General features: G+C 36.6%; 2 protein-coding genes and 1 long non-coding RNA gene across 3 annotated transcripts; 1 reads left to right on the forward strand and 2 right to left on the reverse strand.

Annotated features, from left to right (window-relative positions):
* Positions 1-12,826: 12,826 nt before the first annotated feature.
* LOC140836159 (uncharacterized) lies at positions 12,827-20,754 on the reverse strand. Its single transcript, XM_073201567.1, has 3 exons — positions 20,607-20,754; positions 18,308-19,474; positions 12,827-12,921 (listed from the first exon to the last, which is right to left on the reverse strand). The coding sequence occupies exons 2-3, from the start codon at positions 19,470-19,472 to the stop codon at positions 12,866-12,868; spliced, it is 1,221 nt and encodes a 406-aa protein (XP_073057668.1). The 5' UTR covers positions 19,473-19,474; positions 20,607-20,754; the 3' UTR covers positions 12,827-12,865.
* An 8,369-nt stretch (positions 20,755-29,123) lies between these two features.
* Positions 29,124-38,872, forward strand: LOC140837258 (uncharacterized). The gene is made up of 3 exons (XR_012119256.1): positions 29,124-30,394; positions 30,590-30,711; positions 38,264-38,872. It is a non-coding gene; the product is annotated as an uncharacterized lncRNA (long non-coding RNA).
* Positions 38,873-63,486: 24,614 nt separating this feature from the next.
* Positions 63,487-64,119, reverse strand: LOC140835712 (uncharacterized). The gene has a single exon (XM_073201117.1). It carries the CDS (start codon positions 64,117-64,119, stop codon positions 63,487-63,489), a length of 633 nt encoding a protein of 210 aa, XP_073057218.1.
* Between the last annotated feature and the right edge of the window lie 7,970 nt (positions 64,120-72,089).

Raw genomic sequence — 72,089 nt, forward strand, 5'->3', positions numbered from 1 at the left:
ATCATTATCTGTTTATTTAAATGATTATCTGTTCATGTTATATCTTTCTACTGTTTAGGTTTTGGCATCACCACAAAGGGGGAAATTGTTAGATATGAATTTTATTGTGGCGATGGTAACTAAAACCAGTAGACCAGCAGATCAGAACAACTAGATAGTTTATCAGTAGCTGCTGCTCTAGTAAAAACCAGTAGAAAGAGGGCTAACTATACAAACCAGTAGAGAACACTTTCTAACGTTGCTACCTTAATTGTTCCCGTTAAAGTGTTCCTAGTACCAGCATTAATTGCAGCATTAAATACTATACGGAGTCATTTAATGCATATTACCAAATTGAGTATAAAACAAGACTGATTGTTTTATAGCTTTTCTGCAGGAACCTATTTCGGTAATAAAGCTGATTGTATCAGTTATCTGTAGACTTCTCTGTTTATGAACGTTGAACTCAGTCGATTATATATACTTGGATCAAATCCTTGTTCGATACGACACTTCGCATAATATCATTTTTCAAGGAACAAAGCTACTCTCTTATCAGAAAAATATCATTCATTCTTGAGCGTTGTCAAGTTCAACACAAATAAAAGTAGCACACGCTTCATAGCTTATATCTGATCTTGTTAAAGATCATCTTGTGCTACTAATTCTGACACTCTTCACAATCTTTACTACATCAATATTTTATCAGAAGAGTCTGTAATCTGAAAAGAGTCTTTTCAGAACTTTGTGTTCCACATTTGTGTAAAGTTGAGAAACTAAGAGTTTCAATAGGCTGAGGTGTAAGTCCTTCTGAAGTGGGTGTGTACAAATGTTGTACTGTAATATCCAAAGTCTTTTAGTTATACCTTCTGGAAACAGAAGAAGGGGAGACGTAGAAGAGTTTATCTTCGAACTTCCATAAACAATTGTTGTCTACTGCTTTATTGTTTTTCAACTACTTCATCAGATTATTTCCGCACATTCTACAGTAATCAGGTGAAAGTTTTCTCACAAGATCAACTACTATCCTTAACAGGATTCTAGTACTTCATCATCACGAAAAACGAGTAGAGTTTATTCACCCCCCCTCTAAACTCAACTTCGATCCTCAACAGATTTTTTGTACAAATCAGTACCTGACACATACTATAAATTAGTTTTAACTCCCTAAAAAGATAAATTTACATTTTTGCCCTTTTATTATTTAAATAAAGATATAATTTTACCCACCAAATTAATTGTGTGTTTTCCATCCACCAAAGTATTAGTACCTATTATGAGGTTTCAGATACTTAATTGTGTTATTTGAATACTCCAGATTTGTAAAAAAATACTATATTTTTGAAAAAAAATCACCTTAAATTCAATCATTATTGGTTTTTCATTAAAAATTCATTATCATGAATTATTCATGTCATTTTATTTTTTAAAAAAATATATTTCTTCACTCATCATGAAATAAGATTAAGTACTTATTTTGACATATAAAGTATCTATTTTGAAGTTTCAGATTATTGATTTGGCTATTTAAATACTCCAAATGTGTAAGAAAATACTGGATCTTCGAATGATCACCATAAATTCAGTCATTGTTTTTCTTTTCATGAAAGGTGTATTTGGATGACATATTCATCTCATTCAATATTTTTTGTAAAAAAAATCAAATTCCAAACTAAGCATGTAAATTTTAAAATACTTAGTTTTACTTGAGAAATACCTATTTTGAGCTTGCAAATACTTGATTTCGTAAATGAGATACTCGCAATATGTATTAAAATACTGGATATTCGAATAGACAAAGTAAATTCACCAAGTATTGGTATTTCAATAGAAAATGTATTTGGATGACATATTCATCTCAAATAATATTTTTTTTGTAAAAAAAAATTCTCAAATAAACATGAAAATTTTAAAGTACTTAGTTTTACTTGAGAATTACCTAATTTGAGTTGTCAAATACTTGATATCATAAATGAGATACTCACAATATGTATTAAAATATTGGATATTCCGAATAGGCAACGTAAGTTCTCCAAGAGTCCAAGTATTGGTATTTCCATGAAATATGCATTTGGATGATAAGTACCTAATTTGAGTTTGTAAATACTTGATTTGATATAGAAGATACTCATAATATGTAATAGAATACTGAATATTCAAATATGCAACGTAAGTTTACCAAGTGTTGGCTTTTCATGGAAGATGTATTTGGATGACATATTCATTTCATTTAATATATTTTTTGTAAAAAAAATAAAATTTACCAAATAAGCATGAAAATTTTAAAGTACTTAATTTTATTTGAAAAATACCTAATTTGAGTTGGAAAATACTTGATTTCTTAAATGAGATCTTTATAATATGTATTCAATATTGGATATTCGAATAAGCAATATAAATTCTCCAAGTATTGGTATTTCCATGGAATATGCATTTGGATGAGAAATACTTGATTTGAGTTTGCAAATACTCGATTTGGTACATGTGATACTCATAACATGTAATAGAATACTGGATATTCGAATATGCAACGTAAGTTCATCAAGTGTTGGCTTTCTATGGAAGATTCTTTTGGATGACATATTTATCTCATTAATATATTTTTTGTAAAAAAAAAACCAAACAAACAAATTCTCAAATAAGTATGAAAATTTTAAAGTACTTAGTTTTACTTGAGGAGTACATAATTTCATATTGCAAATACTTGATTTGGTACATGAGATACTCATAATACGTAATTCGAATATGCAACGTAAGCTCACCAAATATTGGTCTTTCTATGGAAGATGCATTTGGATGACATATTCATCTCATTTAATATTTTTTTATAAAAGGAAAAAACAAATTCTCTGATAGGCTTAATTTAATTGTGGTGATGATAGTCAAAACCAATAGATCTCGTTAGTAAACCAGAAGATAATATAAAAACATAAGTTCTCGTATCGCCTTAACAAAGCAGTACTCTTCATGTACTTACCAGCTTAGAAAAATAGAAGCAGAACTTGACTTTTGCTAAATCAGAACCTATCGGCCATATATTAAATATTACCATTACTTTACCAAGTACGAGTATTAAATGCATCACTAATGCTGAACAAAGTCATTTAATAAGTTTTACCAAATGTGGTATGAAACAAGACTAATTATTCTGAATCTTTTTGCAAGAACCTTTTTAGGTAATAAAGCTGTTCCTATCAGAAGTCAAAGAAGCCGTTTTATTTATAGACGTTGGATTCAAGACTTCTATAAATACACAAGATCAACGACATTTATAGGTTACCGAAACAACGTTTACATTCTCTTATATACGAACGTCGATTTGAGCACTCAAACTAACTTATCATCTTCAAAGCTCAATATTGATACCATCAAATAATTGAATTTGAGTATTTAAATGGTAAAATCAAGTATTTGTGGACTTGTATTAGGAATTATTTGTATTAATTTAGGTATCACATTGGATACTTCTCAAGCAAAACTAAGTATTTTAAAATTTCAATACTTAGTTGAGAATTTGTTTGTTTGTTTTTTTTACAAAAAAAATATTAAATGAGATGAATATGTCATCCAAATGCATCTTTCAAGGAAAAAATAAACACTTGGTGAGTTTACGATCCATATTCGAATATCCAGTATTCTATTACATATTATGAGTATCTCATGTAACAAATTAAATATTTACAATATCAAATTAGGTACTTCACAAATAAAAACAAATACTTTAAAAAATTTATGCTTAGTTGGAAAGTTGTTTTTTCTTTTACAGAAAAAAATATTAAATGATATGAATATGTCATCCAAATGCTTATTCAATGGAAATATCAATACTTGGTGAACCTACGTTTCTTATTCGAATATCTAGTATTTTAATACATATTGTGGGTATCTCATTTACGAAATCAAGTATTTGCAAACTCATATTAGATACTTTTCAATTAAAACTAAGTACTTAAAAATTTTCATGCTTAGTGGATAATTTGTTTTTTTAATTATTAAATGAGATGAATATGTCATCTAAATGTATCTTCCATAAAAATACCAACACTTGATGAACTTACGTTGCTTATTTGATTATCCAGTATTTTAATACATATTGTGAGTATCTCATTTACGAAATCAAGTATTTGCAAACTCAAATTAAAATATTTCTCATTTAGGGAGTAAAATAAAGTATTGGTAGATTCGAATTAGATATTTTTTGTACTAATTTAGGTATCACATTTTAACTTCACAAATGACACATCAAAAGTCACTCAATATTACTTGAAACTATATTATTTTATATTCCAAAATAATCAAAATTGAGTCTTAAAAAGGTAAAATCAAGTATATGAAAAATTAAATTAGGTACTATTTGTACCAATTTAGGCAGTACGTTTTTTATTCACAAATCTTAATAAAAAAATATTCAATACTATCTTCAAATTATATATTTTGACATACTCAATCGAATTTGAGTATTTAAAAGGTAAAATCAAGTGTTTGTAAACTCGAATTGTGTATTACTTTTATTATTTTATGTATCACATTTTTGCTTCGCGAATGTCATCATCGGTGTCACTTAATATTAACTTCAAATTATATTTTGACATCCTCAAATAATTGGAAATGAGTATTTACGGGGTAAAATCATGTATTTATATACTCTAATTAGATACTCTTTGTACCAATTTAAGTATCACATTTGAACTTCACAAATGACACAATCAAAAGTCACTTAATATTACTTGAAACTTAAGTATTTTCTTAAACATTTGAAGTATTCAAATATCCAAATCAAATATTTGGAACTCGAAAATAGGTATTTTAGCCATCAAAATAAGTAATTTTTCTATTCAACAATGAGTGAGAAACTGTGTTTTTTCAAAAATTAGATGACATGAATAAGTCATCTTAATGTATTTTCAATGAAAATACCAACAATTATTGAATTTATTGTGATAGCTCGAAGATCCAGTATTTTCTTACACATTTGGCGTATTCAAAGAGTAAAATCAAGCATTTGGAACTCCAAAATAAGCATTTTGTTGGTCAAAATAAATACTTAATCTTATTTCATGATGAGTGATGACCTATGTTTTTATTTTAAAAAATAAATAAATTGACATGAATAAGTCATCTTAATGTATTTTTCATGAAAAAACCAACAATGATTAAATTTATAGTGAATGATCGAAAATATAGTATTTTCTTATATATTTAGAGTATTTAAAGAGCGAAATCAAGTATATGAAACCCCATAATAGGTACTTGGTATGTCAAAATAAGTATTTACTTTTATTTCATGATAATTGAGAAATAATATGTTGAGGATCGAAGTTGAGTTTAGAGGGGGGGTGAATAAACTCTACTCGTTTTTCGTGAGGATGAAGTACTAGAATCCTGTTAAGGATAGTAGTTGATCTTGTGAGAAAACTTTCACCTGATTACAGTAGAATGTGCGGAAATAATCTGATGAAGTAGTTGAAAAACAATAAAGCAGTAGACAGCAGTTGTTTATGGAAGTTCGAAGATAAACTCTTCTACGTCTCCCCTTCTTCTGTTTCCAGAAGGTATAACTAAAAGACTTTGGATATTACAGTACAACACTTGTACACACCCACTTCAGAAGGACTTACACCTCAGCCTACTGAAACTCTTAGTTTCTCAACTTTACACAAATGTGGAACACAAAGTTTTGAAAAGACTCTTTTCATATTACAGACTCTTCTGATAAAATATTGATGTAGTAAAGATTGTGAAGAGTGTAAGAATTAGTAGCACAATATGATCTTTAACAAGATCAGATATAAGCTATGAAGCGTGTGCTACTTTTCTTTGTGTTGAACTTGACAACGCTCAAGAATGAATGATATTTTTCTGATAAGAGAGTAGCTTTGTTCCTTGAAAAATGATATTATGCGAAGTGTCGTGTCGAACAAGGATTTGATCCAAGTATATATAATCGACTGAGTTCAACGTTCATAAACAGAGAAGTCTTCAGATAACTGATACAATCAGCTTTATTACCGAAATAGGTTCCTGCAGAAAAGCTATAAAACAATCAGTCTTGTTTTATACTCAATTGGGTAATATGCATTAAATGACTCCGTATAGTATTTAATGCTGCAATTAATGCTGGTACTAGGAACACTTTAACGGTAACAATTAAGGTAGCAACGTTAGAAAGTGTTCTCTACTGGTTTGTATAGTTAGCCCTCTTTCTACTGGTTTAGTTTTACTAGAGCAGCAGCTACTGATAAACTATCTAGTTGTTCTGATCTGCTGGTCTACTGGTTTTAGTTACCATCGCCACAATAAAATTCATATCTAACATAATATTTTGTTAAAATTATATTTTAAATGGAAAAAAATAATATAATTTTTATGGATAAAATAATATATTTATTTAAATAATAAAGGGTAAAAATGTAAAGTTTGCTTTATGGGTAGTTAAAACTAAATATATAGATATGTCAGGTACTGATTTCTAAAAAATAATGGCTAGGTACTGAATTTTAATTGAAACATCGACAGATGTATTTTTGGAAATTTACCGTAATTTTATTATGAATCTTTTATGCTATATTTGAGAGGATGAATTTTGGTTATTTGTATTGTTTACGATGAAATAATAAAGTAAATCTTAAATTTGCATATTATTTATATATGCATTAATAATATAAAGTATAATTGATTTCAAATGACATAATTATTGAATGAACTTGAAATTCAATCTTATTAACTTGAAATAATATATAAACATACAAAATATAAATTTGAATTTTGATGATCTTACTTTTTAAAAACAACCGAAATAAATTTAAAATTGAATAAATTCAAGAGCAAAAACTTGGTGATAAGGTCTATTGGGAATCCAAGAAAGCCAAATAATAATAATATTATCCATTTAAAATTTGGTGACGTCTGCTTTAAACAATTGGGGTTTTTTTTAAAAAAAATATATAAAATTAAAAGATCGTCATAAAAATGTTGGAAATTGAAAATCTTTATGAAATTAGTGCAATCCAAAAAATATATATTAAAAAAGAGAATAAATTTGTGATGGCCAATTTCCTCCAGGTGATAGGTAAAGCCCGTAACACGCGTCTCTTCCACCGCATCACAGACCATGGACAATAGCACGTGGGTGGGCTCCTCTCTCGACCACAACACACAGCTGCAGGTTACAGTGATGATTGGCTTCATTCTCCGCCTGCTCTTCATTTTTCTCTTGCCTACCTTCATTTTAGAGCCTTGGTTTTCGGCCTCCCACCCTTGCACCAGTCCACCAAAACAGGTTTGCATGGTGTGTTCTCTTCATCTTTTGATTTCTGCCGTCGTTCACAAGCCAGATCTCGTTACTAGAGAACGCCTATCGGTTGAAATTCCGTCCCCACGAACAATTTTATCTGAAAAATCTTACCTTCTGGCTGAAAAGTTGAAGAACCCACTTGGAGTTGTACACTCTTTTTCCGTTTTTTGTGAATTGAAAGTGCTGATATGCATTCTCTAGATCTCTCCGCTTGCTGCCCTTTTCTTTTCTCCGTAATCTTTGAATTGTTTTGTAGATAGATAGCTTTTTCGATAGTAGCATGCAAGCGCATTTGCTGCTTCGTGTTCATTATTTGTTGCCGCTTCGTGTTCGATATTTGTTGCTGAATAATGTTACTGTTAGTGTAGATGTCCCGCAAGACAACGGTTTGCTAGTGAATTTATTGACTCAAGTGAAATAAACAATCTTTATTTTAATATAATTTAATTTTTTATGGTCTTGTTTTACTTTATCTGTATACCTATGCAAACAGCATAGATAAAGTCCTTGATTATGCTTTAATACAAATGAATCGTAATTCGATGTTGAAACTCATTTCTAAACACTGCATATTCTAAATTTGTTCCTAGTCGATTCAGCCGCCTAAAACAGGGATAAAGGCCGCTTGAGCTCGAGACCAGTATCTGTGATGTTGTGTACTGCGTTTCTTGGTAAGGGCATGGAGATGTCCAAACATGCAGATGGGTAATCATATGATGATTATACCGAACAACCCTCCCTCGGACTTTTCAAGTGATTATCATTCATCGAGAGGATAAGTCCTGGTTATGATTGTACATCATTAGTCCTTACGACCGGGGACAACACTGAGGCTCTATATGCTAGGGCTGTGCTTTGACTCGTTTACCAACTCCAGGAGAGTCATCAGTTGGCGAGGTTGGGTACAGTTGCGATACATATAGGAGCCAGTGCATTGTAGTCGGAGATTCACCGCTCACCTACGGGTGTGGATATCCTATGCGATCTGATGTAATAATAGTGCATGGAATCTCTGGCCAGAGTATGAGATGTACATTGGAGAAGGAGTTCTCCAATAGTACACGCGATGCCACTATTATAGTTATCACATAGTTATCGAATTATTATGCAACACTCAATGAACCAATGGTTGCAGATTCGATCAGGATATATGAGATGAAGGGACCGTATTGTACGTTAATCATAATCGACTGGTTCTTGCAGGCACTATCAGTGATACCTAAGGATCATGGGGTGATGCTACTAGACGCTCTTACCATGATCCGATGAGTGCAATCAGAAATGAGTTCTGACATTCTTGATCAAGGTGTTGATGAAAAGAATGAGGCTAACTAGGGTAAGCCCGAATAAAGGATTATGTCCTGAATCACAAAGAGTTGTGAACCCACGGCTAGCTGTATCCCTGAACCATTGAGGGTCACACAAGCACTGGATCGTTTGTTCTCGTTGAGAGAATAAATTCAAGAAGTTGAATTTATATTATATAGTAAATTCAAGGAGTTGAATTTATGATAATTAAATTTTGAGAGAACAAATTCAAGGAGTTGAATTTATAACATTTGAGAATTTAATTTATTAAACTCAAATGTTGGGTTTATTAAATATTAAATTTTGGAGGTGATAAAAATACAAGGAGTTGAATTTATAATTTAAATAATAAATTCAAATATTGAATTTATAATGTATTTAATTTATTGAGCTCAAAGTTAAGTCGATTAATTAATAAATTAAATATGATGGATAATATGTTTAATGGGCTTGTAGGGGTACAAGTCCAACATATTAAATAATTAAAATTTTAATGGGCTTTGATTAAATTAATTAAATTAGTTGGACTAGCCCAAATAATTAAATCAAGTCCATTAATATTAATTATGTAATTAGGTTATAATTTAATTATATATAATACATAAAAGGTCAAACCCTAAATCCATCACCAAGCAATTTTCGAGAGACCCACCTCCAAAAAGAAATTTAAAATGCGGCCACTTCCTCTTGAAGGAAAATTTTGAGCCGTCTCTCTTAATTTTCTCTCCTACGTTAAATCTCTTTCACATATTCTAGTTATGTTTGAAAGAGGAACAAATATTTCAGTCGTTGACCGGATTAGGAGATCGAAGAATGTTCGTATGGATTTACAACAAGAGCTACGTCAGCTAATACCGGAGGAGTTAGAGCCAAGTGAAATTATTCACCAAAGGTATAAAATTTCAACGCCCTATGAATGTTTTGAAAACCATACGAGTGTCCAAATATTATTTTGTTTTTAAAAATAAAATAAAAATTTTAAACTTCTGCTGCGTTTGGGCACGTAGAAAACCGAGATCCAACAGTGGTATCAGTGCCAGGTTTTCTGAATCGTATGATTTAAATTATATTGAATAATTTATTTCTAACCACACAAGAAAATTTTCAGAAAAAACTGATGCACCATAAAATTATTTTTCGTATTTTCGTAACAAAAAACAAAATTCGTGCTCTGCCCGGAACTGTTCTGGGCAGATCGAGCGCAGGGCTGCGCGCGCAGCGTGCGGGTGCGGAGCGCCGCGCGCGCACGCGGAGCGGCGCAGCGTGCGGAACGTCCGCACGCTGTGCGCCGCCCTGCGCGGCGCACAACGCCGCACGTTGCGCGCGGCGTTGCGCGCACAGGTTGCTTCCACTGCCCGAAACGTTCGGACAGCGGGCGGGACTTCCCAGGATCGTCTCGGGAAGCGTTCTGATTGGTGGGCTTGAATTGTTTGGGCGCATGGTGCAATTTTCTGATTTTTCAAAATTTTGGGTAAAATTGATAATTTTGAAAATTGGTTCAATTTTTATTTTGGAAAATTTATAATTTTCTTGTAAAATAAATAATTAAAATATGATTTTAATTATTTATAGTAAAAATGAGTTTTTACAAGAAATCCATTATTATTGATTTAATTGGAAATTAAATAAAAGAATTTATTTAATTTATTAAATCTTTTAATAATTGTTGTGGTTAGTGATAAATTATTAGATATATGATTTATCAATTAATTAAATTGTTTAATTAAATTGATGTTAATATTTGATATTAAATGCATGAAGGATGATCGAGAGCCTTGACCAATGTGTTAGGTGTATGTTAGGATATTTTACTGTTTTATTTGTTTTTTTTAATATTTGATATTATTAAAGTGGGCCTGGTTTATGGCCTGTTCCCACCCCATGAGATGTATCCCTTATGTTCCATGGCTATTTAAATGTAATATTAGAAATAGTGGGAGATCAAGACTGGAAGATGGTGGGCCCGATGATCAAGACTAGGGCTGCAAACGAACCGAACATGTTCGCGAGTTTTTCGAGCCGGCTCGATAAATATTCGATTCGTATTCGAACTTATCGAATTTGAGCCGAACTCGAACACGTTCGAACTTTTTTTCGAGCCGAACTCGAGCCCAAATTATTTTGTTCGATAGCTCGCGAATAGTTCGCGAGCCTTAATATTTTATTAATATAATATAATTATATATATATATATATATACATTTCGAATATTTCGAGCATTTCGAGCTTTCAAACCTTAATATCCGAGCAATAATTCGAATAGTTCACAAATATATTCGAATATTTCGAGCCGAACTCGAACTCGAACTTCATTTCGAGCCGAGCTCGAGCCCAAATATTTGAAATTATCGAACTTCGAATCGAGCTCGAACTCGAATATACCTATTTCGAGCCGAATTCGAGCCTGACTTTTTTACTATTATTCGGCTCGATTCGGTTCGTTTGCACCCCTAATCAAGACGAAGACTTGTAAAATATTGGAAGCTCTTGTAATAATTGCATTTGCATCCCTGCATTCACCTAGGTTTTGGACTAGGATCCATGTATGGCTCACATGGATCTAATAGTGTTGGCGATCGATCATCCTTATTTATTGTTGAATGTCATATTATGATATATGTGATATATATTAGTATGCATGTATGTATATTATTATATAATATAGATGCATGAATCCGGCAAACATACAAACTCATGGCACGCGATTTTTAAATTAAAATGATGAGACAATTTTAAAATTAAAATCCCACATTTTGAATAAGATTCAAAATTTATATCAAACCGAAAAAGTAAAAATTAAAAGAGTTTAATTTTTCTTTGCCTTCCATCAACCGGGGTTGCATTTTGATCGCTACCCGCGGACAGTGTCTGGCTCATTTTATTGGGGAGGCCTGTACGCCGGAAAGCTGTGACTTCCACCGGACATATGATGTGAATTGAGTGGAACTCCCATGACTTCGGCTCATATTATTGGGAGAACTCATGGCGACCGTCTATTACAATTCAACGTTGATGGGTCGGTTTGACACGCAAAAATAAACGACGTCATATTATTGGGTCCTTATTAAACGTGAGGCAAAACATGCGGAGTTTGCATAGGGATGCAATTGGACTCTACCTTTTAGAAATTATAATTGGATGATATTATTCGGGATTATAATTGGCTAATTGGACTCTACGTGCCTACTAAAGAAATACGATTTCCCTTTTTCATCAGAGGGTGGTGGAATTGTCAAAATAGTAGGAGGGTAATTTATAAAATGAAATCCATTTTTGTTATTAACAAGCTAATCGAATCTAATTTTCAAGACTGGTTGGGAAAATTGTTCTGAATTCAGAGAAAATGACATACACACTAATATCACTCTTGTTGAACTGACAAAGCATGCAAGATGGTAGGACCATAATATGCAAGCTAAAGTGTAATGTACTCGCTTTTATGTCAAATGAACTGTAGGGATAATTTGAGGAAATGTTAAATGTTGCTGACACTCGAATAAGCATGTAAGAGTTGCATGGCACATGAAACTCGTACAGTGATGCACACCATTTTAAAGCTCATGACTACATGCATGCAAGATGGGGCTCTGGCCCATGAGCATGGTGTACATATGATTGGGCTTATTGAGGATGTGGTGGGCCTGGAATATGTGATTCCTAACGAGTTACTAGGTAACATGAATTGTTGTCTTTCTCTTCCTCATTTGACGGGGTGATGGTGAACTTAAATTTGAATAAGATAGATGATAGCCTTGATGAGCTAGTCAATACGCTTATAACTTATAAGATCACCATAAAACATGAAATTATTGTTTTTCTTATGGGCATCTCGTCAGACGAAAATGGCCCACAAGGTAAGGGAAAGAAATGTTCTGCCCCTCACAAGAAAAACAATCCCAATAAGAAGAAAACTCTGAAAGACACTTAAAAGGCATACAAAGCCCGATAAGTCAGAACATATTTATTTCACAGCAAGAATTCCGGACATAAGAAATTATATGCGCCAGAAATGTTCTGGAAATGATAAGCGAATGTCCAAGTAAACACGATTTCAACAACAATGTGGGGCCCCGGGTCCGATATCTAATACTAATAATTTTAAATGTATCAAACCGAACGATTTAATAAATACATAATTTCTTGTTCACAAACTGACATAAACATCGTCAGAATAATTTAAATGTCTCAATTATTTGAAATAAAATTTTCAAATGACAACATAAAGTAGTGAACCAAAGAAATCCAAACATTATCAAATAGCTCCTAAGACCCGAGAATCCCACTCTAACTCGTATCACCTCGCCTGGAACTGGACTCTGGCATCCCAAGCCTCGCCTCACCTACCGTCAAGCACATGAAAACAAGAGGTAGCCGACATGCCGGTGAGTATAAACCCAGTATGATACAATCAATAACATATGAGAATTAAAATTTCAAATATCTCATATACAATTCATAAAGATGCAATATAATGCAATGCATGATCAGAAGCTGTGGGCTATCAATAAATCTCAAGATCAAGTGAATCATCTGGTCATAGGGTACCCAAGGGAATAGAATCACCCAGAAACATCCACCGACTCAACCGCTCAGGGTGGGGTGCTGTGTTCTACAATCCCAAGACTATGGTGCGCCTATAGAGAGTGTTCAGGCCATAGCAGCGACCTCCGCATACACTATGCCAACTCAACTATAGCCCCATACGTCCAACAAATCAATATATCAAGGCGACCTCCGCCATATCAAATCTGAATCAAAAACTGGCTCAATATGCAATGCAATGATGCAAATCAATATCATCATTTCGAATTCATAATCAACTCATCTCAATACAACAATCATCATCAAATCACCAATAATTCATCGAGCCATAGAGTTTTCAATTTAAAATAAAAATGATACTTTTTACCTCGTATGTTATCGACCGTAACATACCTTTCAAATATTACCAAAAGAAGATCGAAATGTGTAGATGAGAAGTCTTCAACCTCTGAATTCTACTATAACTCAAGAACTCGGATCATTTATCAAAACAGAGTAGTTTCTGTTCCAAAATTCATAATCAATTCAATACGGCTTCAAATCAATATCCACAATTTATATATTCAAGAAAACTCAAATTCCAACAATTGCGTAAAGAAATAATCCATATCATTTCTTAACCGTAATATGAGATAAAAATATTCATTGAATCATTTTGTCAAACACTTGGCGTGCATGATAAAGAGTTAGCTCCTCTTCAATTCCATTTCTTATCAAAAATATCAATACAACAATGCCATCAACATCTCAATAATCATCAACCCATATCAATTAATCCATATACCAACACCATCAACAAACCCATAACATCTCCAACACCAAAAACTAAGAACAAACTAGAACAAAATCTTACCTTAGCTTCCTTGAACCCAAAACTATCTTGATCTCACTTCAATAATCCAACAAAATGCTTGAATCAAAGGAAGGAAATGAAAGGAAAAGGAACCCTAGCTTCCTTGCTCTGAAGAAACCGAGAGAATGGAAAGAAATGAGAGCAAAGTGAAGTCTCCACCTATTTTATACCTTAAAACACCAAAAACACGACTTTACTATTCACAGACCGCGGTTGCGCTAACCTAAGCACCGCGGGTGCGGTGTGCCTTCGTCAAATCATCCAAAATTTTGATAATCAAGACCGCGGGTGCGGCAGAGTAAGGACCGCGGGTGCGCTCTATACTCTGCGCACATCTTCTCCAAAGATCGCTTCAGAAACGCCTCTTCCGGCCAGAATTAGGAAATGTGGTAAACTACAAAGTTGTAGCCCTATGTCTTGGCTTTCATCTCCCAAAATTTCAGCTCATTTGGAGGTCTGAGTAAAACGTTATGCCAATTCTCCCAACATGTGTCATTGTAGGAACGACGATACGTACGACACACTTCGGGGCGCTTTTGGCTCGTCTTCCCTAATGATTTGAACAAAACTCAAAACTGGAAAGTTATAGCCTTATGTCTTATCTTTCTATTAAAAAAGGCCTCACATCAATTGGATCAATATACAAAACATTATGCTAAAAACCACAACTTGTGCCATATTTTTCATACCGTTTCTGCACATCCATTACCTATTTAGCTCAAATTCCACCTTTGATTCTACCCATCCATTATCTATTCCATTCTATAACATCATTACCATTCATATCATAACGTAAGCCAAGAACCATCACAAATACTGCCATATTATATCAAAATTCGGGCATTACAATTCCTCCCCTCTAAAAGTAGATTTCGTCCTCGAAATCAATGATCTCTTTCAAGTCTAACATGTAATAATCAATACTGAAATTAAAACCGAGAATAGAAGCGTACTTCATTTGAATAACTCTGGATATTTATGTCTCATTTTATCTTCTAACTCCCAAGTTGCCTCCTCGACACCGTGTCTGTTCCACTGTACTTTAACCAATGGTATCAATTTATTTCTGAGTTGTTTATCTTTCCTGTCTAGAATCTGAATCGGTCTCTCAATGTAGCTCAAAGTCTGATCTAACTCAACCTCATCGGGTGGAAGTACATGAGAAGGATCTGGATGATATTTCCTCAACATAGACACATGAAAAACATCATGAACACATGATAATGCAGGAGGAAGAGCTAATCTGTAAGCCAAATCACCAACACGTTCCAAAATCTCATACGGACCTATGAATCTCGGTGATAATTTACCTTTCTTTCCAAATCTAACTGTACCACGAAAAGGAGATATTTTCAGAAAAACTCTGTCACCTTTCTCAAAATTCAACGGCCGTCTTCCGATGTTCGCATACTTAGCCTTTCTATCCTGAGCAGCTCTCATACGACTCTGAATCAATTTCACTTTCTCTGTCATATCTTTTATCATATCAGGTCCTACAATTGGTGCTTCAGATAAATCGTCCCAATATAGAGGAGATCGACATTTCCTGCCATATAGTGCTTCAAATGGTGACATTCCAATACTCACTTGATAACTGTTGTTATAAGAAAACTCAACAAGTGGTAACGAATCTTGCCAACCAATAGCAAAATCCATTACTACAGCTCTCAGCATATCCTCTAATGTCTGAATAGTACGTTCTGACTGTCCGTCTGACTGAGGATGATATGTTGTACTCAAATGCAAACGAGTACCAAGAGCTTCTTGTAAACTCTGCCAAAAATGAGAAGAAAATTTGGGATAACGATCTGATACAATTGACTTAGGAACACCATGCAATCTCAAAACTTCTCTGATTTACAATCTGGCCATCTGATCATGCCTATATGTCATCTGATAAGGAATAAAACATGAAGACTTGGTTAATCTATCAACGATAACCCAAATTGCATCGCAACCCCTCGACGACCTCGGCAATTTTGTGACAAAGTCCATGGTGATATGATCCCACTTCCATTCTGGAACTTTAAGACTATGCAAAAGACCTCCTGGTCGCTTTCTTTCTGCTTTCACTTGTTGACAATTTAAACAACGAGAAACAAATTCTGCTATGTCAGATTTCATTCTTTTCCACCAAAATTGTTTCTTCAAATCATTGTACATCTTTTTACTTCCAGGGTGTACACTGAATTTACTGCAATGAGCATCACGCAAAATCTGCATCCTCAACTCTGGAATATCAGGAACTACAATACGATCATTCACAAACAAAATACCCTCATTATTGACCTAAAATTCTGATCGATGTCCTGATCTGACGAGTTCAACTGATTTCTGAATGCTTTGATCTAACCTTTGGGCCTCTTTAATTTTAACAAACAACTATGGTTCTGCCTGAATCATAAATACTCTTACAGGTTGAGTATTTTCCACAAAATTCAAACCAGAAAGACAACATTCTTCTACTAGATCAGATACACTGCTAGTGATCAAAGACATATTACATACTTTTCTGCTCAAAGCATCGGCTGCTGCATTCGACTTACCCGGATAATATTTTATCTCACAATCATAGTCTTTCAACAAATCTAACCAACGCCTCTGTCTCATGTTTAGCTCTGCTTGTGAAAAGAGGTATTTCAAACTCTTATGATCAGTGAATATCTCAAATTTCTCACCATACAAGTAGTGTCGCCAAATCTTTAGCGCAAAAACCACTGCTGCTAGTTCCATATCATGCACTGGGTATCTAGACTCATGTGGCTTCAACTGTCTTGAAGCATAGGCAACAACACGACCATGTTGCATTAATACACAACCCAATCCTTGAAGTGAAGCATCAGTGTGCACTGTAAATCCTCCTACACCTGATGGAATAGTTAGAACTGGAGCACTAGTCAATCTCTTCTTAAGTTCAACAAAACTATTCTCACATGCCTGTGACCAAATAAATGGTGCATTCTTTTGTGTCAACTGGGTAATTGGCCTCGCAATCTGTGAGAATCCTTCAATAAATCTTCGATAATATCCTGCCAAACCCATAAAACTACGTACCTCAGGAACTGATGTCGGTCTAGACCAATTGATGACTGCCTCAACTTTACTCGGATCAACTGATATACCTGCACTTGAAATCACATGTCCAAGGAATACCACTCTATCCAACCAAAACTCGCATTTGGATAATTTAGCATACAACTTTTCAGTTCTCAAAATTTGCAAAACAGCTCTCAAGTGCTCGGCATGCTCAGATTCAGATTTTGAATAAATAAGAATATCATCAATGAAGATCACAACAAATTGATCTATATACCGTTGAAACACACGGTTCATCAAATCCATAAATACCGCAGGTGCATTGGTCAACCCAAAAGGCATAACCAAAAATTCAAAATGCCCATACCTGGTACGAAAAGCAGTCTTAGGCACATCTGCCTCTCTAACTCTTAACCGATGATATCCGGATCTTAAATCAATCTTAGAATATACTGAAGAACCCTGCAACTGGTCAAATAGATCATCAATCCTTGGCAAAGGATACTTATTCTTTATTGTGGCTTTATTCAACTGTCTATAATCAACACAAAGCCTCATAGACCCGTCTTTCTTCTTCACAAATAAAACCGGAGCACCCCAAGGTGAAACACTTGGTCTTATATATCCTTTAGCCAATAGATCCTCAAGTTGTTCCTTTAGTTCCTTCAGTTCAATTGGCGCCATCCTATAAGGAGCTCTAGAAATAGGCTGTGTACCTGGCATCAACTCAATGTTGAACTCAACCTCTCGGACTGGAGGAAATCCTGGAATTTCATCTGGAAATACATCTGAAAATTCACTAACAATTGCAATATCTGCCAATTTAGGTACTGACCTTGAAATATCAATCGCATAAACCAAGAAACATTCGGCTCCTTTCTGCAACAAACGAGTCATGGACAAAACAGATATCAAAGGAATCTTAGCTCGAGAACCCTTACCATAGAACGTCCAGTGATCTGTCATATCAGGTCTAAACTTAACAACCTTCTGAAAACAATCTACAGTAGCCCTGTATCTTGTCAACATGTCAATGCCAACTATGCAGTCGAAATCAGACATCTCCAATACAATACAATCAAACTCAATAACATTATCCTCATAACGAAATTCACAACCATTTATCATTTCAGCTGACCTCATCATTTTGCCCAGTGGAGTAGAAATAGATAATGTAGATGATAATGGCATAGAATTCAATGAATGCAATGTGACAAAGTGTTCGGCTATGAAAGTATGTGATGCACCAGTATCCATCAAAACATAAGCAGGATAACCTGAGAGAAAACAATTACCTGCAATGACATTATCTGGAGCATTATTTGCCTCATCCTCAGTGAGTGCAAAAACTCGAGCATGTTGTCTAGGTGGATGTCCTACTCTGTGGCCACCACTCTGTTTGTTCTGATCTGACCAGTTTGACTGCTGATAAGAATGAACTGTAGGGGTCTGACGATTCTGGTGAGGTGTCTGTCTCGATGATCCCCCACTCTGAGACATATCACTGCCACGGTTAGGACACACTCGAGCATAGTGTCCCACCTGGTTACACAAGTGGCAAGCTCCTGAGATTCCTCTACACTGATCGGTATAATGTCTACCACCACATTGACCACAAGTCGGACTTGAATAACCAGTACTCTGAACTGAACCAGACTGTCTCGATCCACTAGAACTTGAAAAATTACTGCCATGTCTCTTAAATTGCTTCCCTCTAGCCTTGAACTGCTCTCTAATATTTCCACTGTTACCGCCACTATTACCCTGTCTGAACTGCTGTCGGAACTGTGGCTGTTGGGGTCGTTGCGAATACTGAAAACCTCTCTGCCTAATAATTCCAGTTTCAGCTCCCTTGGCTCGATCAAGAGCCTCAGCAAAAGTGTTAGGCCTTCCAGTATTAACCAGGGTAAAGATATCAGGATTAAGACCATTTATGAAATGATCGGCCTTCGCTTCTTCATCGGATGCTACATGAGGAGCAAATCTCAGTAAATTCGAGAACTTAGCAACATAGTCCTCAATATTCAGATTTCCCTGCTTTAAATTTGCAAACTCGGCTCCCCTATCTTTCCTGTAAGAGGTAGGAAAGAAACGCTGATAAAATTCAGATTTAAAAATATCCCAGGTAACAATCGTACCTCGCCCCTCTAAAGCTTTCTTGGTCATGATCCACCAACTCTTAGCAACATCTAATAACTGATGAACAACTAACTTTATTCTACGATCATCTGGATACTCAAGAGATTCAAATAATTGATCTATATTCTCCAACCAGTTCTCACACTCGAATGCATTCTCGGTACCCTTCAACATCGGTGGGTGCAAAGACTGAAATCTGGCTAACAGTATCTCCATCGGAGTCGGAGTTATATCCATCTGAGTATGAGTAGCACTGCCCTGATCTTGTGCCACTGGTATGTCCTGTCTAGGTCTACCACGACCTCTACCTCGAGTAGCCATGTCTGATATAAAATAGATCAAACACATATAAAATCACAATCTCATAATCATCTCAATCTTGTATCAATCATCTCTGGCTCTTGAGACTCAACAATCTCAAAAATCTCGAATAAAGCTCAACAATATAATATCTCAATTTAAATCATGTATTTCACATCATAGCACAATGAAAATTCCAGCAAATATATCACATGATCAAGAAATTAAAACTGACTCGATCTACCCTGTTCCCAAATATCTTACGCTCTGATACCACCTAATATGGGGCCCCGGGTCCAATATCTAATACTAATAATTTTAAATGTATCAAACCGAACAATTTAATAAATACATAATTTCTTGTTCACAAACTGACATAAACATCGTCAGAATAATTTAAATGTCTCAATTATTTGAAATAAAATTTTCAAATGACAACATAAAGTAGTGAACCAAAGAAATCCAAACATCATCAAATAGCTCCTAAGACCCGAGAATCCCACTCTAACTCGTATCACCTCGCCTGGAACTGGACTCTGGCATCCCAAGCCTCGCCTCACCTACCGTCAAGCACATGAAAACAAGAGGTAGCCGACATGCCGGTGAGTATAAACCCATAATTATACAATCAATAACATATGAGAATTAAAATTTCAAATATCTTATATACAATTCATAAAGATGCAATATAATGCAATGCATGATCAGAAGCTGTGGGCTATCAATAAATCTCAAGATCAAGTGAATCATCTGGTCATAGGGTACCCAAGGGAATAGAATCACCCAGCAACATCCACCGACTCAACCGCTCGGGGTGGGGTGCTGTGTTCTACAATCCCAAGACTATGGTGCGCCTATAGAGAGTGTTCAGGCCATAGCAGCAACCTCCGCATACACTATGCCAACTCAACTATAGCCCCATACGTCCAACAAATCAATATATCAAGGCGACCTCCGACATATCAAATCTGAATCAAAAACTGGCTCAATATGCAATGCAATGATGCAAATCAATATCATCATTTCGAATTCATAATAAACTCATCTCAATACAACAATCATCATCAAATCACCAATAATTCATCGAGCCATAGAGTTTTCAATTTAAAATAAAAATGATACTTTTTACCTCGTATGTTATCGACCGTAACATACCTTTCAAATATTACCAAAAGAAGATCGAAATGTGTAGATGAGAAGTCTTCAACCTCTGAATTCTACTATAACTCAAGAACTCGGATCATTTATCAAAACAGAGTAGTTTCTGTTCCAAAATTCATAATCAATTCAATACGGCTTCAAATCAATATCCACAATTCATATATTCAAGAAAACTCAAATTCCAACAATTGCGTAAAGAAATAATCCATATCATTTCTTAACCGTAATATGAGATAAAAATATTCATTGAATCATTTTGTCAAACACTTGGCGTGCATGATAAAGAGTTAGCTCCTCTTCAATTCCATTTCTTATCAAAAATATCAATACAACAATGCCATCAACATCTCAATAATCATCAACCCATATCAATTAATCCATATACCAACACTATCAACAAACCCATAACATCTCCAACACCAAAAACTAAGAACAAACTAGAACAAAATCTTACCTTAGCTTCCTTGAACCCAAAACTATCTTGATCTCACTTCAATAATCCAACAAAATGCTTGAATCAAAGGAAGGAAATGAAAGGAAAAGGAACCCCAGCTTCCTTGCTCTGAAGAAACCGAGAGAATGGAAAGAAATGAGAGCAAAGTGAAGTCTCCACCTATTTTATACCTTAAAACACCAAAAACACGATTTTACTATTCACAGACCGCGGTTGCGCTAACCTAAGCACCGCGGGTGCGGTGTGCCTTCGTCAAATCATCCAAAATTTTGATAATCAAGACCGCGGGTGCGGCAGAGTAAGGACCGCGGGTGCGCTCTATACTCTGCGCACATCTTCTCCAAAGATCGCTTCAGAAACGCCTCTTCCGGCCAGAATTAGGAAAAGTGGTAAACTACAAAGTTGTAGCCCTATGTCTTGGCTTTCATCTCCCAAAATTTCAGCTCATTTGGAGGTCTGAGTAAAAAGTTATGCCAATTCTCCCAACATGTGTCATTGTAGGAACGACGATACGTACGACACACTTCGGGGCGCTTTTGGCTCGTCTTCCCTAATGATTTGAACAAAACTCAAAACTGGAAAGTTATAGCCTTATGTCTTATCTTTCTAATGGAAAAGACCTCACATCAATTGGATCAATATACAAAACATTATGCTAAAAACCACAACTTGTGCCATATTTTTCATACCATTTCTGCACATCCATTACCTATTTAGCTCAAATTCCACCTTTGATTCTACCCATCCATTATCTATTCCATTCTATAACATCATTACCATTCATATCATAACGTAAGCCAAGAACCATCACAACTACTGCCATATTATATCAAAATTCGGGCATTACAAACAAACAAAAGAAAGTTAGATGATCCAAATCCCACACAAATATGGCACGCTAGACTAGGTCATATTTCCCAAAGAAGGATGCACAAGCTAGTGGGAGAAGGCATGTTTGACTTGTTAGACATAAATTCTCTACATGCTTGTAAGTCCTGTTTAAAAGGAAAAATGACTAAGACTCCATTCAATGGAAACGTGGAACGTGCACATGGTCTATTGGATTTGATCCACACAAACGTTTGTGGCCCGCTAGGTGTTAGCACAAAATATGGGCAATCCTACTTCATTACTTTTATTGATGACCGTTCGAGGTATGGGTGAGTTTATTTGATAATACACAAATCTGAAGCATTTGAAAAGTTCAAAGAATTCAAATCTAAAGTAGAAAATTAGCAAGAAAGAAGTATTAAGGCACTTCGATCTGATCTAGGTGGAGAATACTTAAGTGCTGAATTTTTGGGTTATCTAAAAGAGAATGAGATTCTCTCACAGTCGACTCCACCAGCAACATCATAATTGAATGGTGTTTCTGAATGTCAAGAGAACCTTGTTGGACATGGTTCGATCAATGATGAGATTCACTGAATTGCCTACATCGTTTTGGGGCTTTGCGCTTGAAACTGCGGCAATGTTGTTGAATAATGTTTATACTAAAGCAGTGGATAAAACACCATATGAGATATGGATGGGAAAAACTCCCAAGTATTGTTACATGACAATAGAGGATGTCCTGCTTACGTGAAGCCATCAGTGAGAGACAAATTGGATAGTAGATCTACTTTGTGCTACTTCGTAGGATATCCAAAAAATTTTGTTGGATATTATTTATATCATCCCAATGAAGCAAAAGTGTTTGTTTCAAGAAATGCCACCTTTTTGGAAAAGGAATTGAGTTTAGAGGGGGGGTGAATAAACTCTACTCGTTTTTCTTTCTCTTTCGATGAGGCACTAAAATCCTGTTAGAGATAGTAGTTTATCTTGTGCGTACACCTTCACCTAGATTACAATAATATGTGCGGAAACAATATGATGAAGTAGTAGAAAAACAATAATAACAGTAGGCAGCAGTTGTTTATGGAAGTTCGAAGATAAAATTTTCTACGTCTCATCTTCTTCTGTTTCCAGAAGGTATAACTAAAAGACTTTGGATATTACAGTACAACTCTTGTACACACCCAGTTCAGAAGGACTTACACCTTAGCCTACTGAAACTCTTAGTTACTCAACTCACAAATAATGTGATACACAAAGTTCTGAAAAGACTCTTTTCAGATTACAAACTCTTACTGATAAAGTATAAGTGATGTAAAGATTGTGAAGAGTGTAAGAATCAGTAGCACAAGATGATCTTCAAAAGATCAGATATTAGCTATGAAGTGTGTGCTACTTTTCTTTGTGTTGAACTCTAAGTATTCAAGGAATTTCGAGATTGTCTGATCAGTGAAAATAGCTTTGATCCTTGAAAAATGATGTTATTCAAAGTGTCGTGTCGTATAAGGATTTGTTCCATGTATATATAAGCGACTGAGTTCAACGTTCATAATCAGAGGATGTATTCAGATAACTGATACAATCAGCTTTATTACCAAAAGAGGTTCCTGCAGAAAAGCTATAAAACAATCAGTCTTGTTTTATACTTAATTGGGTAAAGTGCATTAAATGACTCTATATAGTATTTAATGCTGCAATTAATACTAGTGCTAGGAACTTTAACGGTAACAATTAAAGTAGTAACGTTAGGCAACGTCTTCTACTGGTTCTGTATTTCTATCCTTTCTACTGCTTTAGTTTTACTAGACCAGTAGCTTCTGATAAGTTAGTCTACTGTTATGGTTTGCTGGTTTTAGTTAACATCGCCACAATAAAATTCATGTCTAACAATTAGATAGAAAATACAAGATGATAGAACTTGAAGAAATTCAAGATACTCCATCAACTATAGAAGTTGAACCCATTTCCCAAGAACCAGTAGTTGAAGTACAAGCTTCTAGAAGGTCTGATAGGGTTATTAGACCACCTGCAAGATATACGCTTCTTCATGAACAAGGCCATGATGAGTCTTGTGTTGGATGTGATCCAATGAATTTCAAAGAAGCATTATCTGATACTGATTCAACCAAATGGCTTGAAGCCATGCAGTCAGAAATGGACTCTATGTATTCAAACCAAGTCTGGACATTAGTGGATCCACCTGAGGGAATCGTTTCCATATAATGCAAATGGATCTACAAAAGAAAGCTTGGGGCGGATGGGAAGGTAGTGACCTGATAAACATAGAAATTGTACATTAATTAAATGTTTTATAATATAAATATATAGTTTTTGTTTTATTAAATGTTATATATTTTATAATAAATTGTATAAAATATAAGTTGTTGTGTAATTACAAGTTTTTACTATTTTTTACAGGTTCGATAAAACAAGAATAAACTTGGCGTTGCAAATGGGATTAAGATGATTCTTGGACCTGTAGAAAGTTGATGTTAATATCTACAATATTGGTAGCAAGCATGAGATAAAAATCTTCTCACAAGTGGGATCAAATTAAGCAACAAATAAAGTTACCAAAGGAGTGACAGTTTTACCATGCTCTAGTTTCTCTCAAATTACTTGGTCAAATGGTTTGAAAAAAATACCACAACTACACAACTCAATTATCCACATGTTTCTTTTTATGTGAAGAAGCAAATTCGGAGAAGAAGATTTTCAAAAGTGATATGTAATATAATATAATATCTTGGAAAACCAATGAAGACTTTTGTGTAAAAAATAATATTTTATTTGTGGTTGTCTCCCCAAATTTGGCTATAAATAGGGGTGCATTGTAATGTATTGAGATATCCCTCATTCTATGAACAAACCTTTGAGTTCATAATATTTCTCTCTATATTTTTCCTTTATTTCTTCATTTAAATATAATTAGCATGATAATTTCATATTCAAAGTTTTACACTTTGAATAATGAATAGCTAGCTTCCTAAAGTTGAGATGAAAAGGTGAAACTTTTGGCATGATAATAAGGTTACTAAAAGGTAAGAATCTATGTTTTATATTATATAATCAATATTTATTGTTTATGTTATATTTATTTTTTTAAGTATTTTTATACCCTACTTATAAGTGGGAGTTTTGATTTATTGTTGCTATATATTACACTAAATTCTTGGAACCATTTAAATGTTAGTTTTGTATTACCAACCATTTAAAGTGTATGCCTTGATTTATTATATATGAATATATTATAATATTAATTTCTTGGTACCATTTAAATGTTAGTTTGGTTTTACCAACCATTTAAAGTGGAAACCTTGATTTATTATATATAAATATATCATAATATTAATTTCTCGGTACCATTTAAATGTTAGTTTGGTTTTACCAACCATTTAAAGTGGGAACCTTGATTTAGTGTTTACAAATATATATAGCACAATAAATACTTGACCACATTTATAAGTTTTAGTATATATTATATACTTATAAGATAATAATATATAACATAATATAAATATGATTATTTAATATATTGGAACCATTTTATTAAGTGGATTTCAATATTGTTCGTTAATGTTAACTTTATTAAAATACCAAGATTGGATCCTTTAATCTCAACTACTTAAATTAAAATTTGAACAATTAAAATTTACCCATTGAAGATTCAAACAACTAAAATTAAAAAGAAACAAAAACAAAAACAAAACAAAAAGATATTGTAGTGGACTTGTAATTACCTTAGCTTCCTTGTGGATACGATATTCGGACTCACCGCATTATACTACTTGTGGACAACCTGCTCTTGGGAGTGCAACAATCAAAGTCGCAACATGACCTTCAAAGCAAGTCTGGTTGCAAAAGGTTATACTCAAAGGCAAAGAGTTGACTATGAGGAAACTTTTTCACCAGTTGCTATGTTTAAGTCCATTAGAATACTACTAGCCATAGCAGCATGGTATGACTATGATATATGACAAATAGATGTAAAGACTATTTTCCTCAATGAAGACATCAAAGAAGAAATTTATATGTCTCAACCCGAGGGATACACATCAGTAGGAAGTGAGCATAATGTATGCAAACTTCAGAAATCAATATATGGTCTCAAGCAGGAGTCAAGGAGTTGGAACCTCATATTTGATAGCACTATCAAAGAGTTTGGTTTTGCTAAGAATCCTGAGGAACCGTGTGTGTACAAGAAAGTTAGTGGGAGTGCAGTGACATTCCTAATACTTTACGTTGATGATATCCTGCTCATTGAGAATGATGTAGGATTACTGCAATCAACTAAAGTATGGTTAGGCAATAAATTCTCCATGAAAGACATGGGTGAAGCATCCTACGTATTGGGAATACAAATCTATAGAGATAGATTAAAGAGGATGCTCGGACTCACCCAAGCCACATATATCGATACCATTATAAAACGATTCTCTATGGAAGAGTCCAAGAGAGGATACTTACCAATGTGTCATGGTATTACTCTATCTAAAGCGATGTGTCCCAAAACTGATGAAGAGATAGAGATGATGACACGTATTCCATATGCTTCGACTATTGGTAGTATTATGTATGGTATAATATCGACACGTCCTGACATTGTTTTTGCTTTGAGTGTTACAAGCAGATATCAGGCGAACCCTGGTCCAATGCATTGGAAGGCCGTGAAAGACATTCTTAAGTACTTAAGAAGGACTAAGAAATTGTTCATGGTCTATGGGGGTGTATAATTAAAATTGGAAGGCTATAATGATTCAAGATTCCAATGTGACGTAAATGATTCGAAATCGACCTCTGGCTTTGTATTCATGCTATATGGTGCGGCTGTTTTTTAGAAAGGTTCCAAGCAAGACACCATTGCGGATTCCACCACTGAAGCTGAATACATTGTTGCATCTGATGCAGCCAAAGAGGCAATTTGGATGAGGAATTTTGTCCAAGAGTTGGTCGTTATTCCTAATGGAGTTGATCCAGTCTCGTTGTACTGGGACAACACTGGTGCAGTTGCACAAGCAAAGGAACCAAGGTCTCATCAGCGATCCAAATATGTACTGAGGAAGTTCCACATCATACGGGAGATTGTGGGAAGAGGGGACATATCAGTCGAAAGACTCCCTTCTGCAGATAATGTTGCTGATCCACTTACATAGCCCTTGCCAGGACCATTGTTTGAAAAGCATCGCGAAGCAATGGGATTAAGGGTAGTTGGCTCTAGGGCAAGTGGGAGATTGTTAGAGTAGATGCCCTGCAAGCCAACGGTTGGCTAGGGAATTTATTGACTCAAGTGAAATAAACAATCTTTATTTTAATATAAATTAACTTTTTATGGTCTTGTTTTACCTTATCTGTATACCCATGCAAACAGCATAGATAAAATCCTTGATTATGCTTTAATACAAATGAATCGTAATTCGATGTTGAAACTCATTTGTAAACACTGCATATTCTAAATTCGTTCCTAGTCGATTCAGCCGCATAAAACAGGGATAAATGCTGCTTGAGCTCGAGACTAGCATCTGTGATGTTGTGTACTACGTTTCTTGGTAAGGGCATGTAGATGTCCAAACATGCAGATGGGTAATCATATGATGATTATACCGAACAACCCTCCCTCGGACTTTTCAAGTGGTTATCATTCTTCGAGAGGATAAGTCTGTGGTTATGATTGTACACCATTAGTCCTTACGACCCGGGACAACACTGAGGCTTTATATGCTAGGGCTGTGCTTTGACTCGTTTACCAACTCCAGGAGAGTTATCAGGTGGCGAGGTTGGGTACAGTTGCGATACATATAGGAGCCAGTGCATAGTAGTAGGGGATTCACCGCTCACCTGTGGGTATGGATAACCTATGTGATCTGATGAAATAATAGTGCATGGAATCTCTGGCTAGAGTATGAAATGTACGTTGGAGAAGGAGTTCTCCAATAGTACACGCGATGCCACTATTATAGTTATCACATAGTTATCGAATTATTATGCAACCTCGATGAACCAATGGTTGGAGATTCGATCGAGATATATGAGATGAAGGGACCGTACTATACGTTAATCATAATCGACTGGTTCTTGCAGGCACTATCAGTGATACCTAGGGGATCATGGGGCGATGCTACTAGACGCTCTTACCATGATCCGATGGGTGCAATCAGAAATGAGTTCTGACAATCTTGATCAAGGTGTTGATGAAAAGAATGAGGCTAACTAGGGTAAGCCCGAATAAAAGATTATGTCCTGAATCACAAAGAGTTGTGAACCCACGGCTAGCTGTATCCCTGAACCATTGAGAGTCACACAAGCACTGGATCGTTTGTTTTCGTTGAGAGAATAAATTCAAGAAGTTGAATTTATATTATATAGTGAATTCAAGGAGTTGAATTTATGATAATTAAATTTTGAGAGAATAAATTCAAGAAGTTGAATTTATAAAATTTGAGAATTTAATTTATTAAACTCAAATGTTGGGTTTATTAAATATTAAATTTTGGAGGTGATAAAAATTCAAGGAGTTGAATTTATAATTTAAATAATAAATTCAAATGTTAAATTTATAATGTATTTAATTTATTGAGCTCAAAGTTGAGTTGATTAATTAATAAATTAAATATGATGGATAATATGTTTAATGGGCTTGTAGGGATACAAGTCCAACATATTAAATAATTAAAGTTTTAATGAGCTTTGATTAAATTAATTAAACTAGTTGGAGTAACCCAAATAATTAAATCAAACTCATTAATGTTAATTATATAATTAGGTTATAATTTAATTATATATAATACGTAAAAGGTCAAACCCTAAATCCATCACCAAGCAATTTTCGGGAGACCCACCTCCAAAAAGAAATTTAAAAATGCGGCCACTTCCTCTTGAAGGAAAATTTTGAGCCGTCTCTCTTAATTTTCTCTCCAACGCAAAATCTCTTTCACATATTCTAGTGCTTTTTGAAAGAGAAACAAATATTTCAGTCGTGGACTGGATTAGAAGATCGAAGAATGTTCGTAGGAATTTACAACAAGAGCTATGTCCGCTAATATCGGAGTAGTTGGAGTCAAGAGAAATTATTCACTAAAAGTATAAAATTCTAACGCCCTATGAATGTTTTGAAAACTATACGAGTGTCCAAATATTATTTTGTTTTTCAAAATAAAATAAAAATTTTAAACTTCCGCTGCGTTTGGACATTTAGAAAACCGAGATCCAACAGTTACTTGTACAACGGCGGAGTTGGGCTTTGGTGTAATAGCGATGGGGTGTTTGATTAGTTGTCTGTGTCTTTCTTGGGTTCAGATGCTGTTCGGTTTTGTTGGATTGAATTTTGGAGCATTTTATTTAAAACATTTGTTGGCTGCAATTGGTAAACAAACATGGGATATGAGATTTCGAGTATTTTCTGAAGCCACTGCTTTATTTTCATTCATTCTGTTCCGGGTTAGTGGCATTTTCACTGTATTTGAGGCTTTAGATTCAAAATTAGCCTCTCGATTCTCCTGGTTTAGATTTAGTGATTAGTTAAACCCTTCTCACCACCCCGAAGCATTTTTTGCCTCCAAAATTTTGTCCTTCTCATTTCTTGCTTCATCGTTTTGTTCAATTGGTTTAGTTCTTTCAATATAATTGAAATTGCCAGTATATTATTTTTATGGACTTTTAAGCGGAATTCGATGTAAAAAACACAGTATCTTTAGAAGAATTATAGAAATGTTGGTTTTGTTTTTTGCTCTATAATATTTCGAGAAATTATTTTGTGTCAAAGAATGCGATGTAAGCCTGGTTTATTTTTTGAAAAAGACATCTTCTTGTGTTTTGTTTTGGTTTTTGCGAAAGTCATCTCAGGTAACCCATGGGTCAATCGTGTCGTATGGTAAATTTAGTTACTGGTACACCAATGTTTAGAATTTTAAATCTGAAGTATTGATAAGAAATATAGTACTACCATATATTACTTATGGAAAATGGTGAACTGTTGATTTAAAGGAATAGAAATATTCTTCCAAGATATTGACAGATGGTGTACAGAAAAATGTGATGGATGGTTGTTTTTATGTTTTTGGTTGGGGGTGGGGAGATCGAGGCATTTTTAAAGAAGTAATTAAGCATTGCCATCTCTGTTAATTTTTTGCTTGTGGGTTTAGTCATTGAGTTCATGAAAAACTAAAATTATCTGGTTTCTAGAGACGGGTATTTGTCTGGTGGCAGCCTACATTTTTTGTTTTGTTATCATACTTCATCATGCAAGTAAACACCCATGAAATTAATAGCACATCGCACAGATATATGTTAGGCATTAGAATTGCTTTAGTTTACAAGTTCCAGGTTTTGTAATGCTATAATCAAGTGTTGCAGGCTTTGAAGAAAAAAGAAAATGTCATATTATGAGGTTGGTCAGGTGGAATATATGGTGGATGATGGTGATGTCACCGATTCTTTAGATACAATTGATGAGCAATATTATACAGCTGAAGACTCGAATCTTAATGAGTATGATATGGTTAGTTGATGTTCAAAGCATTTCTTGAGATATTTTCCACCTTTCAGTAATATTATGTTATTAAAAATTAAAAATAAAACGTACCCACGTTAGGTAGTGTTTGGAAAGCAGATACTCTTATGTTCTTTGCTTCTCTGGTTTGCTCTTGTCTTGCTTTTGATTGGAGTTTCTGATCTTTTCTCTCCACCGTGGCAGCGAACACAGCACAACAAAGAGGGTTTGCTTGGTCTGTTCTCTACTTCCATCTTCTTGTAGTTTCTGATCTCATCTCTTTTACGCGGCGTTCCCCCTTATTGGCACTGGAAAGCTTCTACTGTGTTAGTTTTCTCCCACTTCTTGTTGTTCTACTTTTTTAAAATTTTTCTTACATTCTTGGGTATGTTCTTTTCTTGCTCTTGTTTGGGGTTTCCGATTTCTTGAGGTGTTTTGTTTTTGTCGGGTTAGTTTTCTTCTCGTGTTTTTATTTTGCTGATTGATTTGCATATTTGCTTATGCTCATACTCATGAATTTGGTTTGTGTTTCTGTGCATATAAGATATGGGTGATGGATTTAAGGCTAAAACGCGACGGTAATTCAGGTTGAACTAAACAGCAGTTTGGCCTTAGGAGTGTCAACTAATACTAGAAATCTTTCTGTATTGAGCAGACTTTTTCCTTGAGTTGCGTGCACTCGGTTTCTCATCAAATGAACCAAACACCACGTCTTCACATTAGCTTTGCAGGGCACATAAAAAACATTGTCAATGAAAAACCCAACTTATCGCATATTGGAACTGTTCAACAATTAGGCACAAACTTTTCGGTGTATAATTTAACAATGCCGATGTGATCCTAAAATGAAATGCGGTCAAATACCATGAGCTGGAACTTCTTTCTTAGATTCTAAACAGTAAGAAGCGTCTTACTAGACAGATTTGAGAAGTTCCATGGACATAATAAACTCATGGAAATAGGCATACATGCATGCAACTTGCTAGGTCCAATCTTAGCCTAAAGTAATTAGTTTGTTTGCCTATAAACACCAGGCATTTTCCTTTCGCTTTGTATATCTCAATAACCAAGAAAAAAATAAGATATATAGTTGGAGATATGAAATCCCTTTTCATTTTAATTGGTCTCATATCTCTTGCGTTGGTACATATATGATATAACACCCATAAATTTCCTATTCAAATCATGCAAATAAATCTGCATTTTAATTTAATATCGATTGGGTACTTGTTCATGTTCAAAACAATGAATACTTAACCATTCTTCACACTTAATATTACAACCAACCAAACATGTAGTAGTACAGACACAATCTAGCATCCTGCTCCATCCATCTCGTACATTTGTCCTTTCTGATCTTTCTCCTTGTTGGACCGCATAAACACAAAAATCAAACGAGCAAGTTGTGGTTGAACTTATTTAGTCTTGGTGTCTGTTCTTGCATTTCTCCACGGCTCCAAAGGATAACACTTTTAACTCCTAGACGATTGAACAAAGGGGATTCGAAGGCCACTGTCATAAAATAGTGAACTAGATAATAAAAAAATATGCCACCACTTTTAATTTTGAGCCGACTAAACAAATCTACTATATTATTATTCATATAGATTCCATTTTTAAAAAACAAATGTAAATTCAAGAATATGAATTGTTTTACTTCTTCGTGTAGCCAACGGATGCTAGCTTTCATATATAAATGTTTGCTAATTGCCATCTTAATTGTAGTTCCCATTTTTGACAAATTTTATTTGAAATCTTACATTCCCTGCCCTTACACCATTACCTGATGACTAAACTTTCCTAGGATGTTACATGTGACGGAAATATATAAATCATGTGATGACTAAGGTTTCTAATTTAAAACAATAAATTGTGTGACTATCCTACTTGTGTTGAAGTTAACAGAAGAAGTCACAATATTTATCAGAACTTATATTTGGTTCAACCTATTTCACATGATATATAATAGCTTCCTCAATGTTATCTTATATATACTGTTAATTGTACAAAATAATAAAACACGATTGTATTGTGTGGCATTTTGGAAGCACGTTTCTTGGCTCATCTACTGTAATGTATATAAACATTTGTGCAGCGGTTATTTTCAACCAACTGAAATACAATTCTTCTTTGACCCATTTGAGCATTAGCTTGGGTTCTTCAGTTCTTGACATATAATTACATGAATATTTACTTGAAGATTGACGTACTTACCACTTATAATTTAGGTATATATGCGCTTAAAAGTTGAATCTGTGTATAACACTATTATTGTTCAAACACTTGCAATGTAATTACATGAAAGCTCAACTATGGATCTTGTGCATATTCCTATTACAACTTATATTTAAGTTAAAGTTACCACATTCAAAAATTCATTGGCGTCAACATCAATCATCATTAAATGTAACACCCTTACGACTACTACCAAAATACGGATACTCTATTTTCGGATTTATAACAACTTATTTATGAAGTAGATCTTTCATTATATTTAAGATAAAGCAATACATTATATTCAATTTGCAACATATTATTAAACTTCTCTTAATTGAACATCAATTCAGTCTTTTTTCTAACCATTTTCACTTTTATAAATTCTTTGTTTTTCATATTTTTCACTTTGTTAAACACAATGTCAATTTGTAATAATAATCGTTTGAATAGAATACTTAGAATAGAATACAGAAGAACATAAAAAAATATTATGCTCACAAATATAAACACATAATTAGTCACTCTAAAAAAAATATAAATACTCATATTATGCTATAAACCCCTGGGTAGGCCACCTCAAGAATTGAGGTGCCCATACCTAGTATAATTAAAATATCGGTAAATTCAAGAAAAACGCCTCTGTCAAAATTTCAATTAAAATTCAGTACCTAAACATATTTTTTTAGGAATCAATACCTGAAAAATATATAATGTTAGTTTTAACCCTTATAAGGTAAAATTTACATTTTTACCCTTTATTATTTAAATAAATATATTATTTTATTCACAAACATTACATGTGTCTTCTCTATTTAAAATATAATTTTTAAAAAATATTGTTTCTCAATTATCATGGAATAAAAGTAAATACTTATTTTGACATACAAAGTACCTATTATGAGGTTTTAGATACTTGATTTCGTTCTTTGAATACTTCAAATATATAAGAAAATACTATATTTTTGAACATTGACCATAAATTCAGTCATTGTTGGTCTTTTCATGAAAAATACATTAGGATGCTTATTCATGTCATTTTTTTTTAAAGAAACACAGGTCATCACTCATCATGAAATAAGATTAAATATTTATTTTGACCTACAAAATATCTATTTTGGAGTTCCAAATGCTTGATTTGACTCTATAAATACTCCAAATATGTAATAAAATTCTGGATCTTCGAGCTATCACAATAAATTCAATAATTGTTGGTCTTTTAATTGGAAATGCGTTAAGATGACTTATTCATGTCATCTACTTTTTGAAAAAAACACAGTTTCTCACTCATCGTTGAATTAGAAAAAAGTACTTATTTTGATCGATAAAATACATATTTTGGGGTTCCAAATATTTGATTTGGCTATTTGAATAATTTAAATGTGTAAGAAAATACTTAAGTTTCAAGTAATATTAAGTGACTTTTGATGGTGTCATTTGTGAAGTTAAAATGTGATACTTAAATTGGTACAAAGAGTATCTAATTAGAGTCTGTAAATAAATGATTTTACCCTGTAAATACTCATATCCAATTATTTGAGGATGCCAAAATATAATTTGAAGTTAATATTAAGTGACATCGATGATGAAATTCGTGAAGTAAAAATGTGATACTTAAATTAATACAAATAATACATAATTCGAGTCCACAAATACTTGATTTTACCTTCTAAATACTCAAATTCGGTTGAGTATGTCAAAATATATAGTTCGAACATAATATTGAATGTTTATTGATGATCAGATTTGTGAATAAAAAACGTACTACCTAAATTGATACAAATAGTACCTGATTTGATTTCACATACATTTGATTTACTCTTTGAAGACTCAATTTTGATTATTTTTGGATATAAAAAAATATAGTTTCAAGTAATATTGAGTTACTTGATTTCGTAAATGAGATACTCACAATATGTATTAAAATATTGGATATTCGAATAAAAAACGTAAGTTCACCAAGTGTTGGTATTTTTATGGAGATACATTTGGATGACATATTCATCTCATTTAATATTTTTTTGTAAAAGAAAAAACAAATTCCCAACTAAGCATGTAAATTTTAAAGTACTTATTTTATTTGAGAAATACCTAATTTGAGAGTGCAAATATTTGATTTGGTACATGAGATACTCATAATATGTAATAGAATACTGGATATTCGAATATACAACGTAAGCTGACCAAGTGTTTAGTTTTCCTTGGAATATGCATTTAGATTACATATTCATCTCATTTAATATTTTTTTTGTGAAAAAAAAAATTCCCAGATAAGTATTTAAATTTTAAAATACTTAGTTTTACTTGAGAAATATCTAATTTGAGTTTGTAAACAATTGATATATTGAATGAGATATTACAATCTGTATTAAAATACTGGATATTCGAATAGGCAACGTAAATTAACCAAGTGTTGTTCTTTTCATGGAAGATGCATTGATACGAAGAGTAACTAAATTGGTGAAGTTAAAAATATGATAACTAAATTGGTACAAAGAGTATCTAATGCGAGTTCGCAAATACTTGATTTTACTCTCTAAATACTTATATCCAACTATTTTGGGATGTCAAAATATATAATTTGAAGTTAATATTTTGTGGTCTTTGATGATGACATTCGTTAAGTAAAAATGTGATACTTAAATTAATACAAATAATACATAATACGAGTCCACAAATACTTGATTTTACCATTAGATACTCAAATTCGATTATTTGATGATGTCAAAATATATAATTTGAATTCATTATTAATGATCTTTGATTATCAGATCCGTGAAATAAAAATGTGATACATAAATTGTTAAAAGTATTACATAATTAGATTCAACTGATAATTGCTTTAATCATTTAAAAACTCAAATTTGATAGTAAGTATAATGAAAGAATATTGATATATATAATGAATGATTACCAATAAATATTATGAATGAATACTAATGTGGATGATATCAAATGAAGTATTGTCTTGTCGTTTAATGAATACCAACAAATATTGTGAATGAATATTAATGATATTATAAATTAATAATCATAAGTATAAAGAAAAAAATACTAATAAGTATAATGAATAATTACCAATAAGTATTATGTCAAATAAGAATAATTGTCCAATAAGTCATTCAATGAATATCAAAAGTATTGTCAATTAATATTGATGAATATTTTATAAATCATGAATTCAAAAATCGATAGATATGCTTAAATGCAAACTTCAAGCTCATTTACGAATTATGTTCATAATGCATATCCCAATTAGTTCATGATGAATAATGAACTATGTTTATTTATTTAAATGCAATGAATAAGTATCCTAATAAATTTTCCATGGAAAGATTGCATATTCGAATATCCAGTATTTTAATGCATATTGTGAGTATCTCATTTACGAAATAAAGTATTTGCAAACTCAAATTAGATATTTCTCAAGTAAAACTAAGTACGTTACAATTTTCATGCTTATTTGAGAATTTTTTTTACCAAAAAAATATTAAATAAGATGAATATGTAATCCAAATGCATCTTTCATAGAAAGACCAATACTTGGTGAACTTACGTTTGCATATTCGAATATCAAGTAGTCTATTTATATATTATGAGTATCTCGTGTACCAAATTAAGTATTTGCATTATGAAATTAGGTACTTCTCAAGTAAAATTAAGTACTTTTAAATATCCATGCTTATTTGAGAATTTTTTTTGGTTTTTTAACGAAAAATATTAAATGAAATGAATATGTCATCTAAATGCATATTCTATAGAAAGACCAACACTTTGTGAACTTAAGTTTCATATTCGAATATCTAGTATCCTATTACATATTACGAGTATCTCATGTACCAAATCAGGTATTTGCAATATGAAATTATGTACTTCTCAAGTAAAATTAAGTACTTTAAAATTTTCATGCTTATTTGGGAATTTGTTTTTTTTTTTACAAAAAATATATTAAATGAGATAAATATGTCATCCAAACGAATCTTCCATGGAAAGCAAACACTTGGTGAACTTACGTTGGATATTCGAATATCCAGTATTCTATTACATATTATGAGTATCTCCTGTACCAAATCGAGTATTTGCAAACTCAAATTAGGTACTTTTAATCCAAATGCATATTCCATGAAAATACCAACACTTGGAGAATTTACATTGACTGTTCGAATATCCAGTATTTTATTGCATATTGTGAGTATCTCATTTACGAAATCAAATATTTGCAACTCAAATTAGGTACTTCTCAAGTTAAACTAAGTACTTTAAAATGTTAATGCTTATTTTAGAATTTGTTTTTTTTACAAGAAATATATTAAATGAGATGAATATGTCATCCAAATGTATTTTCCATGAAAAGTCAACACTTGGTGAACTTACGTTGCATATTTGAATATCCAGTATTCTATGACATATTATGAGTATCTTCTATGTCAAATCAAGTATTTACAAACTCAAATGATGTACTTCTCATCCAAATGCATATTCCATAGAAATACCAAAATTTGGAGAACTTACGTTGTTTATTCAAATATATAATATTTTAATACATATTGTGAGTATCTCATTTACGAAATCAAGTATTTATCAATTCAAATTTGGTACTTCTCAAGTAAAACTAAGGGTTCGCTTGGTATGTAGGATGTGATAATTGAATGATTAATAATTTGATTGATAAATGCTTGATATGATAGGATTAATAATTTGAGAGATATATAATATCATGTGTGGTGTGAAAAAAGTGAGATGGATAAAGTCATGATAAATGCAATATTGACCAAAATACCCTTCATTTTAATATTGCATTTCTAAAGTAAAAGTGATTTCCTCCCCAAACCAACATCTTTGTTCCAAAGTAAAAGTAATTTCCTCCCCAAACCAATATTGACCAAAATACCCATGTTTCGGGTTATAGAGAGTAGATCGATGTTGATAAAGCATTTCATGTGTAGTTTTTTGTTTTTGTTTTGAATCGATTACCGGGTTTATCATAGGATTTGTCAAGATTAAGGTTTAAGTTCTCCTAGTTTTGAATTATTGGTAAAATTAGGCGAGATTTGTGTTCATGGGTTCTGTCTGCTTCTGGTTGTTCAGTGTTGACAGATTAGGCAAAAAAGGGGGTGGGGTTCTTCTTGAACTTCTTACACTATGTTCAACTGATTTCGGAGGCAGCAGAGATTCGACGCATCATTTGATTACTGGGAGTGATGGACATGGTTAAATTTAGGATTTGTTTATGGTAGTGTTTAGAAATTGAAATTTACTTCGTGTCTTAAAACAAGAAAAGGAAGAGAATAGAAATAGGAGCCATGCCGATTATCTTGAATAGAAATAGGAGCCATGAGTGAAATCTTTTATTACATAATTATATTTCCACATAATCAAGTGAGCTATATTGCTCTTGTTTGAGGGTTTAAATAGAAGAAGTTGGCGCCATGTGTTGTAATATTAGTCAAATGCATCATTGAAACCATGAAGTGGGATCTTAATTCGTGTTGAGCCTCTGACTTTGCATGTTTCATGGGGGCAACCATTAATTTGATGTATTGAGTCGGTCTAGTTTTTGGAGGGTTTGAAGAATGATACTGATTTCATTCATGTCTATACTTTTACGTGAACGTTTGGAGAAGAACTTTGTATGTAAATGGTTGTGTTGGTATTGTTCTGTAGATTATCAAGATCTGAACTGGTGACTACTGTGAGTTCAGACAGCTGGTTGCTCCGGTCTGCTATCCTGTACTCATGGGTTCTTATATGAACTTCAATAATTTTGAAGACACCTCCCAAACAGATGACAATGGTTGGAATCAAACAAGTAACCCCCCCTTTGCGCGGCAGTCTTCTATATACTCCTTGACTTTCGATGAATTCCAAAACTCTTTGGGGAAGGAATTTGGATCCATGAATATGGAGGATTTCTTACTGTCGATGAATATCGATGAGTTCCAAAAACTGTCGATGAAGAAATGTGGATTTCTTACTCCCCTCTCATATTCGTAGTTCTTCAGCCGCGGTCAGTGGGAAGAATCGACAGAGAAGAAATGAGGACAATGACGTAAAGAAGACACATTTCCAAATTTGATTTTTTAAGTCAGGGGTATTTCGGTCATTTCCAATTTCTGGGGTTGTCGGATAGTTTTTGTCCACATTATATGACTTGATTTACACTCCCACGGAAACAGTGAATGTTGTCCAACGAATAGTCAGTCACAAGTTCCAAAACCAAAGCAAACAAATTATTAATAGTGTATCCAACTTTAGTACTATCTACCAAACTGGGCCTAAGTACTTTAAAATTTTCATGCTTATTTGAAAATTTGTTTTTTTAACAAAAAAATATATTAAATGAGATAAATATGTCATCCAAATGTATTTTCTATTAAAATACTAATACTTGGTGAATTTACGTTGTCTATTAGAATATTCAGTATTTTAATACATATTGTGAGTATCTCATTTACGAAATCAAGTATTTGCAAACTCAAAATAAGTATTTCTCAAGTAAAACTAATTAGTTTGGAATTTAATTTTTTTTACAAAGAAATATTAAATGAGATGAATATATCATCCAAATATATCTTTCATTAAAAGACAAATAATGACTGAATTCATGGTGATCTTCGTATTTTCTGATCTTCGTATTTTTTTACACATTCGGAATATTTAAATAGTCAAATCACGTATCTCGAACTTCAAAATAGATACTTTATATGTCAAAATAAGTACTTAATCTTATTTCATGATGAGTGAAACACTATATTTTTTTAAAAATAAAATGACATGAATAAGTCATCATAATGCATTTTTAATGAAAAACCAACAATGACTGAATTTCTTGTTATTTTTCGAAAATATAGTATTTTTTACACATTTGGAGTATTCAAATAACAAAATCAAGTATCTGAAACCTCATAATAGGTACTAATATTTTGATAGATGGAAAACACACAATTAATTTGGTGGATAAAATTATATATTTATTTAAAAAATAAAAAGGCATAAACGTAAATTTATCTTTGTAGGGAGCTAAAACTAAGTTCGTAGAGTTGTCAGGTATTAATTTGTAAAAAAAATCATCTAGATACTGAATCTTAAACAAAAGATGTACAGTGGTATTTTTTTAAAATTTGCCCTTAAAAGATCGTTATAAAAATGTTGGAAATTGAACATCTTTATGAAATTAGTACAATCCAGAATTTGCTGCTTTGGATTTTTTTGAGTCCGGAGCAACAAATTCCAAATTTCTATCATTTTTTTTTTTAAAAAAATTGACCACGAATTCAGACACTTTGAACACTCTTGAATAAATTCAAGGTGTTCAAACTTTAAGAGTAGTGCTATAAAACCAGCAAATATTTTTCATTTTCCATCCACTTTCATTCGTCCGAAATTTTGGAGGTGCATTGCTTCATTTTTTTTTTACCAATCAACATTATATGTTTTTTAGCTAATTTACATTCACCTGTGATCATTATATTTTTATTATTACTGATTTTATTTTGTAATATTATTTTATGATAATAATTTTTAATATTTTCAAGTTATAATATTTTTTGTTGATTTTATCATCAATTTCACATATATGAACGAGTTTTAAAAGATAATTTATTAACTACTTTATTTAATTTTATTATTATTTTTAATAATATTTAATTTATTTTTTATATTTAGTGTTGTTATTATTATGACAACCACAAAATATATTATTTAGAGAATTGTTAGTGGTATAAAATAAAATAACATTTTATAAAAAATAATTAATTAATTATGAACCAATCCTTTTTTTTCCAGTTTGAGATAGATAGTGCATACTTAAAAATTTTGTTTTTTTTTTTTTTCCAATTACCGTAATTAACATGTGTCTCAGATTAAAATAATTAATTAAATAAGCATTATGTTAAATTTAGATTGGGTTAATTAATTTTTTAAATCTTTTTTACATTATTTTTATGAAGACGTACATAATTATAAGATTATATTTTATAATACATTAACAAAATATTATAATATCACTATACATTAATTTCAATGTACATTAATTTAAATAATTATTTTCTAATTTTTATTCAAATTAATTTTTAAGAATATAAAATTTAAAAATATTTTATAGATTAAAAATTTATTTCTCATCAAACTTATTACTTCGTGTATATAGCATTTTTTTATGATTAAAGATAATATTTTGGTATATTAATAATTTGCAAAAAGTAAAAGGAAAAAATTATGATTTTTAATATAATTTAATTAAAATATTTTACTCCAATTATAAAATCAAATGTAAAAAATTTGCATCAAAAAAATTTATAAATTTATTAATTATAATAAACCGTCAATTTTTTATGATTATTGAGCGGTAAACTAAAAACTATATAATACAATATATATTTATTTCAGTTATTATTTAAGAAATTTAGGGAATAATTTAGTTCAAATCCTTTTTGGTAAAAAAAAATAATCCACAAAATTGTAGAATTAAAAAAAAATGTAGTTTAAGATTATTAAATTATACAAAACTTGAAATAAATGAAAATTATTATCTGAAATATTAGAAAAATAAAATAATTTCAATATAAAAAAAATTGAATAAATACCTTAGACGTAGATTACAAAAATCAAACTACGAAAAAAAATGTTTAAATAATGAAATTTAGAAGCAAGTTGTTGCTTAAAGAAATTTTAAAATAATTTTCCCTGTAGTTCTAAATTACAAACTACAATATTGAAGAAATCAAAACAAATAATTGAAAATAAAATTATTTCAATAATAAGATAAATATATATTTGTGCACATAAATTAGAACAAAAAAGAACCAACACTATTTCCTCCTCAAAATAACCACATAAATTATTTCAATGCAACGAATTAACCTCCACAATTTATATAACAAAGAGTGGATCTCATGTGAGACGGGTCAACCCTACCCATATTCACAATAGAAAGTAATAATCTTAGCATAAAAAGTAATATTTTTTCACGGATGACTCAAATAAGAGATCTGTCTCACAAATACGACCCGTAAAACCGTCTGATACTCACGGGAAATTTAGGATCCGATTCCAGCAAGTGTCACTAGTCTAGACGCAGGTTTTGAAATTAACCTGAGCCTGAAATCACAAATAAGACCGTTAGGAGGGGGCCAGGAGGGTGTCCTGGCGTAGCCCCTCCGACGCTCAAGTCGGAGACTGAGGATATATGGGGGGAGCAGCTAAGGGTGCTGCTGAGAACAATATTGAATTATTAATCATACGCTCAAACCTGGTATTTATAGGAGAATACCTGGGCTTGTCATGGGCCATTCACCTGCGGGCCTTATATATGGGTCAGGAGTTTGGGCCGGATCTTGATGGGGTCATCCCTAGGGTATCAACAATCTCCCCCTCCCGAGTCGAACTGGATCGTAAGTTCAAAGTTCGATTAATTCCGTTGTTCTAGGTTTACAACATGTGAGTTGTGTGCCCTTCTCGCCATGTGTCAGTCTCCAAAAATTTGGAAACAAATAAATACGCAATCCTGCAGCGTCGCCCCCTCCCCATGCTCGCCGCTCGCCCCTGCCGCGCACAACGCCCCAGCTGCGCGCCACTCGCCCTGTCGACGCTCGCCGCCAGGGCACAATTCGCCAGCCTAGCCTCGCCCAGCGCCGCCCTCGCCTAGCCACACCACACTACCCTCACCGAGTCTACGCCCAGCCCTTACGCTCGCCTGTTCCGCCCTCGCCTGCCTATACACCTGCCGAGCTCGCCCCTCACCAGCAGCCCAGACGTTCGCCCACACGCTCGCCCTCGCCTGCCCATACACCTGCCTAGCTCACCCCTCACCAGCCCTGCCAGCTCGCCCAGCCCCTGATGTAGTGCCCAAAATTCAGTACACGTATAACCCATGCATTTATTTAAATTATTAAATCATTTCAATTAATTTTAAATGAGTTTTAGCGATGCATGATTTATTTAAATGTATTATTTTAAATTATTTATGTTTATGCGATGCACATTAAAACGTTTTTCAAGTTTCATGTTTCAGGCGATTATTCGAGGCGGGATCGAGGAAAAGACCGGTGACGGTGTTGGCAAATTAAAATGTGGTATTTTATTTTAAGTTGAGGATGGAGAAATTTATTTAGTTATCAAGTTTTAATATTTTTAAATTATTACTATGTATTTAGAGATTTAAGAGTTTGAAACTTTAAAATTGGTGTGTAATTATTTTAATTGTAGAGTTTGATTAAATTAGTGTGTGTTAACTTTTTGTTAGTATTTTAAATAGTTTATTTAGCTAGAGTTTCTCCTAATTAAAACACACACACACGTTACACACACTCACACACCCTTACACGTTTTTACACACACTAAAACACACACAACACACACAAGTTTTAAAATGCAGATTTGTATTATTTTGAGAGAGAGCAAATTCTAGGGTTCTTCTCTCCATAACAGCCGCCCCTCCTCTAGCAATTTCCAGCAGATTTTCGTTGGTTTCCTTCAAAGAAAATCGAGCCACCGTCGTCCCGGACCAAGCCTCGCGCCGTCTCCGCTTCGATATCGCCGTTTCGGTAAATTTACCATCAAAAGGCACGTATAATCTGTTATTTCTGTATCGATCAGGTCATATTATGTGTTGCGTTGTTTTATGCGTAAAAATATGTGTGCGGCGTTCGTCGTTTGAGCAGAAATGGATTCGGATCGGTTTTGAATGAATTTTAGATCTAGAACCTCGTTTTTGCTGTTCCCGTGTAAACTGCGAATTTTCGGTGCATATTTTGAGAAAACTTTTAACTATAAAGTCGTAGAACGTTTTGATACCTTCGATTTGATATATGATTCGAAATTTTTGGACAAAAATTGAGTGAGTTATGACGTTTTTCGTGGGACTGCTCAAACTGCAATTTTTACGAAAATATGTGTTCTTGAGCTTTTATTGTTGCAGGCTTCGTTGAGAATCGACGGGTGATCGTTGCTGCGTCTAGGTATGTATGGTATGATGTTGGACCATTATTTATCATGTCGTTCGGTATTGATAGGCACTCAAATACACTAGAAGTCGTAGGAATCGATTTGGTATCAATTGCCACGTTTGTGAATTGTGTGTGTGCCGTATGGTGGACGTCATTGCTTTGGGGTGCTTGTATGGAGTTGTTTCTATGTGTTAGCATGTTAAGTTGTGCCTCGGGGTGTCGGTTCATAGTTCGTGCAACCGGGTCTAGAAAGTTAAGCAAAGCATGTACAAGAATTTTCGTAAGTTCGCGATCACAGAGCCTACACGGACCCTTACACGGACCATGGCACGGGGTCCGGGCCTTTGTTCTTCCGGAGTGCTTTTTTCCAGAGTCTGCACGGACCCTGGCACAGATCCTGGCACGGGGTCCGTGTCCACCCTTTTTCATGGAGTCTTTCACCCGAGTCTACACGGACCCCTACCCGGAGGTAGGCACGGGGTCCGTGTCCCTACTTCCTTCCGAGTATCACAGCACCGCACCTAGACGGACCTGTACACGGACCCGGGGTAGGGGTTTGTGTACTCACTGTTTGGGAAAGATTTGTAAGTTATTTTTGGGATTTGACGTCATGGTTTAGTGCAAGGATTTTCAAGGTCGTGTCATAGGAAATGTTAGAACGTCCTAAGTATTGATTGAACTTGAGAGTAGGTATGATTTCTACGTTTAAGTTATGCAAATTCATGTTAGTATGTGCAGCAACGGCCCCGATCAAAGTTCCAACGAATCCCTCAACGCCAAGTAAGTATGTATGACGTGCAAGAAAAATAATTAAGTGTTTGAGGTATGCTAAATGTCTTGTGACCAAATTATGTTTAGGATTGAAAAGCGTTAAATTATGAACGGGGACCAATCCGCCCGTTAAATTATGAACGGGTTAGATCGTGGTTGGAAAGCGTTAAATTATGAACGGGGACCAATCATCCCGTTAAATTATGAACGGGGATCTTATGTATGCGGCAGTGGATACGTCCCTGTCAGCCCAGTACCGTGGTATAGTCTGATCAGGCTCTTTTATGTTATGGGTCACTTGCTTTGAAACATGCCTCTACGCAAAATGATCAAGTTATGTATGTTTACGTATGCAGTATGTTTATGAAATTTTATGTTGATGACACATCTAGTTATGCATGTACGTATGTTCAAGTTTGTTATGCAAGTTCAAGTTTCAAGTTATGTATGTCCTATTTTAAAGTTGCATGCGATTTTATTACGTAGTACTAGTTATCCCAGTTTATACGTGTTGAGTCTTTAGACTCACTAGACTTGATCGATGCAGGTGAGTATGTTGACGAGGAGGCAGGAGGTGGTGACCAAGGGGCAGGCTTGGACTGAGCGGCAGGCTAAACCCGAGGACCGCCCACGTTATTTTACGATTCTTTTTATGCAAGTTTAAAATACTCTGATGTTATGTTTCGTTTCAAGACTTTTGGAACAGTGTTTCTTTTCAGCAAATTTTATTGGTGATGTCGATTTCGAATATTTTTATTGATGAAGGATGTAGTGACGACCGTATTTGATTTCATTTCCGCATTTCATTTAGTTTAAAAGAAAATCTTAAATTTTTCCTCAAATTTTAAGTATTAAAGAATACGGTTCGTTACAGTTGGTATCAGAGCGGTGTTCTTGTAAAGGGTTTTGCCTACCGCCAGTCGCAAGAAGCTCACGAAGTCACACCTCAAGTCTGTAAGTTTAAAGTTTTGCATTATGTTATGTAGTAAGCATCAAGTTATGATTTCAGTATGTGCATGTTTTAAGTTTGATTTACGTGCATCATAAAATATTGATATATGTACATGCATGTTGGGTTTACGTGTTGGGTAATTCATTGGAACAGCATGCCTCCTAGACGTGTGATCGACCGTGAAACAAGGGAGGAGGACAGAGAGCCTCGAGTTGAGGAGAGGGCCAATCCTCCACCACCGCCACCTCCAGATATGCAGGCTCAGATGCTTGCTGGTATGACGCAGTTCTTCGCACAGTTTGCGGGGAACCAGGCAGCAGCAGGCACAGGGGCGAGGTCCCAACCAGAGGCGGTATATGAGAGTTTCGGAGGATGAGTCCGAAGGAGTTTTCAGGTACTACTGACCCGATGGTCGCTGAGGGATGGATCAAGTCCATCGAAGTAATTTTCGACTTTATGGAGCTGGCAAATGCTGATAGGGTCCGTTGTGCCATCTTCTTATTGACTGGAGACGCCAGGTTATGGTGGGAGAGCGCATCCGTGGCAGTCAATCTGCAAGTACTACCATGGAATGGTTTCAAGGAAGTCTTTTACTCCAAGTACTTCACTGAGGAAGTACGAACCAGACTCACCAACAAGTTTATGACGCTGCGACAGGGAGACAGTAGCGTGGCCGAGTTTGTGAGGAAATTTGAGAGGGGGTGTCACTTCGTGCCCCTTATTGCGAATGATGTACAGGCAAAATTGAGACATTTCCTGAATGGTTTGCGGCCGATCTTGCGCCGCGACGTCCGAGTAGCTGGTCCCACTTCTTATTCAGTCGCCGTATCTAGGGCTTTGGCGGCGGAGCAAGACCAGCGAGATATTGAGGCTGACAGACAGGGCAAGAGGCCCTATCAGGCTCCACCGTAGCAGCAGCAGCATCAGAGGCCCCAATTTAAGAAGCAGTACCAGGGGCCTCCAGCAAAGAAGCCTTATCATGGACCACCAAAGGGAAAGGGTCCATTTCAGCAGCAAGGGGCGCCTCAGAAGCCCGTTGCCTTCCCCGTGTGTCCTAAATGCAACCGTCAGCACCCGGGGCAGTGCTTGTATGGATTAGGCAAGTGCTTCAAGTGTGGAGCTACGGATCACATGCTGAAGGAGTGCCCGCAGTGGAAGCAACCAACTCAAGGGAGAGTTTTTGTCATGCATGCTCAGGAGGCAAACCCAGACACTACACTACTGACCGGTAAACTTTCCTACCAAAGCTCAGTATTATTTTGCCTTGCATGTGGATTTTGGTTTGGGATTGTTAGTGTGCTAGTATTATTTTTCTTTAGTAACTTGAGATATTGGGTTCTTCTGTGCTTAAGGTTTATGTTAATAATTTTGGGATGTAAGTTAGTTTGTTGTGCTAACGTCTCTCAGGAAACATTTTTATTAAGAGATTATCCACAACCGCATTGATAGACTCAGGAGCCACTCACTCCTTCATATCGGAAACGTTTGCTAATCATCTGGACCTCAAGTCCATTGGCCTAGACGTGAATTTTTCAGTAACAGTCCCATCAGGGGAAGAGCTGTTAGCTACCAGTGTGGTCAGAGATATCGACCTAGAACTGCATGGCCACATAGTGTATGCAGATTTAATCTTATTGCCAATGCCAGAATTCGACATCATATTGGGAATGGACTGGCTGACTAAGAACAGAGTTCTTATCGACTTTCAGAAGAGATCAGTACTAGTCAGACCATTGGGTATGGAGCAGTTTCTTTTTGAGCCAGATAGATGGAGAAGCTTCCCTCGCATGATTTCGTGCATGCAGGCGAGGAGACTGATTTCCAAGGGCTGCCAGGCCTTCTTGGCGAGTATTATTTCAGCACCGGATGTGACTACTCCATCTTTAGCAGAAGTGCCAGTAGTCAGTGAATTCCCAGACGTCTTCCCAGACGATGTTTCAGGTCTTCCACCAGAGAGAGAGGTGGAGTTTGCTATTGATCTCATGCCAGGCACGGTGCCAATCTCTAAGGCACCGTATCGATTAGCTCCAGAGGAAATGTTAGAACTCAAGCAACAGATTCAGGAGCTCTTAGACAAAGAGTTTATCCGCCCGAGTTTCTCACCGTGGGGCGCACCAGTACTTTTTGTGAAAAAGAAAGACGGAAGAATGAGACTGTGCATCGATTACCGTGAGTTGAACAAGGTAACGATCAAGAATAAGTACCCGTTGCCTAGAATCGAAGACTTGTTTGATCAGTTGCAGGGAGCCACCGTGTTCTCTAAGATAGATCTTCGATCAGGGTACCATCAACTGAAAGTGAAGGATGCAGATTTCCACAAAACAGCCTTCAGGACTAGATACGGACATTACGAGTTTTTGGTGATGCCGTTTGGACTGACTAATGCTCCAGCAATTTTCATGGATCTCATGAACCGAGTATTTCAGCCGTTCCTCGATCAATTCGTCATAGTATTCATAGACGATATTCTTATATACTCGAAGAGCCAGGAGGAGCACCGCCAGCACTTGAGGACAGTATTACAGGCTTTGCAGAGTCGCAAGTTATTTGCGAAATTCAGTAAGTGTGAATTTTGGTTAGAAAAGGTAGCATTTTTGGGGCATATAGTATCTAGCAGTGGAATCGAGGTGGATCCAGCGAAAGTAGCGGCTGTCAAGGAATGGGTTGAGCCGAAGAATGCATCTGAAATCCGCAGCTTTTTGGGTTTAGCTGGTTACTACCGCAAGTTTATAAAGGGATTTTCGTCCATAGCGGTGCCACTCACTTCACTCACCAAGAAGAATGCTAAATTTTTGTGGAGTGATGAATGTCAGAAGAGCTTCGACACGTTGAAGCAAGCTCTTATTTCTGCGCCGGCACTAGCCATGCCATCAGGGCAAGGAGACTTTGTGTTATATACCGATGCATCTAAGCTCGGGTTAGGCGCAGTATTGATGCAGCTGGGTCGGCTCATAGCCTATGCTTCCAGGCAATTGAAAGTGCACGAGAAGAACTATCCGACTCACGACCTAGAGTTAGCCGCCGTTGTCTTCGCCCTGAAATTTGGAGACAATACCTATACGGCGAGAAATGTCAGATCTTCACCGACCACAAGAGTCTCAAATATTTCTTCACGCAGAAGGAGCTGAATATGAGACAGAGACGGTGGTTGGAACTTGTGAAAGATTACGACTGTGAAATTAGCTACCATCTGGGAAAGGCTAATGTTGTCGCAGACGCTTTAAGCAGAAAAGTGGCAGTTGTAGCTTACTTATCAGTTCAGAGACCTCTTCAATCTGAGATTCAGAATTTCGGTCTAGAGATTTATCGTGAGGGCAGAGTTCCTAGGCTGTCTAATCTGACAGTCAAATCTGACTTGCTAGACCGTATCCGGACAGGACAGTCTTCAGACGAGCAGCTACAGAAATGGAGACTGAAAGATGAGGCCAGGGGCAGTGTTCTTTATACAGTGTCAGATGGGGTTGTGAAGTACAGAGGCAGAATGTGGGTGCCTAGTGGTGAATCGATCAGACAGGATATATTGACAGAGGCACACGCATCTCCGTATTCCATTCACCCAGGAGGCACCAAGATGTACAAATACCTACAATTATTGTATTAGTGGCCAGGGATGAAGAGAGACATCCGCCGATTTGTGTCAGAATGCCTCACTTGTCAGCAAGTGAAGGCAGAGCATCAGAGGCCAGCAGGATTGGTTAAGCCACTCCCCATTCCCGAGTGGAAGTGGGAGAACATTACTATGGATTTTGTGGTTGTGTTGCCGAGGTCAGTCAGAGGATCGAATTCTATTTGGGTTATAGTAGACCGACTCACTAAGTCAGCGCATTTTCTACCAGTGAAGACGACTTTCTCCATGACGCAGTACGCGGAGCTATATATCAGGGAGATAGTCCGTCTACATGGATTCCCAGTTTCAATTGTGTCCGACAGGGACCCGAGATTCACATCGTCCTTCTGGAAGAGTTTTCATGCAGCCATGGGGACGAAGTTGCTTTTCAGTACAGCTTTTCACCCACAGACAGATGGCCAGTCTGAGCGAGTGATTCAGATTTTAGAGGATTTGCTGAGAGCCTGCATGATTGATTTCCAAGGAGCTTGGGAGTCTAGACTACCTCTAGTGGAGTTCACATACAACAATAGCTTCCAATCATCTATTGGAATGGCTCCCTATGAGGCGTTGTATGGGAGGAAGTGCAGATCACCAGTTCATTGGGATGAGGTTGGTGAGAGAGCAGAGCTTGGGCCAGAAATAGTTCAACAGACTGCCGACGTGGTGGTCAAGATTCGTGACAGATTGAAGGCTGCCCAAAGCCGTCAGAAGAGTTATGCTGATAAGAGGAGGAGAGATCTCGAATTTTCAGTGGGTGATCACGTTTTCGTCAGGATAGCACCCATGAAGGGTGTGATGAGATTTGGGAAAAGAGGCAAGTTGAGTCCGAGGTTTATTGGACCGTTTGAGGTTTTGGACAGAGTTGGGACACTAGCTTATCGTGTAGCCCTTCCGCCGAATCTGGCCGGGGTGCACAATGTGTTCCATGTCTCGATGCTGAGAAAATATTTGGCTAATCCTTCTCATGTTCTGAGTTATGAGCCGCTACAGTTGACTCCAGACCTGTCTTATGAGGAGAAACCAGTCCAAATCCTAAACAGACAGGAGCACAGGCTTCGGAACAAGACGACTAAGTTGGTCAAAGTTCAGTGGCTGAATCAATCAGTGGAGGAAGCCACTTGGGAGTCAGAGGCCGACATGAGACTTCGCTACCCGGAGTTGTTCGGTAAGACTTAATTTCGGGGACGAAATTTTTATAAGTGGGGGAGGAACTGTAGTGCCCAAAATTCAGTACACGTATAACCCATGCATTTATTTAAATTATTAAATCATTTCAATTAATTTTAAAAAGTTTTAGCGATGCATGATTTATTTAAATGCATTATTTTAAATTATTTATGTTTATGCGATGCACATTAAAACGTTTTTCAAGTTTCATGTTTCAGGCGATTATTCGAGGCGGGATCGAGGAAAAGACCGGTGACGGTGTTGGCAAATTAAAATGTGGTATTTTATTTTAAGTTGAGGATGGGGAAATTTATTTAGTTATCAAGTTTTAATATTTTTAAATTATTACTATGTATTTAGAGATTTAAGAGTTTGAAACTTTAAAATTGGTGTGTAATTATTTTAATTGTAGAGTTTGATTAAATTAGTGTGTGTTAACTTTTTCTTAGTATTTTAAATAGTTTATTTAGCTAGAGTTTCTCCTAATTAAAACACACACACACGTTACACACACTCACACACACTTACACGTTTTTACACACACTAAAACACACACAACACACACAAGTTTTAAAATGCAGATTTGTATTATTTTGAGAGAGATCAAATTCTAGGGTTCTTCTCCCCATAGCAGCCGCCTCTCCTCTAGCAATTTCCAGCAGATTTTCGTTGGTTTCCTTCAAAGAAAATCGAGCCACCGTCGTCCCAGACCAAGCCTCGCGCCGTCTCCGCTTTGATATCGCCGTTTCGGTAAATTTACCATCAAAAGGCACGTATAATCTGTTCTTTCTGTATCGATCAGGTCATATTATGTGTTGCGTTGTTTTATGCGTAAAAATATGTGTGCGGCTTTCGTCGTTTGAGCAGAAATTGATTCGGATCGGTTTTGAATGAATTTTAGATCTAGAAACTCGTTTTTGCTGTTCCCGTGTAAACTGAGAATTTTTGGTGCATATTTTGAGAAAACCTTTAACTACAAAGTCGTAGAACGTTTCGATACCTTCGATTTGATATATGATTCGAAATTTTTGGACAAAAATTGAGTGAGTTATGACGTTTTTCGTGGGACTGCTCAAACTGCGATTTTTACGAAAATATGTGTTCTTGAGCTTTTATTGTTGCAGGCTTCGTTGGGAATCGACGGGTGATCGTTGCTGCGTCTAGGTATGTATGGTATGATGTTGGACCATTATTTATCATGTCATTCGGTATTGATAGGCACTCGAATACACTAGAAGTCGTAGGAACCGATTTGGTGTCAATTGCCACGTTTGTGAATTGTGTGTGTGTCATATGGTGGACGTCATTGCTTTGGGGTGCTTGTATGGAGTTCCTTCTATGTGTTAGCATGTTAAGTTGTGTCTCGGGGTGTCGGTTCATAGTTCGTGCAACCGGGTCTAGAAAGTTAAGCAAAGCATGTACAAGAATTTTCGTAAGTTCGCGATCACAGAGCCTACACGGACCCTTACACGGACCCTGGCACGGGGTCCAGGCCTTTGTTCTTCCGGAGTGCTTTTTTCCAGAGTCTGCACGGACCCTGGCACGGATCCTGGCACGGGGTCCGTGTCCACCCTTTTTCATGGAGTCTTTCACCCGAGTCTACACGGACCCCTACCCGGAGGTAGGCACGGGGTCCGTGTCCCTTCTTCCTTCCGAGTATCAGAGCACCTCACCTAGACGAACCTGTACACGGACCCGGGGTAGGGGTCTGTGTACTCACTGTTTGGGAAAGATTTGTAAGTTATTTTTGGGATTTGACGTCATGGTTTAGTGCAAGGATTTTCAAGGTCGTCTCATGGGAAATGTTAGAACGTCCTAAGTATTGATTGAACTTGAGAGTAAGTATGATTTCTACATTTAAGTTATGCAAATTCATGTTTGTATGTGCAGCAACGGCCCCGATCAAAGTTCCAACGAATCCCTCAACGCCAAGTAAGTATGTATGACGTGCAAGAAAAATATTTTAAGTTTTTGAGGTATGCTAAATGTCTTGTGACCAAATTATGTTTAGGATTGGAAAGCGTTAAATTATGAACGGGGACCAATCCGCCCGTTAAATTATGAACGGGTTAGATCGTGGTTGGAAAGCGTTAAATTATGAACGGGGACCAATCAGCCCGTTAAATTATGAACGGGGATCTTATGTATGCGGCAGTGGATACGTCCCTGTCAGCCCAGTACTGTGGTATTGTAATGCCCGGTTACTCGTACAAATGATTAGCAACACGTTTATGTCGTTTATTTTGTAGTTAATTACCTTATTAGATTTCACGTGAGGATTGAAGTATCAATATTGAGTTTGAACATGACTTTTATATTGTTTATGGTGCATTGAGAATGAATAAATGTCAAAATAGTGATGGTAAGATGTGTACATAGAAATAGTGTTATGAAGTTGGTAGGAAATGAGATGTAAATATGGTAGTTCGTACGGGTTTTAGCATAATGATTTGAATATTGATCCAAATTGTGTGAGGCCTTAACCCTTAGAAAGCTAAGATATAATGCTACAACTTTCACGTTTCGGGTTTTGTCCAAATCATTGTGGAAGACAAGCCAAAAGCGCCCCGAAGTCAGTTGTGTGTATCGTTACTCCTACAATTATACATGTTGGGAGAATGGGCATAACTTTTTACTCAGACCTCCAAATGACATGAAACTAGTGGGCGATTCAAGCCAAGACATAGAGCTACAACTTCCTAGTTTACCATTTTTTCAGATTATGAACGGAAGATACGTTTCCGGAGCGATCTTTGACGAATTAGTGTGCAGAAGCAGAATAGGTGGCGCCCGAGCGGTAATAAATTACCGCCCGAGCGCCAATGGTTCTGGATTTTTGGTTTTGGGCAGAAAGTGCCGCGCTCGAGCGGTAATTTATGACCGCCCGAGCGCCGCCCAATATATAAGAAGATAAGTTTCGACTTCCTTGACCTTATTTACCATTCCACAACTCCTTTTCCACAGCAAAACTCGAAAGACACAAATAAATCTTCCTCCAAAAGCTCATCTCTTCTTCTTCATCATCAATTTGAAGTTAGATTTTAGTTCTCCATCACAAGAACTTCATAAGGGTGTAAGTTTTCATCTCTTTTGGTTATTATAAATGTAGAGGAGCAAACTTCACCTTGTATAGAAATAGTAACTGAACTATTGGTTTATTGACAGTATAGGAGCGAAATACATCGTCTCAAACAAGTATTCGTACGATTGGACTGTAAGTTGGCATGTTCTTGAAGTAATACATGAGTAATATTATGATTTCAAATGATTCTCATTGATTATTGATATATGTACATTGTTAGTATATTTATTGTTGAAACATAGCACCATATTCCATTGTTATGTATTAAATATGTAAGGAACTCATGAATATTGAAGATGGGTGCTATGTCAAGAACAAGAACATGAACATGAAAGGAAAATGACTGATTTTTACATGATATAGAGCTTGTTGACATCATGGGTGGTTTTAAGTCCACCAAAGCTATTGGCCAATATATGTTCATGGGGCGTGGGGTTGCCAAAGGTTGCTCCCTGACGTCCAACACAGTAGTAGCTATATAATAAAGCAAGCACAGTAGTACAGGTCAACTAATGAGGCTCAAGTACAAAATGAACATTGAATATATGCTACGGTATGACATGTTTTTAAGATTCATTATTGATCACGACTTGATATGTATGTTCCTTCGAAGCATATTGATACGTACAAGTGCCAACTTATTGAGTTTTATAAACTCACGTAGCTCATGTGTTACTGGATCAGGTAGTGAAGATGCCTAGGATGCCGGTTCGCCAATGGATGCTAGTGACGTGCCCTACCTCGACAAGAACCGGGACTTCTTATTGTATAGCTTCCGCATATGTATTGTAGTAAATTTTATATGAGGGTTTGAAACAAGTTCCATGTTATGTATGATGATACAAAGTATGTTGGTATATGAGAATATGTTTATAAATGTGTATGAATAGTATTGCTTGAGGTTTGGTGTATACAAAATATAGGGACATCATGCCAAAATTTTTACAAACCGTCAAAGTGATGCCCCTTGTTGATTTGATTCATAATATAGTTATATCATTCAAATCCTATTTTGATTATGGTAATTATGCTAAGTATAGAGGAAGGGTGTGACAATTAATATGGTATCAGAGCCCACGGTTCTTCGACAGGGAAGACACTGCACTTCATCTACATGGAGAACTCGGCAAGTAAGTATCTTTGTATCCCATAGTTTATGTTAAGTTATGTGATCTATTTGTAGGTTAAGATAAGCGACGATGCCACCGAAACGTAAAGTACATGAGGGAGAGTCATCTAAGGGCAAGGCCCCAGCAGTCGAAGGTGAAGGTAGGGCGCCACGACCTGTAGATGACTTCGCCCAATTACTCCAACAACAAGCAAAGGTCCATGGTGAACAAATCCAGCAGCTACTGGAGATGCAACGGACTACTCATGAACAGGCACAAGCTCAAGCCATAGTACACAGACATGTGCCTGTTCAAACAGACGTATATGATCCTTTTAGACATTTGAATCCTCCGGAATTCATGGGAAGCACTGATCCAGCAGTAGCAGAAGAATGGATTAAGTCGTTGGAGTCCATCTTCTCCTACCTTCATATGGAGGATGCAGACAAAGTAACTTGTACCGTATTTTTATTAACAAAACATGCAAGAATATGGTGGGAAAGTGCAAAAGTGGCATTATCGGTTGGACCACTGACATGGGGAACTTTCAAAACCGTGTTTTACAACAAGTATTTCAGTAAAGACGTACGAGCTAAGAAAGCCAGAGACTTCCTTAACCTGAAGCAAGGAACTATGGCAATGACAGAATACATACAACAATTTGAGGCCGGAGTCCAATATGTACCATATATTGCACAAGATGACACCAGTAAGGGCGAACATTTCATGCGAGGACTTCGCTCGGAAATTAAAAGAGATGTACGAATGTCGAAAGTTGCTACGTATGGGGAGATAGTAGAAAGAGCACTTATGGCAGAACAAGATGAACATGATATTGACAGAGACAGACAACAACGAAGGCAGCAGTACTTTCAGAAGAGCCAAGGACCAGGACAAGGCAAAAAGACTGATAGCAGAGGTACTCGACCAGAGGAACCCCGTGGCAAGGGTCCTCCTCCACGTAAAGAACAAGACAGACCACCTTGTCCTAAATGTGGCAAACTTCATGGCGGGGAATGTATGCAAGGTTCCAATGTTTGCTATCGCTGCAAAAAGCCAGGACATCTCGCCAAGAATTGTCCAGGAAGTTCAGAGAAAGTACAGGGACGCCTTTTCTCCATGACCAAAGAAGAAGTGGATGCTGATACATCGATGATCACCGGTATGTTCTTGATTTCTGGTATTACTGCTATTGTTTTACTAGATTCAGGAGCCACGCATTCTTTTATTTCGGAATCGTTTGTAAAGAGACTGGGCATTACACCAAGTACAACAGAGACACAACTCGCCATAGCCTTACCTTCCGGGCAAGAATTACGGACAGATCAGATTGTGCGAGGATGTCCAACATATGTCCAAGGCCATCAGATGTATGCTGAATTGATTGTTTTGAAAATGAACGATTTTGATGTGATATTGAGAATGGATTGGCTCTCGAAGTACAGAGTTAATATTGACTGTGGCCTGAAGATGATCAAGTTTGCACCAGTAGGAGCTGAACCATTCACAGTAGCAAGTGCAGGTATATCCTTACCTCTTCGGATAATCTCTTGTATGAAGGCTTGTAAATTATTACAGAAGGGGTGTCAAGGATATTTAGCATCTGTTTTAGTTATTGATCCACCGGTTCGTGAACTAAAAGATACAGATGTCGTTTGTGAATTTCCAGAAGTATTTCCTGATGATGTAACAGGCTTACCCCCAGATAGAGAGATCGAATTTGTGATTGATGTTGTGACAGGAACTCATCCGATCTCCAAAGCTCCTTATCGATTAGCTCCTACAGAAATGAAAGAACTGAAAGAACAGTTACAGGAGTTGCTTGATAAAGGGTTTATTAGACCGAGCTTTTCACCGTGGGGTGCACCTGTTTTGTTTGTGAAAAAGAAAGACGGTACCCTTCGTCTATGCATTGATTATCGGGAGTTGAACAAAGTGACAATCAAAAATAAGTATCCACTCCCTAGAATTGATGATTTGTTTGATCAACTACAAGGAACTGCTATCTTTTCGAAGATTGATTTACGATCAGGCTATCATCAATTAAAAGTGAAGTCAGATGATATTTCTAAGACTGCCTTCCGAACCAGGTACGGGCATTATGAATTTCTTGTAATGCCATTTGGACTAACGAACGCACCAGCTGCTTTCATGGATTTAATGAATAGAATTTTTAAGCCATTCCTAGACTGGTTCGTGATTGTGTTTATAGATGATATTCTCATCTACTCACGAACTGTAGAGGAGCATAGAGAACATTTGCAATTAATTTTGCAGACTTTGAAGGATAAACATTTATATGCCAAATGGAAGAAATGTGAATTTTGGCTTGAACAAGTAGCATTCTTGGGTCATATCATTTCAAAAGAAGGCATATCAGTGGATCCAAGTAAGATTGAAGCTGTTAATAACTGGCTACGACCTACCACTGTTACCGAGGTACGCAGTTTTCTTGGGCTAGCTGGTTATTACCGTCGGTTTATGGCGGGATTTTCTAAGATAGCATTGCCTTTGACTGCTTTAACCCGAAAGAATGTGAAATTTGTATGGGACGAAGCATGTGATCGCAGTTTTCAAGAGTTAAAGGTAAAATTGACTTCAGCACCGGTCCTTGCTATTCCAGAAGGATCAGGAGATTTTGTAGTGTACACTGATGCTTCGAAACAAGGTTTAGGAGCAGTCTTGATGCAACACGGGAAGGTGATTGCTTATGCCTCTAGGCAATTGAAAGAATATGAAAAGAACTATCCCACACATGATTTAGAACTGGCAGCAGTGGTATTTGCGTTAAAAATTTGGCGCCATTATCTGTATGGCGAACGGTGTGAAATTTACACGGACCACAAGAGTCTGAAATATTTATTCACGCAAAAGGAACTGAATATGAGACAACGACGTTGGTTGGAATTGGTGAATGATTACGATTGTGTTATTAATTATCATCCAGGCAAAGCCAATGTTGTTGCAGATGCGTTAAGTCGAAAGTCCAGTTCTATTGCTGCAATGCAAGTACAAGAACAAATCCTATGGGATTTGCAGAACTTGAAACTTGATGTTATTCCAAAGCTGCAATTCATCTATCATCTCTTATGGTTCGACCAACGCTTGCAGACAGGATTAAGGTCGAACAAAACACAGATAATGAATTACAACAATTGAGGCAGCGAGATGAAGAAAAAGGAAATTTGAACTTTGAATTGGATGGGGAAGGAATATGGACATATCGAGGGAGACTGTGTGTACCAAAACAAGGAACGATCAGGAACGACATTCTTATTGATGCTCATGCTACTCCCTATTCGATCCATCCAGGAGGCACGAAAATGTACAAGGATTTGAACCATTATTTTGGTGGCCAGGTTGCTCAATTTGTTGCACAATGTCTAACTTGTCAACAGGTCAAAACTGAACATCAAAGACCAGCAGGACTCCTGAAACCACTACCCATTCCTGAATGGAAATGGGAGCATATTACAATGGATTTCATCCTTGGTTTGCCAAGAACACAAAGAGGATTCAATGCTATATGGGTTATTGTGGATCGACTTACAAAATCAGCTCACTTTCTTCCGGTGAAGACCACATACACGATGAATCAATATGCTGAATAATACATCAAGGAGATAGTGAGGCTTCATGGTATCCCAGTGTCCATTGTATCAGATAGAGATCCAAAATTTACATCTGCATTTTGGAAAAGTTTGCATCATGCTATGGGAACTCGATTGTCATTCAGCACAGCATTCCACCCTCAAACTGATGGACAATCAGAACGAGTGAATCAGATCTTAGAAGATATGTTGAGGGCCTGTACTATTGATTTTCCAGGCAGTTGGGACAGTAAACTACCGTTGGCTGAGTTTACATATAACAATAGCTATCAGTCAAGCATTGGAATGGCACCATATACTGTATTATATGGTAGAAAATGTCGATCTCCAGTACATTGGGATGAAATAGGAGAAAGGAAATTGTTAGGCCCTGAATTGGTAGAACAGACAGCTGAATTGGTAACCAAGATCAGAGAAAGAATGCACACTGCTCAGAGTCGACGGAAAAGCAATGCTGATGTGCGACGTCGTCGATTGGAATTTCAGGTTGGTGACCATGTATTTATTAAGATATCACCATTGAAGGGAATTTTGCGTTTTGGTAAGAAGGGAAAATTGAGTCCAAGATATATCGGTCCATTTGAAATCTTGGAAAGAATAGGAGACAGAGTCTATCGAGTTGCATTACCACCGAGTTTATCAAACGTTCATAACGTTTTTCATGTTTCCTTGCTACGAAAGTATTTGGCCAATCCTTCTCACGTTCTTCATTACGAACCATTGGAGCTTGCATCGAATCTCTCGTATGAAGAACGGCCGGTCCAAATCCTCGATAGGAAATCAAAAGTGTTACGAGGCAAGGAAATACCCTTGGTGAAACTGTTATGGCGAAATCATGCAATAGAAGAAGCAACTTGGGAACGAGAAGACGAGATTCAACAGAGATATCCCGAACTATATGGTACGTCAAATTTCGAGGACGAAATTCTTTGAAGGAGGGGAGAATTGTAATGCCCGGTTACTCGTACAAATGATTAGCAACACGTTTATGTCGTTTATTTTGTAGTTAATTACCTTATTAGATTTCACGTGAGGATTGAAGTATCAATATTGAGTTTGAACATGACTTTTATATTGTTTATGGTGCATTGAGAATGAATAAATGTCAAAATAGTGATGGTAAGATGTGTACATAGAAATAGTGTTATGAAGTTGGTAGGAAATGAGATGTAAATATGGTAGTTCGTACGGGTTTTAGCATAATGATTTGAATATTGATCCAAATTGTGTGAGGCCTTAACCCTTAGAAAGCTAAGATATAATGCTACAACTTTCACGTTTCGGGTTTTGTCCAAATCATTGTGGAAGACAAGCCAAAAGCGCCCCGAAGTCAGTTGTGTGTATCGTTACTCCTACAATTACACATGTTGGGAGAATGGGCATAAATTTTTACTCAGACCTCCAAATGACATGAAACCAGTGGGCGATTCAAGCCAAGACATAGAGCTACAACTTCCTAGTTTACCATTTTTTCAGATTATGAACGGAAGATACGTTTCCGGAGTGATCTTTGACGAATTAGTGTGCAGAAGCAGAATAGGTGGCGCCCGAGCGGTAATAAATTACCGCCCGAGCGCCAATGGTTCTGGATTTTTGGTTTTGGGCAGAAAGTGCCGCGCTCGAGCGGTAATTTATGACCGCCCGAGCGCCGCCCAATATATAAGAAGATAAGTTTCGACTTCCTTGACCTTATTTACCATTCCACAACTCTTTTTCCACAGCAAAACTCGAAAGACACAAATAAATCTTCCTCCGAAAGCTCATCTCTTCTTCTTCATCATCAATTTGAAGTTAGATTTTAGTTCTCCATCACAAGAACTTCATAAGGGTGTAAGTTTTCATCTCTTTTGGTTATTATAAATGTAGAGGAGCAAACTTCACCTTGTATAGAAATAGTAACTGAACTATTGGTTTATTGACAGTATAGGAGCGAAATACATCGTCTCAAACAAGTATTCGTACGATTGGACTGTGAGTTGGCATGTTCTTGAAGTAATACATGAGTAATATTATGATTTCAAATGATTCTCATTGATTATTGATATATGTACATTGTTAGTATATTTATTGTTGAAACATAGCACCATATTCCATTGTTATGTATTAAATATGTAAGGAACTCATGAATATTGAAGATGGGTGCTATGTCAAGAACAAGAACATGAACATGAAAGGAAAATGACTGATTTTTACATGATATAGAGCTTGTAGACATCATGGGTGGTTTTAAGTCCACCAAAGCTATTGGCCAATATATGTTCATGGGGCGTGGGGTTGCCAAAGGTTGCTCCCTGACGTCCAACACAGTAGTAGCTATATAATAAAGCAAGCACAGTAGTACAGGTCAACTAATGAGGCTCAAGTACAAAATGAACATTGAATATATGCTACGGTATGATATGTTTTTAAGATTCATTATTGATCACGACTTGATATGTATGTTCCTTCGAAGCATATTGATACGTACAAGTGCCAACTTATTGAGTTTTATAAACTCACGTAGCTCATGTGTTACAGGATCAGGTAGTGAAGATGCCTAGGATGCCGGTTCGCCAATGGATGCTAGTGACGTGCCCTACCTCGACAAGAACCGGGACTTCTTATTGTATAGCTTCCGCATATGTATTGTAGTAAATTTTATATGAGGGTTTGAAACAAGTTCCAAGTTATGTATGATGATACAAAGTATGTTGGTATATGAGAATATGTTTATAAATGTGTATGAATAGTATTGCTTGAGGTTTGGTGTATACAAAATATAGGGACATCATGCCAAAATTTTTACAAACCGTCAAAGTGATGCCCCTTGTTGATTTGATTCATAATATAGTTATATCATTCAAATCCTATTTTGATTATGGTAATTATGCTAAGTATAGAGTAAGGGTGTGACAGGTATAGTCTGATCAGGCTCTTTTATGTTATGGGTCACTTGCTTTGAAACATGCCTCTACGCAAAATGATCAAGTTATGTATGTTTACGTATGCAGTATGTTTATGAAAGTTTATGTTGATGACACGTCTAGTTATGCATGTACGTATGTTCAAGTTTGTTATGCAAGTTCAAGTTTCAAGTTATGTATGTCCTATTTTAAAGTTGCATGCGATTTTATTACGTAGTACTAGTTATCCCAGTTTATACGTGTTGAGTCTTTAGACTCACTAGACTTGATCGATGCAGGTGAGTATGTTGACGAGGAGGCAGGAGGTGGTGACCAAGGGGCAGGCTTGGACTGAGCGGCAGGCTAAACCCAAGGACCGCCCACGTTATTTTACGATTCTTTTTATGCAAGTTTAAAATACTCTGATGTTATGTTTCGTTTCAAGACTTTTGGAACAGTGTTTCTTTTCAGCAAATTTTATTGGTGATGTCGATTTCAAATATTTTTATTGATGAAGGATGTAGTGACGACCGTATTTGATTTCATTTCCGCAATTCATTTAGTTTAAAAGAAAATCTTAAATTTTTCCGCAAATTTTAAGTAGTAAAGAATACGGTTCGTTACACCTGAGCTCGCCTGTCACGCTCGCCCATCACCGCCCAGCCAGCTCGCCCAACCCCTCAGCTCGCCTGTCACGCTCGCCCATCACCGCCCAGCCAGCTCGTCCGGCCCCTCAGCTCACCCCGACAGCACGCCCACACGCTCGCCCTCGCCTGCCCATACACCTGCCAAGCTCGCCCCTTGCCGCGTGATTGCCCACACCGTGCCACGCTCGCCCCTCGCCCGAGTGGTTGCCCCTCGACGTATGCCCGTGCTCGCCCGAGCGCTCGCCCTGCCTTCTCCTCGCCTCGCCATCTCCCCGTGCAAGCCACTGCCCAGCCTCGCCATGCAGCTTCTCGCCCAAGCGCACGTCACGCTCGCCCCGCTTAGTGCCCGTCCACTTCCGCCATGCTCGCCCCTCGCCCATGCGCCCCTGATGCCACGCTCTCCCCTTGCTCTTCGTCCGCCAGCTCGCCCCTCGCCCTTCGCCCAAGCTCGCCCCTTGCGAATGATTGTCTAATTTCTGAAAAAATTATGGGGGCGTTGCCCCCACACCCCCACGACCTGACCGGGCAGGTCGATCCACGTAAACTCTGCTCGCCGTAAACATCTTTCGTTATCGACTAACAAAATAAATTTTTCTCCTTCCAAAATCTGCTCCTTTGCTAGGCGATGCCTTAGCAAGAAAATTTAATTCTCCTCCACTCTGCTCCTCTGCTAGGCGACGCCATAGCAGGAAAATAACATTTTTCTCCTCCCAAACTCTGCTCCTTTGCTAGGCGATGCCTTAGCCGTAAAATAAAAATTCACTACCTCCACCATCTAACTCCTCTGCTAAGCCGGGTCTTAGCAGGAAAATGAAAACTCAACATCTCCACCCTCTAACTCCTCTGCTAGGTGACACCTTAGCAGGAAAATTAAATTTAATTCTCTTCATCCACTCTGCTCCTCTGCTAGGCGATGCCTTAGCAGGAAAATAACATTTTTCTCCTCCCAAAATCTGCTCCTCTGCTAGGTGATGCCTTAGCAGGAAAATAAAAATTCACCACCTCCACCCTCTGACTCCTCTGCTAAGCCGGGTCTTAGCAGGAAAATAAAAACTCAACACCTCCACCCTCTGACTCCTCTGCTAGGTGACGCCTTAGCAGGAAAATGGAATTCAATGCCCCCGCCCTCTAACTCCTCTGCTAGGCGATGCCTTAGCAGGATAATAAAATTCAACTCATCCATCTAACTCCTCTGCTAGGTGATACCTTAGCAGGAAAATAAAAATTCAACACCTCCACCTCTAACTCCTCTGCTAGGCCGGGTCCTAGCAGGAAAAATCAAATTCTCACCTCATCATCTCATAACTCCTCTGCTAAGCCGGGCCTTCGCAGGAAAAATCAAGCTCTCACCTCATCATCTCATAACTCCTCTGCTAAGCCGAGCCTTAGCAGGAAAATAAAATCAACACCTCCACCCTATAACTTCTCTGCTAGGTGATACCTCAGCAGACAAATAGAAATTCAACCTCCTCACCATCTAACTCCTCTGCTAGGTGATACCTTAGCAGGCATATTTAATTTCTCAAGCTGCTCCTCTACTCGGCGATGCCTTAGTAGGAAAATAAAATTTCTCCGCGCCCCAACTCTGCTCCTCTACCAGGCGATGCCTTAGTGGGAAAATAAAATTTCTCCCCGCCCCAACTCTGCTCCTCTACTAGGCGATGCCTTAGTAGGAAAAAATAAAATTTCTCCCCGCTCCAGCTCTGCTCCTCTACTAGGCGATGCCTTAGTAGGAAAAAATAAAAATTTTTTCTCGCTCCAGCTCTACTCCTTTACTAAGCGATGCCTTAGTAGAAAAAATAAATTTTTTTCTCTCCTTCTAATACAACAACATTCATGAATTGAAAAGAAGAACCTGATTTTATTGAATTCCAATTGATTACATGAGAAAATGTAAAGATGAAATACATCAACGATAAAATCCAGAATGATATGCCCTAAAGTGATAAACATTCCAGGGATTCCTAAAAGCCTTGCTTTGAGTATTCTTCAAGTAATAAGCTCCAGAATTAAATTTCTCAATCACTCTGAAAAGATCATTCCACTCTGGGTCCATCTTTCCCCTCCTTCTTGTACCTAGGACCAAGCCACACATTTCCTCCTTTCCTAATCATGTTAACCTCCAAACGCGCTCCTTCCCCTCTTCTTTCACTATCCCCTCATAACACCGACGCGCGACCCTCTGATCCCTGCATAAAACTCCAACCTCCTTCCCTACGGTAAACTTCAACTTCTGATGATACGTGGACGCTACAGCTCTAAAATCCTTTAGGGCTGGTCGTCCCAGAATTCCATTGTAAGTGGATGGGGTATCCACCACAGTAAATGTTGTCATTTTTGTTACCCGCCGAGGCTTATGTCCCAAATATAGAGGAAGAACAATCTGATCCAAAGGCGGGATGGCGTGTCCTGCAAACCCATACAGCGGGGTGGATACCGGCTCAAATTCAAATCCTCCCATCTTAATTTGATCAAACGTGCTCTTGAACAAGACATTCACGGAGCTTCCATTATCAATAAATATTCTCGCCACATCATAATTGGCAATGGTGGCCGTTACCACCAAGGCATCGTTATGTGAAGTGACAACACCTCGAAGATCTTCTGGCCCAAAGCTGATGACGGGGTCTTGTGGTAAGTCTGCACCCTTAGATATCTTAAAGTTCTCCAACCTTCTCCCATGTGCCTTCCGAGCTCGCCCAGAGTCTCCATCAGTAACACCCCCCGAGATCATATGAATCATTCCTCTATGAAAGGATCGGTGAATCGGGTAAAGAGTGTTTAGAAGGGGGGGTTGAATAAATACTGCTCGATAAAAATAATTCTTCGACAAACTGATTTCAGTTTGTATTACAAACTGAATCTAAAATATTCTTTCGGTCAACAACAATCAGTTAAACTGAATAAACAGTTGCGGAAAACTAACTGATTGAAAGATAGAGTATCTAACTGAAAATAATAACTGAAGGTAATAACAACACAATTTGTTTCTGGATGTTCGGAGACTTGAATAACTCCTACGTCACCCCTTCTATCACGCAGATAGGATTTTCACTAAAAGACTTTGATCAAATACAAATCAGTGTACTGACCCACTTCAGTTTGGACTTATCACTTTGCCAATGCTGAAACTCTTAGCATACAACACTTTTACAGATCGTAAATGATCTTAGCACAATTTAGAAATTCTATCAATCTATTACAAGGTGCTATGAAAGCTCAAGAGCGTAGTCTAGAATACTACTGATAAAACTGATAAGCGTGAGCTTGATTTCTGAGTGTGAGCGGATATTTTTGCAGTGTAACAGCAAGTAAAATAACTGAGAATGCGATGTTGCTTCAGCTGCTGCCTTCGACTATTTATAGGCTTCCCTCTCAATGGTAACATTAAAGATATTTGAATATTCTAACCGTTGATTGCCACGTCGATATATCCTGACAATAGTACACTGTTCATTTCTGAAATGCGGCGAGCCCCTACCAGTTGCAGATGGCTGTACTATATGTCGGTTGTCGCTTTCAACTGATGACGTGTACCGCTGAGAGATCAGCTAGTAAAGATCAGTTGATGATGAAATATACTTTAGTTGAAGCGATCAGTTGACTGATGACGTGTTCAGTTACGTCGATCAGTTAGTCCAATTCAGTTGCTAGAATCAGTTGGTCAATCTTTTGTCAAATGCCGGAATTTCGTTTCCAACAATTTCCCCCTTTATGGTGTTTGACAAAACTATAGTGAAAGATACTTGACTGAATGCAAAGTAGATAAAATAATATGTCGGTTAACTGAATCAACTGAATTCTTATTTCTTCAAAATAAATACAATAGATACTGCGCCTATTATTGTTTCTTCTGCTGCTCTAAGATCTCCTTTATTTCTTCCCCCTTTTTGTCAAACTGTTCCATCTTGAGAGATATCTTCCCAACATCAGTAGAAAGGAGCTTGACAGAGGTTAAGATGTTATCGATAGCAGTAGTCATAGTGAGTTGTAGCAGTTCGACTTTTCTTGACATAATTAACTCCATGATGTCGACCCGTCGGTTAATAGAGTTTTGAGTGGCGGTCAATCTTGAAATAATTCCTCTATTTTTCTGAATGTCGTTGACGGCGAAAGAAAGTGCGGAAACAGCAGATTTAATAACCTTCAGACTTTTTAACGATTCCTGATTATCGTCCAACTTCAGAGTATGCGATAATTGAGTATTTGAATCTTCGAGATGGCAGAAATCATTTGACTCATACTGTCTTGCATATTTTGAACATCTTCAAAAATAAGATCAAAATCTGCGGAAGATGGAGGATGAGATTGTCGAGAAGTGCTTGGTTCACTTGTAGTATGTTCAGAAATTATCAAGGCTTGATCAGTTGAGATTGTTTCAGCAGCGTCTCGAACTAAAGTATCAGCAGTAGTAATTTCTCCTTGATCCCGAGGTGGTGAAGGAGGATTTGGTTCAGCAGATGGTGACACAACAGAAACTGGTGCCTCTAAAGGGTGATCAATGGAATTGACTGGCACATCAGTTGAAGGGATTGAAGAATCAACTGGCACATCAGTTGAGATAACTTGATCAGTAGATGGATCTGACTGAACATCTTCTTCCCCTGCGCTATCTCTCAATGGACGAAGATTCCGTGGGGTGCCCTGAACAGTTGCTATACATCAATCCAATTCCCTGCTGATTGTAGGAGCGGGCATGCCGGGGTGAAGATGGTGGCTCCATACGGTGGGAACGTGGGATCCCTTTGGAGAGGTTATTTCCGTGTTTTTGTTTCTTTCTTGTTTTGTTGTCTTGAATTGTTATAGAACGGCTTTCTATCAGGTATAGTAGGTAGGATGAAGTGGTATGAAGCATTAGTGGATATAGCAAGTGCGCCGGGGATGCGGCGTTGGAGCAGATCTTTCGGCTGCTAAGCGTGTTAGGGATAAGATCCTTCCGAACAGAAGCCGCAGCTTATCGGGAGTGCTCCTCACCTGAGGTTCACTCCCTTGCCTGTTTTTCTCTCTTTCTATGAGCTTCACCCCTCAGATGTCACTCCCCCGTGTAGAAATAATTGCTTCTGGATTGATTTGATCAGCAGAGTGATCAACTTTGTCAGAAATGGGGGCACTGATCTGTGATTCTTCCACAACGGCCTGAATAACTTCATCGATGTGTGCGAAGGAAAGCTCAGCATCAGTATACATTTGTTGTTCAACAGTAGGTGAAAAAGGCTTATCATGAGCTGGCTCTTCAGTTGGAACAAGAACTAAGGCTGATGATGGTTCTGTTCTGTCAGAGGGTGCTTCCTCCAATATTTCCTCGTCATCATCATCTGAATCTCCTTGATACAGAACCAGTTCTTGATTCATTTCCCAGAACTTGATTTGAGATAGCAGTCCGATGAGATCAGAGTCGAGCTGAGTGATTACAGCTTGATCAGCGTAGGCAGTAGGACTAGTAGGTAAGTAGTTGGTTTTTAGCTTGGCAACAATTTGAGCCAACTTCTTCGCTCTTGTCTGATCAAAAAGATAACTTTTCCTTTCCATAGCTTGAGCGATCGAGGCAGATTTGACTGTCCTGAGCACAAAGGCCTCCAGCTTGATGAATTTGCTTAGTTCGGACTTCTTCCTCAATTGCTTGGCGAAAACTTCAGTGCGGTAGGCTGTCCAAGCATCATAGGACTTAATTTTTGAAGCAGCAAAACTGTTAACCTTTGCCCATACAAGGTCAATATGAGTCTGAATTGGGTTGGTGGGTCTGGACTCTTCAATCAACTTTCTTTTCCCTTTATCAGTACTCAAAAGGTGAGGAATTTCGAGTCCTGTTCGAGTAGATTCCACCTGCTCTACCAACTTTATGCTTTTAGGTCTAGCAGGTGCCACATTAGTAGGACGAGATATCTGAAACAGAGGAGCTTTGATCCTAACTGATTCCTTTTTGGTACCAATTGAAGCTTCTTGTGGAATGATCTGCAGAGGAACTGCTTCTATAGGCTGCTGATCAGTTGAAGAAATCATTGCATCAATAGGAATGGATACCTCCGAAGTTGTTTTAACCCTTTGGGTTCTTGGTTTCTTCGTAATCTGTGGGGATGGAGTCTTTTCTGACTCAGATGTACTCAACACTAATTTTCTTTTGGCGACCTTCAGTTAACCCAAGGTTTTGGCCTTCTTAACTGATTTAGGAGCTGCTCACTGAGTCCCAATCTCCTGTTTGATTTGCACAAACTGACCAGGAGTTATATCCATTTTGGTTTTGGGTGGCATCGTATTCTTTGCATTGAACACCTTAAATTTCGATGACCTTTCAGAATCATCAGCCACAAATCTCTTGACTTTCAACAGATAACTGATTTGAACAGCAAATCCTTTGGACTGTTTTGAGGACAAAAACATATTCTTCAGAATGGTAAAGATAAGGTGCTTCCAGTTAAGCTTGCGGTCAGCCATGATAGCAGAAATGACTTGAAATTTTTCCAAGGTGAGGGCAGCAAATGATCCAGCTTTTGCCAAAAGCCCCTTAGCAACTACATCAGCGAGCAACTGAATTTCATGTTTCAGTTCCTTCTTAGGATCGGAAACCTTAATCTTCCGTCCATCAACAGAGAGAAGGGTTTGCATCTCTTCAATATCAGATGCATTAACATCCGAAAGTTGTGCCAAACCATCAGAGGGTAAAGAAAATAAATCCCCAAGAGAGTCTTCAGAGATGGTCAGCGACTGACCATTGACAGTAGAGATAATGTTACCTTCAGAATCAATCATCCCAGTGGAGTAGAAATCCTGAAGTTCTTTGGGATAAATGTCCTGCGAGGATTTTCCTAAAAATGTTTTGAATCCAGCAGCTTCAAGTTTCTGAAACACCTTCTTGACTTCAGCATCGCCGAAGGATAAGATGGATCCAAAATTAATGGCCATAGCGTTCAGCATAAAAGCGGGAATTTGGGTTGCCATTGATAACTGATTGAGTTCCTGAAAGAAAATTGGAAGGATGAAATAGTTCTTGCTCTCAAAAGTTTGTGGATAAATGTAAGGTGAAACTGAATCGAGGCGGGTAATGGTACATATGTACGTGACCATTCAAATTCTGGACATGTGTCAGTCCGTAGAAATTTTGAAAAAGTAGAGTGTGTACGTGTGCTATAAGCGTGTGTACAATTTGAGCGGTTAAAAAAGAGTCCACGTCATAGACTGAAATTCATCATGAGTTTAGTAGACAGTCACGTCATTGATTTGGAATAAAATAGATTTAATTAGTTAACTTATATGAGAAGATTAGTGGTGTATTCAACTGATCGATCAGTTAGTAAAACTGAGTCAAGAATAATGGCCGGTGCTGGAAGCTCAAGCGTCTCTCTGTTTTCACTGCAGGCCAGAAAGGAGGCCATAGAGGACGAAGTCTTTTACTCAAGCCTTTCCTACTGGGAGGAGTTGCAGGAGTTGGAGTTCCTGTACTACTCTGGACGGGTCACCACCTTCAAACGAATGGCCCAGCTAAGATAAGTGCAGGAACACTTAAATGTTCCTGCAGGGGTGGACGTCTTCAAGGATGGTCATCTCTATCAACTCTTTCTTCGGAAGGAGCTGGAGATCCTCCACCGCATCGCTTCCTCCCACAGTTTCTGCAAAACCTCTTCTTCAGCACTAGCTGCTTGGTTGAGTATGTGGATAGCTGATGTGAAGGAAAAATATGAAAATGTAACCCGCTCCCATTAATAAAATGTTTATTTTGTTTTATCGTCGTTTTCCTTTATTCCTGCTTGCAATGATCTGTATGAGATACAAACACAAGAACTACTGAAACGCTAACTGACATCAGTTAAAAATTCATATGAATAAGCAATTCATTTAAGTAATCAGTAAGAAGACAGTAAGGCTAACATATGAATTACAAGCAATAATAATTAATTAGGATAAATCAATTAATCCAAGTATATTGCGAAAATGAGAAAACTTAGTCTCAGCCAGTGGTTTGGTGAAGATGTCAGCTGCTTGTTGTTCAGTTGATACGTATTCCAATCTGATGTTCTTCTTTAGAGCATGATCTCTGATGAAGTGATGTCTAACATCTATGTGCTTAGTCCTGGAATGAAGAACTGGATTATACGTAATAGCAATTGTACTCGTGTTGTCACAGAATATTGGCGATTCCTTTGCTTCAACACCATAATCTTTCAGTTGTTGCTGAATCCAGAGCAGTTGGGCACAGCAGCTTCCAGCAGCAAGATATTCTGCTTCAGTTGTGGAAGTTGCTATAGATGTTTGCTTCTTACTGAACCAAGAAATCAGTCTGTCTCCTAGAAACTGACATGATCCACTTGTACTTTTTCGATCAAGCTTACATCCTGCATAGTCTGCATCTGAATAGCCAACTAAATTGAAGGATGAATCTTTAGAGTACCATAAACCAACATTTTGCGTGCCTTTAAGATATTTCAAGATACGTTTGGCAGCAGAAAAATGTGATTGTTTAGGATTAGCTTGAAATCTTGCACACATACATACAGCAAACACAATATCAGGACGACTAGCAGTTAGGTACAGTAATGAACCTATTAAACCTCAGTAAAGCGTCGTCTCAACTGACATTCCCCCTTGATCAGTGTCTAATTTAGCTGATGAGCTCATAGGGGTGCTTGCAGCTGAACATGATTCCATGCCAAATTTCTTCAGCAATTCCTTTGTGTATTTAGTTTGACTGATAAAAGTTCCTGAATCCAGTCGTTTCACTTGTAGACCAAGGAAGAGTGTTAGTTCACCCATCATGCTCATCTCGAATTTCTCTTGCATTAACTTGGAAAACTTCTCGCATAATTTGGGTTTAGTTGACCCAAAAATAATATCATCAACATAGATTTGAACAAGTAAGATATGATCATTCTTGGAAAATTTGAACAATGTCTTATCAACTGATCCAACAGAAAAGTCATGATCAGTTAGAAATTTTGAAAGAGTTTCGTACCAAGCTCTTGGAGCTTGTTTAAGACCGTATAAGGCTTTGTTCAAATGATAGACATGATCAGGAAGGTGATGATTGACAAAACCTGGGGGTTGTTCAACGTAGACTTCTTCCTGTAACTGACCGTTCAGAAATGCACTTTTTACGTCCATTTGGTAGACTTTGAAGTTTTTGAATAAGGCATAGGCTAGGAATATTCTGATTGCCTCCAGTCTTGCAACTGGTGCATAAGTCTCATCGTAATCAATTCCTTCTTCCTGCCTATATCCTTGTGCTACCAACCTTGCTTTATTGCGCACAACTGATCCATCTTCGTTTAGTTTGTTCCTATACACCCACTTTGTACCTATCACAGTTTTTGAGAGTGGTCTTGGAACTAAGTTCCAGACATTGTTATGGATAAACTGATTTAGCTCTTCTTGCATTGCATTTATCCAGTTAGGATCGGCAAGAGCTTCATCAGTTTTCTTTGGCTCCAGTTGAGACACAAAAGCTGAATGTATAAATAAGTTAAGCATTTGATTTCTTGTTCTTACCGGATCAGATGGATTACCTATTACTAATTCTGGAGGATGTGATTTCTTCCATCTAAGTTCAGCATATGTTTCTTCTGTATTAGCAATTTCCTCAGTAGGCAACTGTATGTTTTCAGTTTCAGTTGGAACTAATTCAGTTGGAAACTGATTCTCATTAGTATGCTCCATTAACTGATTGTCAAGATTTGCTTCCAATTCAGCTGATTGATCCAATATGTCAGGTTCAGGTGTTTGGAGGTTGTTTTGATTAAGATGGATATCTTCTTCATCATCATCATCGTCCAAGCTTATATCTGTAAATCTATCAGCTAGCTCAACTGTATCAGTTGGCTTAGAAGTTAGTGTAGACTCATCAAACACAACATGAATAGATTCTTCAACATTCAAAGTATTTTTGTTGAAGACTCTATAGGCTTTACTTACTGAAGAATAACCAAGAAATATTCCTTCTGCATATTTAGCGTCAAAGGCTGTTAAATGGGTTTTACCATTGACAAGTATAAAACATCTGCAGCCGAATATTTTTAAGTAAGAAACCACACTTTTTCTTCCATGCCAGATCTCATAAGGTGTTTCATATGATTCTTATTAATCATTGATCTGTTTTGAGTATAACATGCAGTGTTCACTGCCTCTGCCCAAAACCTTTGAGAGATAGAGGAATCAGCAAGCATTGTTCTAGCAGCCTCTTTGAGGGTCCGATTTCTCCTTTCAGCTACACCATTTTGCTGAGGAGTTCTGGCTGCTGAGAGCTCATGCTTGATTCCGGTATTCTCTAAATAGTTTGAAAGAATTTGATTGATAAATTCAGTTCCTCGATCGGACCTGATTCTATCAATCCCAACTGATTTTTCATTTAATAATCTTTTGAAAAGCTTAATCAGTTGAGCAGCAGTTTGGTCTTTGGACTTGAGAAATATAACCCAAGTGAATCTTGAAAAATCGTCTACAACCACCAATGTGTATTTCATTCTCCCTAAGCTCATGACTGGTATAGGACCAAATAGATCCATATGTAACAGTTCTAAGCATCGGGAAGAAGATTTACGACCCTTGTTCTTAAAAGAGGATTTGATTTGTTTACCAAACTGACATGCTGAGCAAATTTTGTCTTTGATAAAATCCATTTTGGGCAATCCAGTAACAAGATCGTGGTTACTCAAATATGCAATAGATTTGAAATTTAGGTGGTTCAATCTCTTATGCCACAACCAGTTTTTAGAAGATTTTGAGGCA

This window comes from Primulina eburnea, chromosome 7 (genome assembly GCF_022965805.1).
Source record: "Primulina eburnea isolate SZY01 chromosome 7, ASM2296580v1, whole genome shotgun sequence".
NCBI lineage: Eukaryota > Viridiplantae > Streptophyta > Magnoliopsida > Lamiales > Gesneriaceae > Primulina > Primulina eburnea.

Excerpts from the sequence above, each read along its gene's own strand:
- LOC140835712 (XM_073201117.1), bottom strand. The coding sequence starts at position 64,119 with ATGATTCATATGATCTCGGGGGGTGTTACTGATGGAGACTCTGGGCGA.
- LOC140836159 (XM_073201567.1), bottom strand. The coding sequence starts at position 19,472 with ATGGCTACTCGAGGTAGAGGTCGTGGTAGACCTAGACAGGACATACCA. Across the intron at positions 12,922-18,307 it reads TCCAGATAATGTCATTGCAG|GTGAGGCGAGGCTTGGGATG; the intron begins GTAATTGTTTTC and ends GCTTGACGGTAG.